This window comes from Plecotus auritus, assembly GCF_963455305.1.
Source record: "Plecotus auritus genome assembly, chromosome: 11".
NCBI classification, from domain to species: domain Eukaryota; kingdom Metazoa; phylum Chordata; class Mammalia; order Chiroptera; family Vespertilionidae; genus Plecotus; species Plecotus auritus.
In genome coordinates, this window is record NC_137777.1 from 26,533,098 (window position 1) to 26,605,186 (window position 72,089).

Genomic DNA, 72,089 nt, shown 5'->3' on the forward strand with positions numbered 1-72,089 from the left:
AACAGGTAATACAGTACTTGTTTCAAAATTCAAATGTACAATATGATTAAAAGCAAAGAATTTTCTTCTCAATTGTATGCTTTGGCTATACATTTACCCATATCCCAAACAATCAAAGTATTAAATTATTTTGAATTCTTCTGGAGATACTTTATGCTTAAGTGATAGTATGTCCACTGTTCTGTATCTTGCTTTTTCAGGAAACAATATGTCTTAAAGCTTGTTCTACATCAGCACTTAAAGAATATCTTCTCACCCATGACTTAGTTGATTATGCCTTGTCCTATACACCAAGAGGTCACTGGTTCGATTCCCAGTCAGGGCATATGCCCAGGTTTGGGGTTTCATCCACAGTTGGGGGTGAGCTGGAGGCAGCCAATCTATGTTTCTCTCTCACTGATGTCTCTCTCTCTCTCTCTCTCTCTCTCTTCCTCACTCTGAAATCAATAAAATTATATAATCTTCTGAATGGCTGAATAATGTTCTATCATATAAATGTACCATGATTTATTGGTTGGTAGATATGTAGGGTTTTTCAGAATTTTGTTCATGGTTTTACGGGCAAGATCAAATGGACCAAATTCCCACTAGGACAACCGGAAAAGCTAAGGAAATGTGTTTTAAATGCCTGCTTGAAAATCTAGACTACAAAGAGGGAGAGGAATTATTTGGTCAGGAGCTGAGGGGATTTGAAACCCAGGACTCTGAACCCAGCATTTGAGGCTGCTTTTTACCTGGGCAATGAGAATGTTGAGAAGGACTTTGTGACAGCCTCGTGGAGCTAAGAGGAGTTGAGGTCTCTTCAAAGAAGGGAAGCCTTAATGACCCCCTCAACTCCAAAGAGTCGAACCCTAGGAGTAAAAATGAATCCCAGGTATAAGCCTTCAAAAGGGACTGGTCACATTCTCTTAATTCCTGAATTTGCAATGAGATGATGTAAAATTGCTAACAGCTCTTGGTGGAAGCAAAGATAAATCTCTGGAAAAGATAAACACATTTGACTTCACATTATTTTTAGAAACGATTTTATAAAGGCCCAACCACCAGAACCAACCAAACCAAACAACAGGCACATGAGGAGGCATGACAACCCCAATAAAAACTAATGACAACAATAAAACATAGACACAGATCTGCAGCAGTCCCAGAAATTCAGAGGCCACCTTGAAAAGCCCAAGGCAATGAAGGAAGAGAACAATTTCAGAATTGGAAACAATATTGTTTACAATGTTTTGTTCTTACAAAAATGGCAGCAGTGAATATACTCGTGCAAGTGTACTTGTAGATGGACTAAGTAGCTGTGGAATTTGGTTCCATGATATATGCACCTACAGCCAGTAATTCCAAATGGCTCTGCAGAGTTATGTCACCAGTCTGCACTCCTTTCCACAGAGCATGAGAGCTTTAGACTCTTAGTCTCTACCAACACGTGTGAAAAATTTTCTATATACTGATTCCTTGTGTTTTTTATTAAACATTTTTAATGTTGACATAAATGCAGGTGTCCCCCTTTTCCTTGCCCTTTGCCCACATCCACCCGCCCCCACCTCCCCTTCCTCTGTCCTTCACCAAATGATTGTGTGTCCACAGGGTATGCAATATATTCTTTAGCTAACCCCTTCACCTTCTTTACCCAGTCATCCCACCTTTGTGTTTTAATTTCTGCTGTATACTGATTGTTTCTGTATTTTTTCTGTCCTCATTTTTATTGATTAATTATTTTTTTAATTTTGTATTTTTAAAAATATATTTTATTGATTTTTTTACAGAGAGGAAGGGAGAGGGATAGAGAGTTCGAAACATCGATGAGCGAGAAACATCGATCAGCTACCTCCTGCACACCTCCTACTGGGGATGCGCCCGCAACCAAGGTACATGCCCTTGACCGGAATCAAACCTGGGACCCTTCAGTCCGCAGGCTGACGCTCTATCCACTGAGCCAAACCAGTTAGGGTTCTGTCCTCATTTTTAATACATTATATACATTCTTTATTTAAAAAGATATCTAATTTCATATTATTGCTAGACAGGATTCTCAATATATTACTTACATTGGAAAGATCTGTGAGGTTTCTTCAAACATTACAATTTTGCAATTTACAAAGCATTTTAAAAATATTATTTATATCAGGAGTCTCTACTTTTGGTTAGAAAAATCTACTTTTAGTTTTCCATCAGCTGTCTATCTAAATACAACAGAGAAGTGGCTAAAAACTTTAAAAGCAAACTAAGATAGGGATGAGGAGGGAGCAGGAAGTCAATGTAGTCACAGCAATCATTTCAGAAATATATTTGCTCATTTAATAACCATCTAAATTTATTATGTGCTGGGCACAATAATAAATGTTGATGATACAAAGATGAGTAAGACTGTCACCTCCCTTAGAAAACACAGGTGCAGTGGAGGAGAAAAGCATGTAAAAACAAGTGAATTACAAGCGGAACTACAGACACATTAACAGAGCACAGAGGACACAGGTTTCTTCCATTTTCTGACTCAGATTTTCCAGTGCTAATGTGTTTATTATATTCATGACACATTTTCAGAGTCACATTAGGGAAGAAAGAAAGAAAAAAAAACTGAATCCATTGATTGTTGGATTCAGTCAACAAATATTTGCTGAATGACTCGTTCTGCTACTGCACCAGGTGCCAGGGATACAAAAGTGAGCAAATAGCAAGTGATAAACTTCAAAGAACAACAACAAAAAAATTGTTGTTCAATTTTAAAATTCCCGGGAGCAGTCGTTCACTGCAATTCATATAGCATAGTGACTCGGAATGTATTAACATATTCCTTAGTCATCTATTGTTGAAGGTCAGAGATCATAATATGTGTTTATACATGGGAGTAAGCACTTTAATTTTGTGGCTTTGGCCACATGATGCTAATTCCATCTTATTTTGCTAAGATGAACAAAGATGCATTAAAAAGAAAGAAGTGTTGACATAGGCAGGTGGCTCTGCTTGCATGGCTAGTGGCCTGGCCCTCTTCAGAGTTTCCTCTGGCAAGGATGGAATGAATGTCAATCCTCTCCAGTAATCTTCCAGTCCTATCCCAGGCAGAGGGACATCTCCATGTGAGCGGCTGGGTGCGTGCCGACTTAATGGTATATGACAGCAGAGCAGAGGCTGGTTAGGAAGTCAGTGAAAACCCGTAAAAGCTTGAGTTGATGTAAATTTAGTCCTTTTGTTTCTAAGGCAATAATGGGGTGCTTTGAATCTCAGAGACTCTAGGGGAAAGCATTTCTGGACCATTTTTTCTTTAAATACCGATGAGGAAATATATTGGGCAATAAAGTTGCCTCTCGTCATTCATTTTACTCTTCCCTCTAAATCAACTGGAATTAACACATTCTTCTACCATATTAACTGGTTCATTGGTAGCCCAAGAGGCCTGCATGGAGGAGGAGGATGATTGAGCTGGCCTCTGAACACAGAGTAGAATTTTGATAAGTGTTCTTCACTTTTGAAACAGGAATATGCATGGTTTGTTCAGGAACTGTGAACAAATTTTTTTAACTAAAGCAAAATATTATATTGTCTTTATTTCCCAGAGCTGCCCAGGTGATTAAACTCAATTCTTACATTCAGTAAGCAATTTTTGAACAGTGCATAGTACTATACTAATAAAGTTCAAAGGAACTTGCCTTCAGGTTGAGAAACTCCCCTACAAAGATAAGCACATCAAACTAAAAAGGCTATAACATAATCTGACACAATCCATTCATTTTCAAGTACAGAAACCAAGGCCCACTTAGTTTAGGTGAATGGAAGCAGCAAAGCATGCAGGGAAAAGTACAAATGGTAGGAGTCATTTAAACTCTCTTTCTTTAATTTCCATCGCTGGAAAAGTGGCAGGAATAGCACAAAAAGCTATTGCTGTGATTCTGTGAGATAGCATATGCAAAGCAACATGCACAAAGTAGATACTACATGAATATTCCTTGTCATTTTCTTTCTTTCCCTTATTGATAGTAACATAGTAAATGTATGGCAGAGTTAGGAATCACTCTACCTTGATTCCCAGGAGAGCTTCCTCCTACACAGCACAGGATCCCATTGTTAGAAATCCAATGAGAACAGACCCCAAAGGCTTCCAACTTTCTTCCAAATGGAGTATGTATCATCACACATTATTTTATCTTGTCTTGTGCATGTACCAAGCTCATTCTCTTCTCTAGACCTGTGAACACCTTGATTCCTAATCTCCACTTCTGTAGGAATATCTTTCTTCCTCTTTTCCATCTATCTCAATCCTCTCATTCACTCATTTATTTACTCAGACAGTCAGTCTGAACGGAGTCAGTCAGACATTTATTAAGCACTTACTATGTGGCAGACATTAAGACAGGATTTAAGACTATAGCAGACTGCCTTCAAAGGTCTAGCTGGGGCATAGTCTAGCTGGAGCACAGATATGCTTGCCCCAGAGAAGTTAAGAGATAAAGTTGTAGAGGTATGGGCATGATATCTTGGGAATATTGGGAGAGGGAAGACTAGGTCTGCCTGAAAGGTCTCTGCTATTATTCTACCCAAATTACACATCCATCATGTTCTTCTCTGCCTCCTACTATATGCTATTACATACAGAGATGGCCACACACAATTGATCCCAAAGTGTATAAACTGCTCCCTAACATTGCAGTGATGCCAAGATATGGATAGGTATAGGTTCATCAAGCCAGAAAGGAACCAGGCAATCCAATAAAGCACAATATGTCAAGGAGATTCCTCAGATTTGTCTCCAAAAGCAACAGGTCATGCTCAGGTATAGAGAATGGATAATTCCGTCACAAACACTTTACTGAAGGCCTACCGCAGTGTTTCTAAGTCCTGGTTGGCCATCAGAATTATCTGGGGAGCATTTGCAAGCTACAATTGCCTGGCTTCTATCCTAGACTTAGGGAAGCAGGATGATTTGGGATGGAGCATAGGCATATGGATTCTTAAGTGACATATGGTTGGTTCTAATGATTAATTAGCAGAGGTTGGAAAGCACTGGTCTATTTTATGCCAGGCATTTGAAGATCACTGAGAATGGAGACATGAATAAAACACAGTCAGTCCTATTCCTGCTTTAGAATACAAGTCTCTGTTCTAGAAACACAGTCAGGTGGGAGAGACAGGCAAGCAAAGAGTCACGACCCCCAGATAAGATATTTGATAGAGTCTGGTACAAAGTGATGTTGGAACACAGTAATGGGAAGGTCCAACTCACTCTTGGGAAGGGACAGAAGCTTTTTAGAGGATGTTGCATTTGAGATGAGATGTAAAGACTCTCCCAAGTGAAGGGGATAAAGAAGGACATCCTAAGCATAGGACTGAGCCTCCAAGAGGCACAGGGATTAGCCAGCAGGCCAGATGGTCTGTGAGAGAAGCCTGAGCAGGAAGGATTAGGGCATTTGTATCCTGGGACAGGGCTCTTAGGTATGTCTGAGATGGAGATGGTGATGCTCATCTATTGTATTGCTGATTTATAGCTGTTTCATGTACCATTTTTATTTTTTTCAAACGGACATTTACTGGGTGTCTTGTCCCTAGGGGGCAGTCATAAACAGAATTTGCTGTGGAAATACACTAGAAGAGTAACACCTCTCTCAAATTTGAAGCCAAAGAAAAGATTGCAGAGAAAGAAGATGCTGAGGGAAACCAAAAGAATTAAATGGAGTTATCCTAAACAGGGAGAAGGGCAGGAAGGGGCAGGGTCATTCTGCAAGGGCAAAGCATAGAGACAATAGCAAGCTCTGCATATTTGAGGACCTTCAAGTTCAGTGTGACTGGAGCAAAGCATTGTGGGAGAGAGGGTGGCTATGGATAAAACTGGGAGGAAGGAAGGCGTGCACCAAACTGTGCAAAGCCTTCGTATGCTCTGCTGGAGTCTAGACTTCATCTGGCTGGCATTGGGGTATGCAGTCATTTTACGCAGGGCAGTGATGGGGTCTGACTTACTTTTCTGAAAGGTCACTCTGAGCATATGTATATTTTCTTTCTCCAAGAGAATTGTAAGCATTCTCTCAACAGGGATCATATCTTGACTTTTTTTAAAAAAAAATCACCAATAGCACTTGGCAAAGTAAAGGACACCTGTTGAGAGGTCAGTACTTTAATGGATTCATTAATTAACTGAGAGCCACAAACTCATGCTTGAGTTAATGTTGTAATGTGGCCTCTGGATCCTATGTGGTGCCTGATAGTTAGAGACTTCAGACACGCTCAAGCTGTGCTTCTTCATTTTCACACGCACACAGATCGCCTGAAGATCTTGTTAAATGGAGATTCCAACTCATTAGGTCTTGGGTGGGGCCCGAGATTCTGCCTTTCTAACAAGCTTCCAGATGCTGGTGCTGCTGAGAGAGACCTACCCATTTGGAGTGGCAGGGATCCTCAAACTTTTTTATGTGGATTTTAAAAACATTTATTTTTATTGATGGAAGTATTACAGATGTCCCCTTCGTTTTTGTTGTTGTTGTTTTTCCCATTGACCCCCTCCTCCCCAACCCCACCCTCCAAAGCCTTCATGACACTATTGTCTGTGTTCATGGGCTATGCATATCCTATATAATAAAAGCCTAATATGCTAAGTGTCTGGTCAGCAGGTTAGCCATTCAACCAATCAAAGCATAATATGCTAATGATATGCTAAGGCCATTCAACTGCTCGCTATGATGTGCACTGCTCCAACCAGTAGGTTAGCTTGCTGCTGGGGTCTGGCCGAGCAGGACTGAGTGAGACAGCTGAGCAAGACAGGTCAGACATGCCCTGGAGCCCTCCCACAGTCCCTCTCCAGCTAGCCAACCTCCTGTGTCCCTTCCCAGCCCTGATTGTGCACCAGTGGGGGTCCCTTGGCCTGGCCTGCACCCTCTCGCAATCCAGGACACCTCGGGGGATGTCGGAGAGCCAGTTTTGACCCCATAGTGGAACGACCAGTTGCTATGACGTGTACTGACCACCAGGGGACAAACGGTCAACGCAGGAGCTGCCCCCTGGTGGTCAGTACATTCCCACAGGGATTCCCACAGGGGAAGCACCACTCAGCCAGAAGCCGGGCTCACAGCTGGCGAGTGCAACAGCAGCAGCAGGAGCCTCTCCCACCTCTGCAGCAGTGCTAAGGATATCTGACTGATGGCTTAGGCCCCAGGGGAGCAGGCCTAAGTAATCAGTCAGATATCCCCTGAGGGCTCCTGGACTGCGAGAGGGCACAGGCTGGGCTGAGGGACCCCCCCCCCCAAGTGCACGGATTTCATGCACCAGGCCTCTAGTATGCATATAAGTTCCCTGGTTAATCTCTCCCTTCCCCACTTCCTACCCCCATGTTCCCTCTGAAATTCATCAGTCTGTTCCATGCATCTGTGTCTCTGAATCTATTTTGTTCATCAGTTTATTTTGTTCATTATATGCTACATATGAATGAGATCATGTGATACTTTATCTTTCTCTGACTGGCTTATTTCACTTATCACAATACTCTTCAGGTCCCTCCATGTTGTTGCAAATAGTAAGAGTTCCTTCTGTTATACTGCTACATAGTATTCCACGGTGTCAATGTGCCCCAGCTTTTTTATCCACTCATCTGCTGATGCAGGTGCCTTATTTGGAAAAGTTCTGGTGGTGAGATAATCTGTGATCTGTTCCATAGGGAATGGGGAGAATAGAGGCTAAGATTCCTTGGCTAAGACTCGATACAGCTCTTTCATCCTGATTTTAAAGGCAGTAGCACATCTTTGAGGCCTCTTGGGCAGACACTGAAGTTATTCGCCTTCAGGGAATTTCCAATGCCACTGCCACTCTCTTCTTTGTGCTGCCAAGTTTTGAGCTCCACCAGCAAATTCCTTAGTAACAGTGGAGCTGATCATGGAACAGCAGATTAAGTCAAAGGCTCTGAAAGCCACATGCGGCCAATGTGTAATTTGTTTAGGGTTACATAGAACTGAGTTTTTTCTCGGGAGTTTTCAAGACTGGAGTGTGATGATGGGCCAGTTGTAACTTTCTGATATTTTCCTCTTTTTTTCTCTGTTTGCTTTCACACACTCATCCTATCTAATAAAAGAGTAATATGCAAATTGACCATCACTCCAAGACACAAGATGGCTGCCCCCATGTGGTCAAAGATGGCTGCCCCCTTGTGAATACAAGATGGCTGCCACAAGATGGTCTGCAGGGGAGGGCAGTTGTGGGCGATCAGGCCAGCAGGGAGGGCAGTTAGGGGTGACCGGGCCAGCAGAGGAGGGCAGTTGGGGGGGACTAGGCCTGCAGGCGAGGACAGTTGGGGTGACCAGGCCAGCAGGGGAGGACAGTTAGGGGCGACCAGACTGGCAGGGTAGGGCAGTTGGGGGTGACCAGGACGGCACAGGAGGGCAGTTAGGGGCAATCGGGCCGGCCAGGGAGCAGTTAGGCATCAATCAGGCTGGCAGGGGAGTGGTTAGGGGGTGATCAGGCTGGCAGGCAGAAGAAGTTAGGGGCAATCAGGCAGAGGCAGGTGAGTGGTTGGAAGCCAGCAGTCCTGGATTGTGAGAGGGATGTCCGACTGCCTGTTTAGGCCCGATCCCACGGGCAGTCGGACATCCGTCAAGGGGTCCCAGATTTGATAGGGTGCAAGCTGGGCTGAGGGACACCCCCACCCCCATGCACGAATTTTGTTCACTGAGCCTCTAGTTGTCATATAATAGCAATCAGGATGTCCTGAGGGCCTCACCAGCTTGTAGGCATAAAGACCCCCTCATGGATTAGGCCGATTTTCAAACAGTGTACTGCAGGAATTTGTAAAACGTTCAATACCTGACTAGTTTGGGGCACTGACCTCTTTTCTCTTAAATTGTCAAATAAAAAAATTATAACAGCCAACACAACAATAGCCATATGGTGTGAATAAATCTAAATTATACCTTTTTTTTTTTTTGTCAGATCGGCAAAAAATACATTTTTTTGGTGCGCTGCAGAATTTTAGTAATTAGTTAGTTAATAAGATTTCCATGAGATGAAAAAGGCTGAAAATCGCTGGATTAGGCTACGGTCTGCTGGCTTGATACCACTCATTATTTTGAACAGGAAATTGGTCTTCATTTTCAGGGTCCCTGCCTTCTCTGGTAGCTCTGAGAAGAGTCCCAGGCCACATCTCCCATCACCCACAATGTTCATATGAGTTTTTGCTTGCATTTCTCCCATCATTCAGCCATAGACCTACAATGGCTTCTCCATCTCAGCTCCCCAGGACACTGCCTGTCTCCTTGGCGTCCACTCCATGCATGGGTGTGCCCCCTTGTGAGCATATGCTGGGAGGTAGTTCAGGGTAGCAGCTACGTAAGAGAATTTTCTATGGAGACAGAGTGCTACCTATCAGCTGTGTGAACTGGGCAAGCTATTTTAGTGCTCTAAACCTCATATTCCTTACCTGTAAAATGAGGGTAACCGGAGTTCTATATTCTTAAAATTGTTGAGAAAATAAGATAATCCACTTAAGCTCCTAGCACTTCATTACTGGCATAAGAAACAGCTCGATAAGTGTTATCCATTATCCTCACTGCTGTTCTCTTTATTGCCATGGTCTGAGCCCAAGCAAGCTTCCTTTTTATTTCTCTGCAGCACATCTGACACCAGTTAGTTAATAAGGTTTCCATGACATGCCAGTGGCTCTGGGATAAAGAAGGGAATAAAAGCTGCTATTTAATATGGAGACTCTCAGAAGTAATAGGCCCGAGGGTATTTCTGGGGTCCCTTTCAGGGACCTTCTTGCATGCCTGTAGGACTGCCTTTCATGTCAGAAGACATTTTCCCACATGACAAAAAAAAATAAAAAATGCCTTTGAACTTGTCTGGACTCCTTTGAGTCCAGGCGCAGAGATCAGTTTGTCATCCTGGGGTCCATTTCCTTTTCCAGCACCAACTCCCTCTTAGGGTTATTGACAGTAGGAATCCGTACTCCCTTCAAAGAGTGTTTATCCCACTCAGGGCGTCACCTAACCTTGGAATGGAGGCCCATAACTCCATCCCCTTCCCAATCTTGTTCCAGGATTCACTCTCTTTCCTTTGTGAAGAGGATAACTAAACTCTTGACTCAGTTCTCTCCTCAGGCTCACATGAGTGATAACCTACAATAATAATAATAATAATAATAATAATAATAACAACAACAACAACAACAACAACAATTCACTGTTCTCTTGTTTTTCTTGCCCCATTGCCTCTAAAATAATCTTTCTAATATATTCTTCTTTATTATTTCACTTCCTTTTTAAAGCCATTGCCCTTCCCCAAAAAAAACACACACAAAAAAAAAAAATTTGGAAAATAATGTTTTACTAGCCTAAGAGGCTCTTTATATGTGCTGACCTTTCCTCCTTTGTTTTCTCAGAAAGGCCCATTCGACCTTCATGGTCCTGCTCCAATCTGACTTCCTCTGTGGGTTCTGGCCTGGCTGGCACCCCATATCAGCACGCATCGGCCAGGCTCCTCCTCAGACGACCATGGCACTCTGCACACGGCCCCATCAAGTTGCAACCCATAATGATCGGCTTCCAGTTCTGTGTCCCCCCTTTGAAAGGGAGCTCCATAACAGCAAGATCTCTATCACAAGAGTGGCCAGTGAATAAACTAATATTTACCTTGCATTTTCCCGGGTTCCTTTTCATTTTTCTTATTCTATGATCATTCCTTTAAGTCTATGAGACAAGTAGGACAATTATTATGTGATCTCCACTTTATACATGAGAAGGGGAGGTTCTGGCAGCTAGGTGGCCAGTCCAGAGTTGCCTGAGTGAGAGAAGGGGGAAGTAAACTCAGACTGAGCTCTTTGGATTGTAATTCCAGTACTCTCTTTCACTTCTTTATATTGCATCCTTTAAAAAAAAAAAACCCATTTTTTTAATTGATTTTTAGAGAGAGGGGAAGGGAGAGGGATAGAAAGATAGAAACATCAATGAGAGAGGAACATCATCAATTGGCTGCCTCCTGCACACCCCCTACCATTCCCTACTGGGATCGAGCCCCTATCCCAGGCATGTGCCCTTACGGGGAATCAAACCATGACCTCCTGGATCATGAGTCAACACTCAACCACTGAGCCACACCTGCCAAGCTATATTGCATCCTTTTGATAGAAACTAAACCCTGGTAGCAAAAGGATAAGATCTCAAGGAAAACAGGAGACATAAAGCCAAGGAAGACTGAGGGGAGGTGGCGCACACAGAGAAAACACAGCTGCAGAATTACTAGGACTCAGGTAAAACCATTGGGTATAATGAGAACGCTGGGCACACTGTTGACTGACTTTTAGATTTAAGGAAGATGCTCTTTGATTAAAATCAGGTGGATGGGAATGGGGATTAAAAAACAAAAAACGCCAGATTCCACTTAAAATCTGGTCTCAGGCACCACCTCACAGAGCCATTCCTTTCAGTAGCCCTCGCGCTAAGTGGCGATGGATAATTTCATAAAAGTCTGGAACAGCTGCTAAGAATCCTTTTTAAAGCTGAAAGTAAAACAAACAAGCATGAAGTTTTACAGAGCTGAGAATAAGCAGCAGAGAGAATGAGAGCAGCGGAAATAGTTACTGGGACGGAGACAGAGATCACAATGTACTTTGTTTCAAACCCCACAAGCGTTGTCACCTCACCCACTTGCAGGTCCTGCGGGCAGTCTGAGCTCCGCTGAGGCGGGTAGCGGGGAGACGCCAGGATGGGAGGCCTCAGAGCTATTTCCGTCTTAAGGCCAACATCCACGGAGACCTTGAGTTCCGTCATTGAAACTGTCTGGACTTTAGGCCCCTTATGCCAAATGCGGTTTCCAGAAAAAGGATCCGTCGCATATTTGGAAGCCATCAGCCAAAAGTCGTCTCGTCACTTTTGTGCCTGAGATCTTTTCATTTGTGAAGAGTATATTATTGTGCTTAATTATGGGCTTTGAGGAGATGGCATAGAGCAGCGGAAAAAGCATGAGTGCAGAGTCAGAGTCCTGGGTCTGAATCATGGCTCTGCCCTCACCAGCTGTGGGGCACTGGCTGGCGGGCCTCAGTCTCCTTGTACATGGCTGACAAGTACCTCGTAATGTTACCTATGTTCTAGGGCAGCTGTTAGGATTAGATTTTTAATGCATGTCCAGAATCTGGCATTGTTCTTCTACTCAGATATCTAATAATCAGTAGTTAGTATTAATAAAGTGATGTTGGCAAATGAGATTTCATTTTTATTTCAGAAGTAGTATATTCACAGTGGTATGTTTATACATATATACATATATATTTTCCCTTTTCTTGTAAATACTACTGCTTATATTAAGTTTCTGTTTCCTGGTGGAACTTGCTGTGATTCGAAGATACCTCCCTAAGCTCACCTTTCCCAGGAAATTTTTAGATGGAGACTTACTGGTACCTTATGGATACCGAGTTTCATCACCTTAAGAATTTGTTCTTTTTAAATACTTTTAGTTTATTCCGTAATCATCTATGCCAAAATTGATTCTACTTTTGTTAAGGAAGGAATGGTCCAGAAAATGGGTAAGATCAGAAGCCTTTTTCTCCATCACTCAATCATTCACTGCCTATGACTTGACTCTTCATCTCAAGAATGTGGATAATATCAGGTTTTGTTTGTTTTTTGCTGGGGAAAAAAAAAGTCAGATAAGGCCATGAGTAGGAAAGGATTTTATAAATTAAACAAGATATGTAAATTCAATGTATGACAATTTTTGCCTAGACCTTTCTGCAACATACGGGAATGTTCTTCATGCTGTGGCCACCTGCCTAATGCTGTTGACTGGCTGGTGTTTGATGCCTGGGTCACCTTGAGGTGACTTAGAGCCTCTTTCTGCCACCGGATGTCAGGAGATTGGGCAACTTTCTTGAGTAATTGTCTCCTCTGACTCATGTTCCTTGCAGTCCCCATAATAACCTGTGCACTACGCAGGGTGAGCAAGGAATTTCCTCTCCAAGTCGCTTAAGGAATAGCCCCAAACTTTTAGCTTTGTCTTTTTTTATACCTCTTCTGGTACTACCTACCTGAGTAGCCACAGAACAAATCTGTGCTACTCTGAATTCAGGTTTGCTTAAATGTATTTTGAGCATATACTCTGGGAAGACCACAGAATCTCCACCTCTCTAGTCAGAGTATGTTCAAGAATATTCATGTCTCCTTAGAAGCCTACTGGGGATGGAAGAACATAGATAATATAGAGAGTGAGTGCCAACAAGTGGTCAGTACCTTTTAAGTGTATGTGACTAACTGTTTCTACTATCTCTCTTTTTTACCCCTTCTTTTTCCTTTACAATATTCTTTTTCAATCAGTAGACCCACCATGGAATTCCCACACATAAGTCATTAGCTTCATTAGAAGTACTCAGAATGCAACAGTCATAGACATGTGGTCCAGGTCACAGATTCTCATTCCTTGCTGTCTATTGTAATTACCTGGAGAGCTAAAGGAAACTGATGCCTGGGCCCCCATTGAATTAATATCTTTGGGGGGTAGGCCCTAGGCCTGGTAATTTTATTGTTATTTCTTCCCCCCCCCCCCCTTGTTTTTCCTTTCTTTTTTTCTGGATCTGGTAATTTAAAAATGTTTCCAAAATGATTCTTATGTTCATCTAGCTTATACTGGTTGAAGATAGTTGGGAAGCAAAGATATGATCAAACTCTTCTAAAAATAAAATGAAAAAGAGAGTTATGGCTCAAAGAGCTGCAATCACATGGCTTGGCCATGCTTGCTTGTGTTCTACCAATTAAATAGCAAGTATTTTTTGAGAACCACAGAAAGAAGGCTTGGTGATGCCCAGGCAAAGCTTCTAGGTGAGTTTCAAAGACAAGATGAATGACAGTGAAACACTATTACTGCTAGTATTGTTTGGGAGCATACTCTAAGCCAGGGGTGGGCAAACTTTTTGACTCGAGGGCCACAATGGGTTCTTAAACTGGACCGGAGGGCCGGGACAAAAGCATGGATGGAGTGTTTGTGTGAACTAATATAAATTCAAAGTAAAGGAGCGGAGGGGAGAGCAAGAGAACCCTCCGCTCTTTCGGCTCCGCGGGCCAAATAGAACAGCCGAACGGGCCAGATCCGGCCCACGGGCCATAGTTTGCCCATGGCTGCTCTAAGCCATGAGCTACACTCAACACTTTTACATACGTTGCATCATTTAGTCTTCTCAATAATAACTCTATGAGGCATTATTATTCCCATTTTACAAATGAAGACATAGAGGCATCAAGTGATTGCTTAAATAGCTCAAGATCTGACCACTAGTTAGAGGTGGAGCCAAGAGATTTGAATCCAGGCATCTGGACTACAGTCTTCCTTTTGATCATCATATGATACCTCCTCTCTATAATTATAGATAAGATGAAAATACAAAAACTTCCTACAGCATTGGTTTTCAATCTTAGCTGCATACTAGAATCACTGAGAGAGCTTTGTAAAAAGTTCTCTGCTCAGATCACACCTTAGACCAGGGGTGGGCAAACTTTTTGACTCGAGGGCCACAATGGGTTCTTAAACTGGACCGGAGGGCCGGGACAAAAGCATGGATGGAGTGTTTGTGTGAACTAATATAAATTCAAAGTAAAGGAGAGGAGGGGAGAGCAAGAGAACCCTCTGCTCTTTTGGCTCCGCGGGCCGGATAGAACAGCCGAATGGGCCGGATCCGGGCCATGGGCCGTAGTTTGCCCACGGCTGCCTTAGACCAATTTAATCCATATCTCTCAAGAATGGGTCCAGACATCAGTATTTTTCAAAGTGCCATAGGTGAATCCAGTGTACAGACAAGATTGAAAACTACTGGATTAAAGCAAAGCAAACACTACAGGTGAGAGTTATCAGGAAAAGCTTTATAGGTAACTAGAGGCCCGGTGCATGAATTTGTGTACCATTAGGGTCCCTTGGCCTGGTCTGTGGGATTGGGCTGAAACCGGCTCTCCAACATCCCCCAAGGGGTCCCGGATTGCAAGAGGGTGAAGGCCAGGCTGAGGGACTCCACCGGTGCATGATTGGGGCCAGGGAGGGACATGGGAGGTTGGCCAGCTGGGGAGCGACCCATGGGAGGGCTCCAGGGTGTGTCCGGCCCATCTTGCTCAGTCCCGATCAGCCGGACCCCAGCAGCAAGCTAACCTACCGTTTGGAGCGTCTGCCCCCTGGTGGTCAGTGCACGTCATAGCGAGCAGTTGAACAACCTTAACATATCATTAGCATATTACACTTTGATTGGTTGAACAGCCAAGCAGTCAACCAGACACTTAGCATATTAGCCTTTTATTATATAGGATATGTTACTTGAACTTGGCATGAGATAGAATATTGCCCTCCCCCCTCCAAAGATGTTTATATTCTATTTTCTGGGACCTCAGAATATGCTGCTTTATATGACAAAGGGGAAGTAGGTATTCAGATGGAATCAAGGTTGTTAGTCAGCTGATATTAAAATGGGAATTAGCTTGGATTATCCAGGTGGACCCAGTGAGGTCACATGGGTCCTTAATGGTGGAAGAAGGAAGCTGAAAAAAAAGAAACAGAAAGATGGCAGCCTGAAAAGAATGTGGCCCAGTGACATTGAGAATGGAGAGTGCACTTAAGGACTGTATGTGGCCTCTAGAAGCTGGAAAAGACAGGAAACAAGTTCTACCCCAGAGCATCCTAAATGAGCACAGCTCTTGCCAACACCTTGAGGTTAGCTCAGTGAGACTCATTTTGGACTTATGTCCTCCAGAACTATAAGAAATAAATTTGTATTGTTTAAATCACTGTTTATGCTGATTTGTTTCAGCAGCAATAGAAGGTTAACATAGTGCCTTAAAAAAGAAGGATTTGGAGAAATGTGCAATAAAAGTGAAAAATACCCATTTAAACTGCAGGTTAGATTTTCTGTTTATAATAATCTGTGTGCTGAGTACATCTCTGCCCTATGCAATGCCTCTACCATGTAGGCATCCGCAGCTTGAAGCTGAGCCAGGATTCAAACTTAAGCCTTCTGAACTCTGGATTCAGTGCTCATTCCAGTCACCATCCTGGGTGCTTTTCTCAAGTCCATTTTGGGAGCTCTGGTGATTTTTCTATTCTTCCTTGAGCAAAAGACCAGGATGTCTCAGGGGACCTCCTGGTAGAATGAAAAAGGATTTTCATACATGCTGCTTAGAGGAACAAATTACTGCTAATTACTTGGCTGTTTAAAGAAGATTGATCTAATAGTTGCATGGAAGAAGGATTGAAGTAAATGAAGCTGGGAGCAGGCAGATCAGTCAAGAAGTTGGACCAACAACTTAGGCACCTGAGGGCTTGGATTCTAAAGGGCAGTGTCAGTGGTGGTAGTGGAGGTGAAGAGGAGAGGATGAATCCAGGAAACCTGGCAAAGAAAATCAACCTAGGGGAAGCCATCCTACTTGAGGAGGAAATGCAGAGTCAAAGACAACTGCACGTTTTCAGGTGTGGCAGACTTAAAAGGGGGCCAGTGATGTCCCCGACTGAATTGAGAATGCTAAAAAAGGGGAACAAATTTAGGGAGTGGGATGATAGAGTGGTGGCCTGTAATAAAGAACTCGATTGGTCTTTGTTCCACTCTAAATCCTTGACCTATCCCTAATGAAATGACTTATGGAAGCCCTCTAGATAATTTTAGCCTGGAGATTGGTCATGGGAAAGACCCACCATGTTGACTGAAGTGTTGGGAGTTTGAGCTATCTTAACTTCTTGGGCATGGAAGAGGACTGGAAATTGAGTTCAATCAGTCAAGCTCATGTAATGAAAACCCAATAAAACTCTGAACAGTGCAGCTTCCTGGTTGGTAAACAATTATTGATGTGGTGGGAGGGTGATGCATATGATTCCACATGGGAAGGGCATGGAAGCTCTGTATTCAGTACCCTCCCAGTTCTTGCCCCTAGAAGTATCCTTTATAATAAGCAGTAAATCGTAAGTATAGCACTTTCCTGAGTTCTAAGAATCATTCTAGCAAAATATCAAACCTGAGGATGTTGTGAGAACCCCTTTTATTATAGTCCTTCTATCCAAGTATGGGTGGCCTGGGGACCCTTGAAACTTATGGTTGACAGCTGGCCTCCGAAGAGGGCAGTCTTGTGGAGGGAGGACTTTGTTCTTCCCTTATGAGGCTGTGCTAATTCTGGCTAGTGAGTATGAGAATTGAATTTCTATTCATCCACTGATGAACACAATAGGTGGACACTAATGTAACATAAATATCTGTGGGCAAGACTTAGAACTTTGTGAGTTTCCCCTCAACACAAGGGTGAAAAGAAAATTCAGCGAATCTGACATACAACTTTAAAATGCCCAATTCTTGATTCTTAATTGATCGCCTGCTGGCCTCCCCAGTGTCTTCGGGCCACTGTGATTGAATGAAATATCAGGGGTTTTAAAGACAAAATGGGGCTCAGATTCTGTCTCTGATATGTAACCTGTTCTCTTTCATCCATAGCCCATTATCTTTAAAATGGGAATATTAAGGCCCAATTCGTAAAGCTGTTAAGAAAATGAACATTAAAAAGGTAAGATCCTGGCACATGACAGATGCTCAATGAATGTTATTTTCTGGTGTCCTTTAAGATTAAGTCCAGTTGGAATAGTTCTTTCTGAGAGAGATTTTCTTTTATCCCGATTCATCAAAAGGAGGTCAGCAGGATTGATGCGGCTTCACTGAAGACTCCACAAAATCTCTGACTTTGGGGGGATATGCTGACACAGCCTCTCAAACATTAGAGAGTTTTGTCTTACAGAGGGTCTGAGTGTAATTGAATCTTTGGGATCTCCACTATGTATGTGATGGGAGAAGCTTCCTACCTTGCCTGCAACTGCTTGGAGCCCCATTGGTCACAAACCATCCAAGCGGCAGGTGTCCTGTGTCCAGACTCTGCTCAGCACCATTGTCACAGGCACACAGTAAGCTTCAGTGACTTTTCCAGGGAGGCCCAGCAAGTGTGGGGCCCCGACTGGAAGCCAGGCCTGCGGATACCTCCTTGTTTCTTTCATTGCCTCATCCAGACTCGCCTCTCTTCCATTTTGTGCTGAAGTGGTCACTGCTCTGAACCCATTAACCAGCACAGTTTTCTGGAGGGATGCCCCTTTGTCATTTTCCGCAAACCAATCACAACAAATGGCCTTGTGTGAATTTCTCTCTTGTGAAGGAACAATGTAAAAAACAAAAACAAACAAACAAACAAAAAAAACACCACCTTTACTATGCCAAGTTCTGTGATAGAAACATGGAGTACCCAAAGGGGCTTCTGAGGTTTTGTTCTTTTGATTGTGCAGACAGGCAGGCTGAGCCCCAAAGCACTCACACAATTTAGGAGAAGAAACAGGATTGAAAATCAGGTGGGTCTCACTCCAAAGCCTTTAACGAAGGTTTATTGACCCACGTGAGCCTGCTTCTGAGAAAGCCAGCTACTTATTTCTAGGTGGAAACTGCTCCTATTTTCTTTTTATTCCCAGAGTCCATCAAATTTTATTTTTTTTCTAGGAACTTTATTATGCTATTTTTAAATGTGGCATAGTCAACAAAGCCAGTTTTAAGTAATAAGGAAAAAATATATGGTGGCATTTATACCCAAATGTGAGCCTGTTGGTTTTAATTTTTTTTCTTATACTCAGTTTCAACCTCATGGTTTGGGTTTAAACAGAAATTTATTCTGGAGGCTTTGGCAGAGCTTCTTTTTTTTGCCACCTCCTCTTAGCAGGCGTATCCTGGATGCTCTCCTTGCTGCTGGTGTTTAATGGAAGGGTAAAAGCAGATCCTTGAGAGTGGCACAGCCTCCCGGCTGGAGGGGAAACATCTGCTCCAGACCCAACAGAAAGCAAATGCAATTTTCCATACAAAACCATTACTCTTGGCTTCCGCTGGTGGATTTCTGTTTTCCAGAATTGTGACTTTTTCTCTATTGATCTTGCTGTTATCCTACTTCAGGAGTGATATTTGGCAGCTCAAGGTTAAATCCAAATGTATAATCAGGACAGATCATTGTAGGATGAATAACTTGGGATATCTGGGACTATATCAGGCAAATATTGCACCCATTTCAAGCAGCAGATGATAAAAGACCCCAACAAAAGAATGAGGGATGTCAGGGGAAGTCAGTTGCTATGGATGTTAAGATGTAGTAAATGGTCATGAGATAATAAGTTGATCAGGGAGAGTCAGTTACTTGGGTTTTGGGGATTCAATGAGATGATGTTTATAATGCCCTAAATAAGGCTGTGTGTCTAGCAAGTTCTCAATAAACCGCATTTACTCTGAGTGCCAGGGTCAATGTATAAACAGTGACAAATCTGAGGATCAATTAGTAGCTTCCTGGCTTTGGCTTTATGGAACATGGTTTTCTAAGAACTCAAATGAATCTAGAATCTGGGGCTTACAGGAAAAAGTATAATAAATGATATTGATTATTCTTATTGCTGTTGCTATTATTACCATGAGTGTTAGCATCAAGGGAAACACATAAACAGTCAGGTGATAACTGCAATGGTAGATACGAGCACATTGTGATTAAATCACCCAAAGAGGAGAAAGCTAGTTGTTCCCCATCTTCATCAAGAGAATCACAAAGTTACACAAGAGTCTTAGTAAGACTGAGGAGCTCTGAGTTCTTCTACCAGCTGTGCAATTTAATTTCTCCTAGCCCAGTGGTCGGCAAACTCATTAGTCAACAGAACGGCAAACCGTGAGTTTGCCGACCATTGTCCTAGCTTCATTTGGATCCTTAAGGATTAGATACAATATTTCCCAAAATTGCCCAATAAGAACTCTAGCACCCTGTACACTCCCTACTGGGGATGTGCCCGCAACCAAGGTACATGCCCTTGACTGGAATCGAACCTGGGACCCTTCAGTCTGCAGGCCAACGCTCTATCCACTGAGCCAAACCAGTTAGGGCTAAAACTATTTTTCAAATGCTTAAGTCCAAGCTCATCACTCCCCAAGATGATTTAGGAATGGCTAGACTAAGGCAGGAGGGATGAACAGATGACCTCATGTTGTCTCTCAGAGACCTACGAGTCCACAAGAATGACACAGCTTTTATGCATGATCTTCCCAGTTTACCTCCTCTTGTCTGAAGTCAGTGAGTCATGAAAAACCAAAATTGCTATAGAAATGTCAGTTTGGAAGACGTCTTTGTTTTAGTTAGAAGAATATTTGTGGAAATATGACTTAAGCTTTTGTGTATCTAAAGATGTGGTGGATTTCCCTGGGAAAAGACTCATGAAAACCCAAGGAAATGAAAGATTTGTGTTGTAGTAAATACTTGGAAAAAGACAGGAATCCTGATCCATTAGTCATAACCGAATACTCAGGGATCGTCCTCCTCCTCTGGTGTCTCTTCTGGAAAGATTAATGGTTATTTAATGTGACTGTTCCTTTCCCCTCTGGGCTCCCACCTCCAGTCTGAGGGGTCTGTTTACCTCATGGCTGACCCGTTTTAATAGTCAGGTCTTCTGGGTTCATTGTCTCCAGCCTCTAATTCATTCTCTACTCTCCTGCCAGAATAATCTTCTTGAAATGTTGCTTTGCAAACATCAATACCTTTCTTAAAACCTCAATGGCTGCTATTGTGTTTATAGGTAAATAGAAAATTAAAGAGTCTCAGGTGGTAAGAACCTCACAGTCATCACAGTGACCTCCTCAAATCCAAACATCTCTGTCTGGTATTCAAGGACCTCTTGTTTACTCCACATATTTGTCAGGACTCTTGTTTAGGAATGACAGAAGCTGGCTTGGATGAGAAAGGGAAGTCAGTGGTTCCCAAAACAAAACAACAGGAAGAAAAGATGTGGCAGGAACCAGAGACTTGAATAACAGCCGGACTCCTTGCCTCTGGCTTCCTCCTAGTTCACTCTGCTAGCTCCCTTTCTCTGTGGCCTCTGGCAGCTTCAGCTTTACACTTTCATAGCTTTTCATTGGACAGGAAAACAATTCTAAGTAATTCCAATGCACAGATCCTAAGAAAGATGTCTTGTTGAATGACTTGGGATAGCGATGGTGAAGGATTGCAGTGAGCAGAAAGAGAGGCTATGGGGTGTGGTGGGAGAGGGCAGTTCCCTAAAAGAAGGAGCTGCTTACCAGACTAAAATGAAGAGTTCTGGGTAGACAAAGCAATTAGTCTTTCTACTGCAGCTCACCATGTGTTCATAATAAGTTTCTGTGAGCTTATTTTATATTACTCTTTGAATTTTTATATAAGCTGTATGAGTCTAGACAATGTTTTTGTAACAAGTAATGTACATTTTAGCCTCTCTGGCTTTCCAATTCAATTCCTTATGTCTAAAATATCCTGCCTATTTCTTTCTGGCTAGATGTGTCTACAAGACCCAGCTAAACTTACTGCTTCTTGGCTTGCCTGAGGCTTCAGATATGGTGTTTGATGACTGTGCCATGTTTATACAATTCAGTTGGCACTAAGTATATATACCATATGGTATTAGCAATTACTCTTTCATGTGTGAATCATGTCTCCCCAACTAGATTATAACCAATTTCAAAACAGATGTATTTAAACTCAGTTATGGAGATTATTGTTGCAGGCTATTATTACTGTTAAACCCCTTGTTTAGTAGTTTCCTAGAATTGAGGAGTGAAAATTTTGGAAAACATTAGCAAGAAAGTCAAAGAATTGTAGTTATATCCAATATCAGCAATCATAATTACACTAATTATAGCCACTGTTGTAAACTTTGAGCATCAGTTTAGGGAACATTTCCAAAGGTGCTGAGTGTTCAGAAAGGAGCTGCTTCCAGGGTTATCAACCTCTGCATTGGTAAGAGAGTACAGAATTCTCTGTCTTAGAACTCTCCTTTCTCTCACAGCTCTAGGGGAAGACCTAAAACTCAGAATCAAACAAGCATTGATCTAATACACATCCACCACCCTAGAAACAAGCTATAGGAATTTGAAACCTATGAGCTCTGAGTATAACCATAGCAAAAACACCAACTAGTCCAATTATTAACTGAATTAATGCAAAGCCTTCTATTACAATTCTAGCTGAAGGAAAGGCATGCCCATATCCAGGTGTAAAAATTGTATACCTTAGTTTCTACTAGTTTACATAATATGTTTCCTTTTAACCAAATATTAGGAGAAATACAAAAAGCAAGAGAAAGAAACATGCTTCCAAGTGACAGAGTAATGATCAGAAATAATATTAAGATTTACTATAAGTGGCAGTAATTAAGACAGTGTGGTATAGGTCAGTGGTCGGCAAACTGCGGCTCGCGAGCCACATTCAGCTCTTTGGCCCCTTGAGTGTGGCTCTTCCACAAAATACCACGTGCGGACGCGCACGTACAGTGCGATTGAAACTTCGTGGCCCATGCGCAGAAGTCATCGGTTTTCGACTCTCAAAAGAAATTTCAATCGTTGTACTGTTGATATTTGGCTCTGTTGACTAAGGAGTTTGCCGACCACTGGTATAGGTGAAAGGATAAATTTGTAACTAAATGGAACAGAATAGAGTCCTGAAATATACCCACACAAATATAATCAACTGATTTTTTGACAAAGATTCAAAGGCTATTAAACGGAGAAATCCTAGTCTTTTCAACAAATCATATTGGAAAAACTGAATGACCATGTATTTTTTAAAAAGGGACTTCAATACATATCTCACATCTTATATAAAAATTAACTCAGTCTTCTGATGTAAGAAGGGCTATCACCTATGTGATATTCTTCCCCCATAACATCAGTCTATTCATGAGAAACATCAGACAAACTGATTGGGGCATATTTTATAAAATAGATCATTATGGGGACTTTATACTGTTTTTTCAATGATCCTAAAATCATTTCAAAATTAAAAGTTTAAAAAGAGAAAAACCGACACGAACTTATGTATCATATCTCCCTTGGAAGAGAAGCTTGAAGTAGACCTAATCCAAAGGAGTAGCCAGGGAAGCCAAACAAATTAACAATTGCATGATTTATACTTAATATCATTAACTTTTAAACTTTTCTCACACGTAACTGATGTGTGTAGGCCACTTCATTATCCATAAACTAGAGGCATGGTGCACAAAATCTGTGCATGGGTAGGGTCCCTAGGCCTGGCTGCTGATCAAGGCCAATCAGGTTCCCTGCCTCCCTGCCTCCTCCTTCCCTCGCCACCCACCTGCTGCCACCACACTGGTCACCCACCATGTTCTGCGCCACCCCCTGGTGGTCAGTGCACATCATAGAGAGCAATCGAACTCCCGGTCTCCCGGTCAAAAACTCCTGAGGGGACACTTTGCATATTAGCCTTTTATATATATAGATAAGAATTTTGATGGGGAGACAGATGCTTCTGAAGGGGGAGTGCAGGCTATTAGTTAACGCCTGTCCTGATAATACCTGTAACATGTCATCTCCACAATTTTTTTCTACTTCAAGTATTGCAAGGTCGGGACTCAGATTCTCCAGGTTTGAGCTTCTTGACTTCCCCTGTGCTTTTTATTTCCCTAGATTTATGAATTTGTATAGTATCTACCTGTATCTGCTCTTCTGTCAAAGAGCCATAACTGATCAGATTTTACAAAGGCAAGGCTGAACTGGCCACATTAAATTCTAAGCATGGTAAAGTGAGAGGAAAGAATACAGACTGGGAAAGGATGGGAGACAGTGGACCCTGTTCACAATATCCCATTCTTGGGACCTGCAACTGATAAAGATATCACTGGACATGTCTTTATGCCAATGTAGGAGAAGCAGGATTTTTCTCCTGGGAATTTGGAATTTTGAACTAAAAAATACAGAAATTAAAGATAAGAAAATAGTGTAGGAACTTCAGCCCACAGTGGTGCCAGAGTTATCTTAATTCTGCCATTTGTGAGGCTTGGACACAACCTATATAGTTTCCAGTGGCTGTTGTAGCAAATTACCACAAACTAGGTGGCTTAACACAACAGAAATTAATTCTCTCTAGTACTGGAGGCCGGAAGTCCAAAACCAAGATGTCCACAAGACTGTACTCCCTAGGAGGCCCCAGGGGAGGCTCTTTTTCTTGCCTCCCCTAGCTCTCTTGGCTCATGGCTACATCACTCCCATCTCTGCCTCTGTCTTTACATCATCTTCTCTTCTGCCTGTCCCCTCTGTGTGTCTCTTGTAAAGACACTTGTCATTGGATTTAGGGCCCGTCTAAAATCCAGGATGGTATCATCATCTCAAAATACTTAATTTAATTACATCTACAAAGATCCTTTTTCTAAATAAGGTAATATTTACAGGTTCCCTTCCCCAAATCCATTTTACCCAATACACCACCCTTACAATTAATTTTTTCTTAAACTAGGTAGTGCCAGGTTCTATAACTTGCAACCAAAATAACATATAGTTGGCCTCAATGCTAGTGTCAGCAGTTATAAATGGTTTTCGCCATCTGTATGCTTAGCTTGACTTCAGAAGTTCTCCAGTTTTTTGTTTGTTTGTGTTTTTTTGTCTATAAGAGACTCACTTTATTTTTTAAAAATAATTATTATTGAAAGTATTACTTATGTCCCCCTTTCCCCCCCATTGACACCCTCCAGCCAGCCCCCGCCCCCCAGGCCTTCAGCACCCTATTGTCTATGGCCATGGGCTATGCATATATGCATTCAAGGTTTTTTGTTGATTACCTCCCACCCACCCACCCTCCCCCATCTTCCCTCTGAGATTCCACACTCTGATCCATACTTCCATGAAAGTTCTCCAGTTTTAATGTAAGAAGTGTTTTGTGAATTTGTTACAAATGAAGGTTTCTGCCCTTTTCCCCCAAATTTGCCAATAAATTGACCCAGAAATCTGCATTTTTAACAATTCCCAGATGGTCCTGGTGATATAAGAACAGAGAAAACTATAAAAACTCAGACCTATTAATATCCCATTCAAATAAAAACAAGAGGAAAAGCAATGAAAAATAATTTGAAAACTTTAATGATGTTTATACACTAAAACATAAAATCTTTTAAATAAGGTACATTCAATTTCTCAGCGCATCTAATATTCAGATAATTTACATTAAAACATTGAACAATTGCCTAAATAATGCATTTTCTATAAAATGATATCATAGCTTATATAGGTAAAATTATATTACAAAACACACCACACAGGAAGGATGGCTGTACCTATCAGGAAATGCTACAAACTTTCCATTAAAAAATATATTTTATCTCTTTCATTTGTCACAATAAACAGAATATATAAATTTTTTCTTTCTAAAATTAAGTCCACACAGTTTCCCTTTAGGATGATAATATGTACAAACCTTATATCTGAATGAATATAAATAGCAAATACTGTAATAGTGTTACAGATATATTAGTACTTTTACAGAAAAAAATGGCTTTCTGATAAAAGCCTCTAGACAGTTGAAATCTCAAAGCTATTTAAGTTAGACATTCCCATATTTAGTAAGGCACAATGGAGTCTAGTTTCTTATTTCCAGTTGAATTACTTCAAGCAGTAATAAAGGAAAACATAGTCAGTAGATACTGGACCAGATCTGTCAGTTGGATAAACTATTTGGGGTTTATTGAATTCTTTGGGGAGAAGTTCGTTCTTTCTTCATACCAAAGTTTTTTGTGTTTGCCCTGGGCCCAAATCTAGTCCTCAGTGATGAGAAAGAAATCACTGTACCCCCTCAAGTGCCTGAGAAACCTGAGAAACAGTTTACTCATCCATTGGATCTGGTCCACGGTGAGGAAACAGCCCAATGACCATTTCCCGTTATAAGCAGCTTATTTTCACTGATTGGACCTGGTTCCCTATCATTTCTAGAAATAGCTTCTGATACAGTCTGTACATGGTGAAGCTGTGAAGGAACCTGATGGTCTTTTTCAGACTCTGGGAGACCGTTTTGGGGAAGTGGTACATTTTCAAGTGCTTCAGTGCATGCATGAGGCCCTTCAGAGTGTCCTGGTCGCCGTTCTTAACCCTCCACAGGCTGAGCAGCTTCAGGATCTGCTCACCTGATGTGCAGGCCTTGGTCGTTTTCTCAATGTCTTCTGTGGTGACTTTCTTCCCTGGCAAGCTTTCCATCAAGCTGCAGAGCTGCTCAAAGGTGAGGTTCATGTGCCTGAGGTGCCGCTGCACGCTGTTTTCACAGAGGTCGATATCTGAACAGAGCAAAAGCAGAGACAGTCACACCGTGTATATTCTTCTAGTGCCACCAAACTACGCTGAGACAAAGGCAAGGGTCATCACTTTAACGATAACCGTTTCCTTTATGTTTTTGGCAGAAGTGGGGGAGACTTAAGTGGTGCTAGTTATTTCTGAGAACTGAGATGAATGTTTCTGTGTTAATGTAAGAGAATGTGGTATACATTCTAGGCATCCAACAAAGCCTTGTGAGAAGCCCTACTGTTGAAAATCACTAGTAGAAAAGTACAGATACATCATTCTCAGTTAAAAAAATTTTTTTGAGGAATTAAAACTGTAACATTTCAGAGAAACAGAAAGTATTCAAGTTAGTTATTTTGCAATATAAACTTTCATTTGTTGATATCTGACATATGTGCTGCTTTAAAAGAGTTAGTTGCTTCAAATGGTCTTTAATAAATAGCATGAGAGGGTGCCTACCACAGAGAGGAAAATTTAAAAACCGAGTAATATGAGGCCAAGGAATGTGGTGATACACACAGCCTAGAGAATATTTCCATAACGGGCTAGGACATAAACATAAGAGGGAGTAACTAATGTTTCTGTTAATGACATGAGTCATTTAGTATCTGAGCCCTAAGGCAAGTCAGTTCATCTTTCTGGGCTGAAATGTCCTGGTTTATAAAATAGGGATTTGGTTCTTTCCGATGCTAACAGTCTCTGATTCTCTACTTCTCTTTCTTTTGCTTCAAGGCTAATTATAAGTTCAAAGAATACATTTTGTCTGCTGAAAACAGAAGAAAAGTTTAGTCTTTGCACAAGTGGAACATTCAGCTGTTAAAAATGTTAGTCTCCTAGAATCCTCAGTTTCAAATGTTTGAGGCTTTTAGGGTAGGGTCAGGACTCCTCAATCATTTTACTATAGTGAAGAGGAGAATGAATTTCTCATTGACATTGTCTGACTTGTGAAAAATCTCGCTCATTTTCTTCTGACATGTCTTCTCATTGCTAATTGAATTCGGAACTCTTTCCACTGTATAACCTAAAGCTTACAGTCCACACTGTATGAAATTTATTTTTACCTTTGGATTATCTCATCATCATCATCATCATCAACACACACACATGCACACAGGCACACACACATGCACACAGAGACACTCACTTTCTAAAGGAGATTCTTTCGAAAACTGTAAAACATGGTTTTAACTAGCCCTTTTCTCCAAGAAACTCAAATACTTTACAGATCTTATCTCATTAATCCTTACAACATATGCTATTTAAATGGTAATTTTAAAATAGGCTATGTTGTGAGGATTAATGAGAAGCTATCTGTAAGGCTCTGGGAGGCTCTCTAGAGAGAATTACCAAATAAATACAACAGAGCTTCTTGGTAGAAATGCAAGGTAAGATTCAAAGTGGTTAAAGAACTTCCAGGAAGGTCAGAGAGGATGCTAATAAAACTGCTGAGGGATGTAAAGGCAGATTTCCTGAGGTCTAGCCCTGCACTTGAAATGCATTGTGGCTTCTTTATACACTCTATAAAGAACAAGGGGGACAGGTGGGGGAATTGAGAATAAAACCCTGCATGACTGCTCTAGAAACACCATCTACATCATCGTGAAAACTCCTTCATTCCAACAATAATTACAAAAAGAAAACATCATTCCCACAACTAGCCCTATGATTAAAGGGTATGTTTGATTTTGGATCGATCTGTTTATTTCAGGTTATCATACCTTGGATGATCTTCTTGACCATATCCTGGTCTTTGTTTTGATGTTTCCATAACTTCAGCAGCTGGAAGGTCTGTTCTTGTGAGCTGTGTCGTCTTTTTATCCTCTCCACACTCTCTGCATTTACTTTGGTGCCAGGCAGATTGTCCACTAGGACACTGAGCCAGTTAGGGGTGAACTTGGTAGGAACAGCAAACCTGAAGAATGCCTCCTCACACAGGGTAACATCTAAAGGAAGGTGGGAAAACCAAGATTTACTCAACAATTGGATTCCTGGAAGTCTATTGGACAAAATCCAAAATTTAAAATCCAACATAATTGAGGTTTTTTTAAAATATAATATGCTAAAATGAAAATTTTGAATCAAAATCAACCTTCTGTTGGCTGGTCTAAGTGGTAGACTGCCAATCCAACTGGGCTTATGTCCTTTCTAATGTTCTTTTAGAGTATTTTGGGGGAGAAAGTTTAATAAGTATTTAATAAGAACTTAATATTGCTATAAACAATTATAGTAAAAATTGTATGATTTAATGTAAATATTAACATTCTGTTAAAGGTGTTCCTAGAGCCCACAGAATACTTTGTGATAAGGGCCAAAACAAATATAAGCATTGCTTTGAAAGGGGCTTGAAAGTAATCTGGAATAGTGTATTATTTTCTGTATATACGCAAATACATAGTTTACCTTTGAGAATAAGAATATATGTAAATATATAAGCATGTATTACATGAGAAAAAAAGTCACACACAGACAAAAAACAACAACATGTCATTTAAAAAAGAGGTGCAATGGCCTGAATGTCTGGGTAGGGTCAGTATATCCCAGGGTTAAGAGTTTATCTTTGGATGCATCAGGCCTAAGTTTGAATCCTGGCCCTGCCATTCATGTCCTATATTAAACTTGAGCAAACTTAACTGTGTTTTCGTAAAGATTAAAGCTCAATAGCAAAGAATCTGGAAGATAGTAAGTATTCAATGAATGACAAAAATAAAAATTTAAATGTATTAAAGAGAATGATAAAGTTAGAAGTCACTCCTCTTACTATCCCTTCCTTTATTCCATTTTTAGATAAGAAAGTAGAACAGCTAAATGATTTGTCTAAGATTTTGATTACAGTGAAAATATGTTGGGACTGGGTTGGAATCTTAGGCGACCCTGCTAGCAGTTCTCAACCTGTGGGTCGTGACCCACAGGTTAAGAACCACTGCTGTAGAGCCTAAGACCATCGGAAAACACAGATATTTACATTATGATTCATTAACAGTAGCAAAATTACAGTTATGAAGTAGCAACGAAAATAATTTTATGGTTGGGGGTCACCACAACATGAGGAACTGTATTAAAGGGTCGCGGCATTAAAAAGGTTGAGAACCACTGAAATAGATGCTTGGGAGAGTCAAGCCAGTTCGTGACATTAGCTAAATGCTAAAAGCAGATTATCCTTGGTGTAATGAGTCCTCGGTAGAAGGTGTGAGATTAGTCTAGTGTAGTGGTCAGCAAACTCATTAGTCAACAGAGCCAAATATCAATAGTACAACGATTGAAATTTCTTTTGAGAGCCAAATTTTTTAAACTCAAACTTCTTCTAATGCCACTTCTTCAAAATAGACTCGCCCGGGCCATGGTATTTTGTGGAAGAGCCACACTCAAGGGGCCAAAGAGCCGCATGTAGCTCGCGAGCCGCGGTTTGCCAACCACTAGTCTAGTGGTAGGAGTGACAGGGAGAGGACACCAATCTGATTAGTGACATCACTGACATGGGATGCATTCAGATAACTTGAGCTCAGAGGTAGTGACCCTTCCTGAATAAAAAGTTCAGGACAAGATGAACTTGGAACTTCTATGTAATGGACACAGCATTACCATAGGTAACAAAGCCAGTTTTACATTTCTAATGTGTAATCAATTACATCATTGTGCTTCTTAGTTGCCAGTTTATACTTCAGCTAAGAATACAGGTATTTTTAAAAGTGATAAAAATGGATAGCAAAAAAATTCCGCAATTTGGACTCTGCTCATTGAGCCTCAGACATAATCTTTATACCACCCTTTCTCCATGGGTAAAATTTGAGTCAAGTATAAAAGGAAAAATTTCAGGGTTTAGAGCACGATCTATGAGAGATGAAGACTCTTTGAAGGACTTTGAGTTGTGGCTTTAGCAAGAATAAGACTATTCTCCATTAGAGAATAGTCTTATAGTCTTAGAATAGAACTGATTAAAATTCAAGAAAGGGAAAATATGAGTTTGACTAAGAAGGTGGCCAAAGGGTCTTGTACTCAACTCAGAGGTGGCATGAAGGCTGATACTCTGATTGATAATTACCTATTCCACATCTGTGCGTCAAGTCACTGTTTCCGGAACATATATTGTCATGTGTTGCATTTCCTTTCTGAGTCAGAAGGAGACCGAATGCACTGCAGTTGGTGTGTTTTCTACAGGGTGCTTTAGAGGACGTCTCATTGGAGAAGAACCCATCTGGACATCTTTTGCAAACCGTATTTCGCTCTGGGGATCCTACAGAAAATATCAAACCATTTAGCACCTTCTTCTCAAATACTTTCATAGCAGATACCCACTTAACAAAGTTTTAGAAAGACTTTTCACTTCGTTTTAACTGCTATGTTGCTGTTTTTACTATTAATACTGTCCCAAACTTCAGGCATTCTCATTTTTCACTTCATTACACAGACAGAACAAAACTACAGTTAGCCCCTTAGGCCGTCTCCCCTCCCAGTAATACAAACACAAGTTTGTTTTCTGTTACCCACAAAACATTTCCAAAATGTGAAAGGGAAGGAAAGAAGGGAGGGTGTTCATTAGTCCTGTGTGAGCTACAATGGCATTAGGTCTCGTTGTCCACATATTCTTCACACAATTATCCTGGAAAAGCATCCAGATAGCCTTGTGTAACTGCTGTGATATCATTCTCCAAAAGCATACCCATTGACTACTGCATCGTTAAATTCTAATCGGTCGCTATCAAAGTTCTTTCTTTCCTGAATCATAATTGTGAAGCAGCTCATAAGTATGCTAACCTTGAGAAGTAAAAATTTACAGCATTATAATAAACTCTTGAAGGTGGCAATAAAGTTGGCCACTGACTCAAAAGCATAAGTCTGCAGTTAAGCTACACAGTAAATGGAAGATGATATACCGTTTGCTTAAACTGTTGAGTTTTAAGAGTCTGGTTGTTAAAATTTCAGGGAAGGGTGACTGCAAGGGCATCTTATTTCATGGTGGAAAAATACTTGACAAATTTGGAGAAATCACGGGTAGGCAAACTTGAATCAGTCAACTACTAAAGATGCTATTAACTGAATACCTTCAAACCCTTGACTCTATCATTCATGGATAAATCATACATTACAGTGCATTTGCATATGAAAATACCTCCATCTAGTGTAAGCTAGTTGAACAGATTTAGACTTCAATGTTGTAATGTGGCTTTTACAGGCCAATTCTGGCTTAAGCGAGATAACAAATGTGAATGGGATAAATGAAGCTGTGGGAAGTTAATAAACTTCAGTTATTAAAAATTTGAACCTCCCACTTCGTATCAAATCCAGAGGTGGGGGGAAAGAGCAAAGTGGTTTGGTTCTCATTTTATCTCTTGCTTCTTCCAAAGGGATTAATGATGCAATGACCAGTAAAAATGATGAAGGGCTGGCAGAAAAAAAGAGGAGGTGGGAAACCACAGGCAGAAAACCGTCACATATTAAATGCCACCTCCAGCGTTGCAGTGACAACATCTTAGGAACCAACTTACAAAGAAAGCTGATCTTTTAAAAAAGTACTTTCTTACTGTATTGATCTTTTTAAACGGCATGCAACTCCACACCAAATTCTACAATATCCTAAGTCAGTGGTCGGCAAACTCATTAGTCAACAGAGCCAAATATCAACAGTACAATGATTGAAATTTCTTTTGAGAACCAAATTTTTTAAACTTAAACTTCTTCTAACGCCACTTCTTCAAAATAGACTCGCCCAGGCCGTGGTATTTTGTGGAAGAGCCACACTCAAGGTGCCAAAGAGCCGCATGTGGCTCGCGAGCCGCAGTTTGCCGACCACGGTCCTAAGTGAAGGTATTTGGGCAGAGAGTCCATGGTATTCTTTCGTTGCTAATATTCTGGAAATAAGTGGACTTGGACACCTGGATCCAAGTTTCCCTTTGCCAACTGCCAAGTGTTCTGGAGAGCCAACTGCACAAAGAACAACGTGTCATTCTTCACATACACATTGACGGGTTGGGTCTTTGCATGCATCTCAGTGAGAAAGTCATCGGTACAAGCCATTCTCTCAGGTAGCTTAGCCTTTAAAGTTCTTTAACAAAAGAAATCCAAGAATGACAGACGTAAAGTTTCTCAATGTCTTCGGAGTCTTTATATAATGACCTTGCTGAATAGGACTTCCCTCTTTTATAACTGATAGAACTTTTTACCAAGAAAGATTTAGCCATCTAAGTAAAAAAGTTTGTCTTATTAATACCAGTGGAAACATACAAAGTATAATCAGCCAGGCCAATGCCAAATGTCATAATGATGAGAGGAGTTCTGTTCTACTGTTGAGAATTTCACCAGGCTGGCCCCTGGTACTGACATAGGAATTATAAGACGAACAGATAGAATGAAGTAAATAAAATTCAGAGACAATCTGACTTCAAAACAATGACAGAAAGGAAGGGTTAATAAATATTTCTTAGGATAACATTGCGTAATTCTTCCTTCTCTTTGGGCTGGAAACTCTTATTGTCCGTGAGGAACATGAAGTGAGAGGTAAATAAGCCCACGGTGGTACTAGCTTACTTCATTCTACAAACAGATTTCTATGCTTCTGTGAGAAAAATCCTTGCTATTTCCATTATTTTATCAAATCTTTCTAATTTCCAAGCTGCCTAGTCCCTTCATTAATATTTCTACATATTCAACGTACTGAATTGAATTAAATGGATTTGCTTTTGTTGGATTGGCTTTTCCCTTCTACAACTTGGCTTAGCTTTTGAGTCCCAAAGTATCATCCAATAAAAAGTAGGAAGTGTTACCAATTTCTCCCTCAAATACTCATACTAGAGGTACTTTAAGGAGCCATCATGCAGTTTGCACCTTCTGTGATTAATTTTACAAGATTCACAACTTAGGAAACAATAGATTTAAATATTTGAATATGCTTACTTTGTATTTGTCATCTAATCATTTAAACTCTGTATATCACAACTTTTGAAAGTTAAAATAGTTTCAAATAATTAGCTCCTCAACCAGTGGTTGTCAACCAGGGGCAATTCTGCCATCAGGAGACAATTGGTAATGTCTGGAGACCTTTTTTTATTGTAACCACTGGGGGAGGAGCATCTAGTGACTAGAGACCAGGGATGCTGCTAAACACTCTAAACCACACAGGAGAGCTACACACGGAAGGAATTATCCAGCCCTAAATATCAGTGGTGTAGAGGCTGGGAAATATGATTTCTAACTGAGTAATCAGAATTTGTACTGATTACTACTTCCTCCAGAAATTAAGTGAATTACTCTTCATTTTCCCAAGCTATGAGACTACACTGACGCTTCATGAATGTGGTAGGGAAAAAAAATGTGAGTTGCAGCTTTAAAAGATTCAGTGCACACTGGCCTTAACCTATGCTGTTCAAAATGCAAAGAGAAAGTATTTTGTTTGTAGACAAGTACTTACTCTTGGCTTGACAATCTGTTTTGTCTAAGATAAAGAATAAGCTCATCGGTGAGATACTGCTGCAGTCTTTATCCTCCCAGACACTCAACTCCCATGCCAAAGGAAGAACTAGCTTCATTTTTTATAATGAAATTCATTTCCCCTAGCCATTCTCATTTTTTGCATAATTAATTATAACTGCTCATTGTTAGCACTGCAGAGCCTCATCAATATCAGCATAATTACTCTCTTGGTATCAATTAAGATTTCTGATGTTTGTCAAAAAGCACTGCAGTTTGAAGCTGTCCATGCTGAAGTGAAACATAGAGGTATCTATCAGCTATAAACAGTGCAACTCAGAGTGTGTCCCTTTAAAAAAGCAATCCATCATGCATCTCATTAGAGAGCAATTTGCTGCATTTGAGATTTGTCACTAAATCGCCCTGGAGCAGCAGAATATTCCTCTGAGAAATGGTCGTTTGGCAGCAATCCAGACACATAGTACATATCTAGCAGGTTCCATTACCTTTGCAATTTGCTATCCTTAATATCATCAGACAAAAGTGTTCCCTTAAACTTCCCCTACTACTTGACTTTGTACAATCCTAATCACTTTGGCAGCGTGTTGGAAAGCTGATGCATACCAACTTGCAGAACTCCGAAGCCAGGGGGGCAGCTCCTGTGCTTCAAGCAGAACTCCACCTCGAGGTAGCGCCCTTCTTCGCATTCGCACACACGGTTGTGGGTGCGGTTGCACTCCTGCTTGACATACTGCAGCTCTTTGCACGCTGCGTTGCAGTACAGACACTCGTCACTGGTGTGCCAGGTGTTTGTGTAGTAGTTGTCAGGACAAGGGGCACACACGGTCTTCCGCCTTGCTGTGCAGTGCTGTTTTAAGTAGGTGCCAGGGGGACATTTGTCACACATCAGCTGGCGAGAGGTTTCTGGGTCATAGTGAAGGTACTTTGGGGGAAATATTTCTTGGGTGGTCCATTTAATGGAGATGTCCAGGAACTAGAAGAAAGGAAAGAGTGGCGATGTCAGCATGGAAATAGGGTGGTTCTTTTGTGCAAAGGCATCACAAGAATCAAAGGGTCCTTTACGAACTTCCTACCTGCTGAGCAGCACAACAAAGTAAGTTCCGAGGCCACAATTCTTGCCTCTATTCGCTTAATCTCAAAGACCAAGATGGGGCTGGCAGCACATCTATATTAAGTAAATTCAGCTCATAGATCACCGGAGTAGAAAGCTTATCAGAATAGAAATTATTACAACTAGCTGTATCACTAAATAACCCCCTTGGCCTCAAAGACACTGTATCTCCCTGGCCTTCATGATTTTCTCTAGATGATTGAGTTGGATGAACTAGTGGTTCTCAGAAGAGCATACCACACCTCTTCTAAAACTTATTGATTCCAAACATATAGTAAGTAAAGAAGTGGAGAAGTACAAAAGTTTGTATCATGACATCAACAGTCATCTTGATCATTCATTCATTCATTCCACAGATATGCATTGAATGCCTATCAGGAATGTACTAGGGAGATGCTGATGAGTAAGGCATGGTCCCTGTCCCCATAGAGCTTGCAATCCACTGGAAAGAGTCCTAGAATGTTAAGACTGATGTTTCCTCCAGAACATCAATGGCCCAGTCTTGACTGTCACAGGTCAATTGTGTCTAGAAAACGAAATGACTACCTCTCTTCTGGGAAAAACTTCAGAGAGTAGGTAGGGTTTCATAAGTACCCATACATGTGGCAGGAAGAATTCTGTGTAGCAAAAAAAAAAAAAAAAAAAAGAGGATTTTTCAAGCTTGGGAGGGCAGCTCCAACTAAGCGGTCCGTCTTGTATTTTAGACCTCACAGGGTCTTCTAGGGAGCATTGACATAGCTCAGAAGGAACAGTGTTCTTTGTATGTAGGGGATGGTTTGTTTGCTTTTTATTATTTGTTTTTGGAAAAGAGATCAACACTGACTATTTTCATGCTTTTGGGAGGTGGCAGTCCAAACACAATAAATTTTTCCAAACTCTTTTTTGCAGAACTCAGGAAATGTCACAGAAACCCCTTGACCCAGGAAAAGCATGCCTAGCTGAGGAAACAGCACTCCCTGTGGAATTAGAGAGACAAAGGTAAAGAATGGCCCCTTTTTTTTTTTTTTTTTTTTTATAAGCATTTGGGCATTTTAATCTGAGTAATTTCATTCACTTCTCATTGCAACACCACAAGCATCAGGGCTGACTGGACTGATATCAGCTGACAAACTGGAAGAAGAGGACAAAGTGTCTCACGTAGGGCCATGCACCTTTTATCCAGGAGGCATTTTCAGAGTGCTGAGATGTTAAAGACTCCTAGCCAACGAAACATAGAGTGCAGTGCAAAATGGGGTGACACCTCATAACCTGAGGTTTACTGAGGAAAATGTTCTTAAATTGTCCCTTCCTTCCTTCCTTCCTTCCTTCCTTCCTTCCTTCCTTCCTTCCTTCCTTCCTTCCTTCCTCTTTATTTTAAATTTAAAAATTTTTAACATTGACACTATTGTACTAGATGTCCCCAACCCCACCCCCTCCCCCTTTGTCCACCTCTACAGCCCCGGCTCCCCATCCCTTGGCCCTGGCTCCCCCTCCCTTGGCCTTCAGCACCAATTGTCCAAGTCCATGGGGTGTGCACATATGTTCTTTAGCTAATCCCTTCACCTCTCTACTCAGTCACCTCTCCCTGCCCCCCACTTCCCCGCCTCTCCTCTGGCACCTGCCAGTCTGTTCCATGTATCCATGTTTCCAGTTCTATTTTGTTCATCATCTTATTTTGTTCATTAGAGTCCACATATTAGTGACATTAGTGATATCAGAAGGTATTTGTCTTTCTCTAAAGGTCTTATTTTGCTTAGCATAATGCTCTTCAGGTCCATCTATGCTGTTGCAAAAGGTAAGAGTTCCTTTTTTTTCTTGGCTCATTTGGAGTGGGTGGACATTAGAAGAAAGAAATGAACCAGAACCGTGTGAAAGTACTGGTTTGCTCCTAATCTTTCAGAAATAGATTGAATCTATTCATTAACTGAATACCCACGGAATACCAGGCACTGTAGAAGGAAGGAACATAGCATATGGTGATGCACAAAACTAAGATGGTCTGTGCCTTCAGGAGCTCATAGTCTAGCGAGGAGGCAGACAGCAGAGGAGAAATAATTACAAATAATGATCAGTTTTAAAAGAAACAAAGCAAGATGGAATGACTTTGCTGCTTCTTGATCATTTGAATATGTTCTATAATGTATGGCTACGTCTTCTTTCAAGGCCCCTTGTGTAGATTGGACTCAAATATTTCTAAAATACTCAATGTTAGGAAATAAAATTTTCCTGGTGCAACTTGTAAAGACAAGGCAAGCAATGAGAGATGCTTTGTTCTCTTGCTGTTCACTTCTGAAGGATCTGTTTCTTTCAGAACACTAGTCTTGCATGCTACTGCTGAGTGAGCCCCATCCTGGTAGGGCTGGCAGTCCTGAGACCTTCCCCAGCCCAGCTTCCCATTATTCCCCCTTTCCCATTTCAGCACAGTGGTTCAGCTGTGCCCACTTATTCAGTGCCTACTCTCCTCCCTCACCAAGAAGTGATGAGGATGGGATGGGAAAACCCCACAGATGGTGCCTGTGTTCCTCACTGGAAGGAGCCACGTAAACGCAAGATCAGACCAAGAATGCTGACTCAATTTGTATTTTTCTAGGCAATTGGACATGACACTATTGGTTTCCTGAAACCATGCTTTGGAAATTAGTTACCATTTCTTCAAAATACGGAGAAGTTGAGGTAAAAGGAATCCACAGAGAAAAAGATAAATAAGTTTTACTTAAGAATTCGAGAGCAATTGTATTATTGAAGGCAGTTTCTCTAAGGCTATTGGATAGAATTATCCTATATATTTTAAAAAATAGGAAAGCCTGGAGGGACTGCAGACTTGTTTTCAGTAAGTTGCATGGGGACTCTGTGTTTCATTTGAAAAATTTCCACTTTGGTAAAAAGACAGAACTCTGTGTGGCCAAAATTGGATGTTTAGGTCTCAGTCTCTGGTTAGCCCCAATTCCCACATAAAATTTCTGGAACCAGTTACTGTACAGAGGACGGGGAAGATTAATAGAATGCTTCAACAGTTCTCTCTCTTACTTCCTTTTGCATTTCCTGAAAATGCAATGAAAAAGATGCCCTAGGAAGACAGGCTGCCTTAATATTGCCTTTATCCCCCCCCCCCTTTTTAAATTTCTTTGATTAAGGTGTTACATATGTGTCCTTCTTCCCCCATTACCCCCCATCCCCTCCCCTCATGCCCTCACCCCCCTGTTGTCTGTGTCCATTGGTTAGGCCCATATGCATGCATACAAGTCCTTTGGTTGATCTCTCCCCCTTACCCCCACCCTCCCCTACCTTCCCTCTGAGGTTTGATGGTCTGATCGATGTTTCTCTGTCTCTGGAGCTGTTTTTGTTCATCAGTTTATATTGTTCATTATATTCCACAAATGAGTGAGATCATGTGATGCTTATCTTTCTCTGACTGGCTTATTTCACTTAGCATAATTATCCCCTTTGCCAGCTGTTAGTACTGATAAGAATTAAAAAATTTTTTTCTGTGTAAATTGCATAACCACTGAGGAGCAACTGCAAAAGCCAGGACATGTGCATAGGTGTGTAATAATAATTAGCAGAGGCAGAATTCAAACCCAGAGCATGTGGCACAGAATACTATTTTTTGGCCAAATCCTTTAACATTTACCAAATGCTCTCACATATGCTATAGCCTTCATGCAGTCCAAAAGTAGCCCTCAGGTGCTAATTTTTCATGTAGACTCAAGAGCATAGAGTTAGGAGATCATGAAAGTTAGAAGATCAACCAAAGCCTTTCTAGTCCTTGACTTTTCTTTCTTTGTGCTAAGAGAGCTTTTGTCCAAAGCTACTGAGAAGGACATTTCTCAGATAAGTAACTTGACTATAGCACGCTACTGGTGCATGCTTCTTCATAAAGCACAAGAGGAGAATACACTTCCTCCAGCAAGTTTATTTTTTTATTATGCAATGCAGCCAACCCCATACTACTGGGCTCGCCCTCTGGCATGTAGAACCGTGAGTGACCCAGTGGGTTTCCATTTATGGAAAATTCATTAAAAGAGCCCACGCAAAGCTTGAAATAACTACTTGGTTTGGGAGTTCCTTTTTGTGATCCCTCGTCATGATCTTTGCCGCAGAAAACTGAGGACCATCCAGAGTTAGGTAAACTTTTGGTCAGTTGGGAAACCATGCCATTTTATAGTTCATCTTGGCCAAAAAAAAAAAAAAAAAAAAAAAAAAAGAAAGAAAGAAACATTCAGGATATATAGCATGGTGAGTTTCCTAAAGAGCTCTTGCAGTATGAACTATAAAGCTTATTTAAAGAAAAACAACTTTTTTCCCCAATATCTTATATCAAAGCCTCCTTCAGAATAGAATGGGACATTTTTAATGAGTTTATGAGATAAAGCAATGTTTGTTGTGAGTAGCTTTAGGCTACATCTATAGGACTTTATTCATTCACTCATTCATTCTTCACTTTTCATTCATTTGATAAATATGCAGTGAGTGCCTAAGAAAACACACACACACAGAAAGAACCATTTTTCCTATGGAGGTTAGTTTATTTGATTTTCTACAGTCTTAGAGTGTAGTGGCTCCTTTGTATTTTCCTCTATTCCTTAAATAACTCATTTATTCAGCAAACACTTATTGAAACAATTACTATGCTTTAGAAATACTGCTAAGCAATGGAGTTGAATAAGTTAATGTTCCTGTTTCATAGGAACATTCATCTAAAAGCTCAACCTGATGTTAAATACTCATAAATCACTGCAAAACAGTTGGTTGCAGAAGGAAAGAGAAAGAGAATCAAGAAAAGACTCAACAGAGAAACAGGTCAGAAATGAGGAGGGGCTGATGTGAAACACTAGTAATGGAGGAAAGGAAGGATAGATATGATCTGTTGGCTGACTGCATGGGGAAGAGGGACTAGAATGAGCAATTGAATATCATGCCCACGAATTCTAACCATTAGGTATGTGGTATTGCCATTAACTAGTGACAGAAGAAGGAGGAGACAATTATAGAGAACGAAAATGAATTTAGTTTGGAACATCTTCCATCCATGAGGCTCAAATGGACATATGTACTAGGAATTCAGGACATAAATGCAGCTAAGATCACAGCTTTTAGGGGCTTTTAGGGTTATAATCATGTAAATGAGTCTAGAGGCAAAAAAATCAGATGGCATTACCCAAGGATATTGTATACAAGCAAAAAAGACAAAAATGTTAACCCTTGGGACTCATAAATATTTGCAAGATGGGATAAAAAAAGAGAATGTTAAAAAAAAAAAAGTAGGGATATCACAGAGAGTTTCAAAAATGCTAAAGGGATAATGAATAATCTAAAAAGTGCATTGCATGGCAATTAATTAGATTAATGTGAATCAACAAAAACACTTTCAGTTTGGAACCAGCATCTAGACTATGTATCCCAGGGTTCCAAACCCAGTTAGACCCTGGGCCACTATCTTACCTCCAAAATGAGAATAATTCTTAGTTTACCTCTCCTTGTACAACTGTTATATTTTAGATGAGTAAAGGGACATTAAGTAAACTTGATAAAGAATAAGGTCCCAGAAAAGTATGAGGCACTGTTATACATGCTAATTACACAGGATGTGAAAAATGGGAGACATTTTGAATCAGACACATTTCTGGAAGTATTTTCAAGTTCCTTGTCCAGTAAGAAGTAACACGCCTAAAATGTGGCTTAAGTTGATTTTCTGCCCTGTCCTTAATTGTCTCCAGGAAAAGCATCTCTGATGTGTTTTTAACATCAGCTTCGGTGTCTTCCCAACTGGTATCATTTTCTTGGTGTTGGTCAAATGCTTCAAGGCAGTTCCATGGGTTTCCTTAGAGAGCCTCATACATCTTAGATGCTTAGCATAGTGTCCTACACATAGCAAGTATTCATGATAGCTAATGTGATTTTATTCAGTTCAACAGATATAGTGAATGAGTATCTACTATGTGTAAGTAGGATCATTGATGATTATATAGATGCAGATAAATATCCACATTAAAGGATATGTGAGCAAGGACAAGCACAAAAACTGCTATTTTCTCATCTGTAAAACCACAGTGATGACAATCAGCCTAAAGGAAGACTTTTTTAAAACATTTTTCATTTTGCACAAACTCTTCCATTTGTATTTAGCTTCCATTCCACAGGAGAATGTGTGAAAAAAAAAAAAAAGCAGGTTGTTCATTTGAGAGGTTTATCTGCTCCTACCAGTTCCCAACCTGAGGGTTTACCACTGCTTAATACTTTCCACAACAGCCAGTTGCTTGGCTGAGGATTATGCCTGTAGGTAGAAAGTAAGAACAGATGAATTAAATCTGTTCATCTACACAGAACTGATTTGCTCCCAACAGCTTTTGCTAGGCAAAGAGGGGAAAGAAAACACAAGCAATTATGATTTATTAGATGAATCACTGAGCCAAATTCTACACTATTTTGCTTTCCTTTGGGCTGAAGAACTGTCTCCAAGTAAAACTTAACTTTAAAATGTGATTTTTTGGGGTTCCCTTCAGACTTTTCCTTTAGTTGTTTGAAGGCTTTTACATTAATTAGCAGTAGCTATTTATTTTTGGCATCAACCAGAATTGTCAGGGCATATTTGTTTATGATGCTTTCGGTGCTTCAGGGGTGTTACAGACAATTAACATTTGACAGATTAATAAATAAAGGGGGAAAATCTCTGGAAAAAAAAAAGAACTTGTAATGCAGGTAAACACTTAAAACTTTCCAACGGATGTATGTAGAAATCTCTACATATTTTGGCTCCCAGATCTTAACATTTCTTCTCTTGGGCTTCTGTTAATCACCAGATTTGAGATATAACATCAATTCTAAAAACTTCAACTCAACAGCAAGGTTGGTTGCAATTTTTCTTATAATTATGTCCATTCAGGCCCACTTGAAAAGCACATGGTGGAATCACAACCGTTTTCCATCTATAGTTCCTGGTATTTGGGGCTCAGAATTGGCAATGCATTTAATATGCCAATTTTAAAATTCCATTTTATTTCTACAGTGTTTTCCTTTGAAGATAGTACCTGGATCACAACATCTTATGAATCTCTTTTGGTTGCTAATAACCTGGATTAAAGCTCAATCAATATATGGTCAAGGACAGCTGGTCAAAATTAGAAAAGAAAAACCATGGTGCTTGTGAAATGGAATAGAAATTAGAAGTAGAAATGAAATAGAACAGCATTCGATTTAAGCATGTAGACATTTACTCTGTGCCTATAACAGGTGAAACACCATACTAGAAGCACTGTGTGTAGTGAATAATAATAATAATAATAATAATAATAATAGAGAGAGAGAGAGAGAGAGAGAGAGAGAGAGAGAGATTTGTTGTTCAAGTTATTTCTGCATCCATTAGTTGTTTCCTGTATGTGTCCTGAGCAGAGATCAAATCTGCAACCAACTGAGGGATGACTCTCTAACCAACTGAACTACCCAGCTAGGGCCCCCTCCAGACATCTTTGAGGAGATAGGATTAGCCCATTTTATAGATGAAGAAACTGATTTTCAGAGAAGGTGAGTAATTTGGTAAAGGCCAGAGAGCTAGTGCACATTCCAGCTGAGATTCAACTCCACTCTAAGCCTTTAATAACTGACTCACCCCCCTGGGGACTTACATTCTTATGAAGGAGAGAGGCATATAAATGATCAACTACATTGTAAAATTCAATAAGATCTATCTTCTCTCTGTCTATCTATTGATCTAGCGTGAATGAAAAAATGGAGCTGTGGAATAAAATCTGACAAGCTCAGGGGGCACATGGCAGGCCTGAAAAGCTTACTGAGCAAAAGTAACCACACATGATGGACTAATCAGAAATCCCCAACTGGGCAGGCCATGGCAGTAGTCATGTCTCAGGCTTATAGCTCCCTCAGGCTTATAGAAGGTCAGTTTACCTTTAGTGAGCCCTTTCCATTGTTCTTATTCACCCAGGATAACATACCTTTGAAATGTCAGAGTAATTTTCTTTTCTAGACTCCTCTAAGGCACAACTTTAGGCACCAGAGCACGAGACCACAGAACCCCTTATGTTGTTCCCCTCGTACTGTCTCGTCATCATGCTGTGTTATTACCTATCTTGTACCCAACAATGTAAAAGAAGTGTGTGCGTCTTCTTTTGCTTTTGATCAATCCTAGAGATTTCCCTTGTTTTGCTTCCTCTCACCTTCTTAATCTACCACCAGTGAATTTCATGTACCTTCCTTAGGTTTTTCTTATGATTCTAAATGCATAAAAGGGACTACAAAACCGCCATTCTTCTGAGCATTTTCTCAATCCATTGAGATTGTGTTTCTGGGCTTGTCCTCAAAATTTTGCTCAAATAAACTCTTATCAAACTTTTCTATAGGCTGGGCATTCTTTTGTTGACTCTATCTATCTCTATCTATCTATGTATCTATGTATGTATCTATGTATGTATGTATGTATGTATCTATCTATCTATCTATCTATCTATCTATCTATCTATCTATCTATCCATCCATCCTGGTGAATAAATTCTTCTCTCTGCCCTGAAATACAGTTAGTTCACACAGCCTTTCTGGAAGATGGTCCTGTGAGATTGAGCAAATAGCTACACTTTACACATAGCAGCTTCTCAGTCATGCACCCCCTCGAATCTCCTTTCTTTTCTGCCTTACACTTCTTTGGCTCACTCTTGCTTCCCTAGGATTGCACTTTCTAACGAGGTACTAACACATAAGTGCTTGCCTCTGGCTCTGTTCCCTAAGGAATCTGGGCTTAGAACTAAGTCCAATAAAAAGGCCCAGGCATTTAATTTCAAAACAATCAAAACCATGGTGACCCCTGGAGCAGAAGGAGAGAAAAGGAATGAAAATACATTGGCATTGTGTTGTCCAGGGATCTGGCCCTCTGGGGTCCCATTCTGAGGTGTGCTTAACCCCAGCAGAGAGAACTCTGGGTTGAAAGCACCCACAGAGACTCTGCTCTGATTTATGGGTATTTTTCACTGGACTCAGTAACTAGATCTAAGCTCCTGTAGGGCAGAAAAAAACTTAGCTAGTTAACCAATCTTAGGGAAAACTACTCAGTTTTCTCATTCATAAAATAGATACTAATCTCTGCATGATAGGATTTTTGTAAAAGTTACGTGAATCATTTGTGTGTGACTTTCATATATTCTAAGAATGGTGTCTCTTTGTTTTACCATTTCCTCCTTTTGGCTCTGTTTACGTGGGTAGAAGCTGTCCTGATGAAAGACAGAGATGAGTGTACCTCTATAAAGGAAGGGTCAGTTGGAAGCAATGAAAAGGAAAAGCATGATCCCTGTCTATTTACTCTCCCAGAATAGTGTGTTTGGTTTAGAGTCTGTTGTTTAAGTATCTGCTTACCTTCTCATTTTGAAGGCCAGCTAAACTCTTAAGTAATCTCAGTTCCCTAAATTTTGAATTTTTAGCATCAGAACAGGTTCTTGCACATGACTCCTGCTAACAATACCTTTGAAGGAAAAGGAGTTTAAATTGATCTTCTAAAACCATAGATTTGAGTCACTTGTGATTTTGAAGTGCTCTTGGCAGTTACTGTCCCTCAATGATCAGAGATATGACTGGGGTTTGGCTACTGTATAAGTCAAGACTGGCTGAGTTTTATGCTGCGCTACTAACTTGAAAATCTCAGTGGCCTAAAAATAACTAAGGTTTACCTCTCACTCATGCTACATTCCTAGTGGGTCCACTGAAAGCTGTTAGCATTGTCCTCTGTCCAGGACTTAGGCTGAGACAGCAACTAATATCTGGAATATGGCTGGATTGTTGTGGAGGAGGGAAAGAGAAAAAAAATGTTGGGGGGTCACATATTGGCCATTAAGCGCGCTAACTCAGATGTGACTTATTGGCCAGAACTGTTCACACCACACCACCCGCCTTCCCCACCTGAAGGAAGCCAGGAGGTACAATCCTAGCAAGTTTCTGGAAGGGAGGAGAAATGAGAACAATTTACAAACAGCATTAACAACTGCATCATTGCTCAATAAACATCATTCATACTCTTAATTGACCTTTATTTTAGCACAATCTAGTTATTTTTTTTTCTTTTCACCAAGCATTAAAATAAGAGACAGGAGTGTGGGAGCAGAGGTTTCTGTCTATCAGCCAGGTGAAGTACTTGGTGTAGTAGTTAATGGCCATGACAACCTACTCATTATCATGCTTATTCTGCCTGAAGGATTGACATTTATCCTAAAGAAAGGTATACAATTGTCAAGTGCTCCCTTGTGAATATAAATTCAAAGAAAATTCTGCTCAATGATAATAAGGAGATTGCTAGTGACCATAATTATACCTCTGCATTAAGTTCTGAGGGAATATCTTGGACCTTCTAACTAAATGGAATATAAGACATAGGTACATTAATGACATTAATGACTCTGTGTATACTAGCTAAAGACAACAAGGACTTATTTCAGGGTGGGAAAATAGTTCTTAGTTTCAAAGAACAATCTCTGATCCTAAAACAAGTCCTGCTACTTAAAAGTAAGTGGCATTTTGAAAGCTGCTTCCTCTTGTGATCTCATTGACTTAAACAGAATTTCTTATACATGAAACCAGCTAAGCAGAAGAAACTTTGACAATTGCAACAAAATAAATTAAAACAAAACAAAATAAGACATTCCTTTAGGAATAAGTATATTTGATTTAAATATATATTCTAAAACTTTAATATTAAATAATAAAGTATTTAAATACAAATACTTATTTAAATACTTATTATTTAAATAAGTTCATTTGATTTTTGCATGTTTGGAATAGTAAATAATACACAGTATGATCAATCTTTTTCAAATTCTTTTTTTCAGTGACAGAGCTGAAAACTGAAAAAGCCTTCCACATACACCTGGTCCAACACCCCTATTTTAGAGATGAGTAATAAGACGCAAATAAGTGGAGTCACAGACTAGACCTTAGAGTCTAAAGCAAAACTGAAAAATGAGATCCCTTGCCTCTTGTCTGCTGTTGCAGAGGTCTTATTGTCAGTATGTCCCACAGATGAATTCCTCAATTACTTTTTGTTTTGGTGGTGGTGGTGGCAATTAATGGTAGGGGGAACTTTCTAAGGAATAGGGCCATGATATCTATATTTTCTAAGAATAAAAGAAATAGTTTTCTGAAACAAAATAACATTACTGTGTGGCAAGAGAATTGAGGTTTTTGGATCAAAGACCAGAAAAGAAAATTGAATTTACTAAAGGCAGTCACAAAGCTTAGATGAATTACTGTCTTACTTTAAATCTAAATTCATCTTGACACCTATTTTTCTATTTTAGAGTTGATTATTTAAGAGGCACTTACAGAAAGTGCTTCCAAGGTACAGACTAAATTGAAGTGAAAATCCTAAGGCTATTCTTTTTTATTTTTATAGAAGATGCTTCAAGGAAGTTAAACAATGTTTTCACAGTATTAAAACTATAATTTTGGAGATAGAATTTTTATTTAAATCACAATAAGAGGTAATGAATCAAGCCCATTAGGAGCACATTACCTTTTTTAGAAGAGCTTCAGGAATGACATTGCATTTCCTTCTGCATCTTCTACCCATTTATGGTCAGGCTGACTCAGTTGCTTCTGTGAAATTGGGGTGAAAAAAAATCTACCCGACACCTGGGAAGTTATGTCACCTTGTCGTTGGGGAAAACCATTTTAGTGTGTCTGTAGACTGTTCTGGCCTTTGGGACATTAATTTAGAGAGGCCAGGTAAATGCGAGAGGGAGCGGGTACCACACAACTTCTTACCTAATGTGTTGTAACCCTATTCTTATCCCTTACAACTGTCTAAAAGAATTCTTTTTTTAGACATTCTATGCTAGTTACCCCAAAATATTCTGTGGTAGTGAGTTCCAAAAACTAATTACATGTCACATAAAAATACTGTCCTTGTATCTATTTCAAGTTGGCCATACCTCACTCTTTCTTCTTGCACAGATAGTTTACAGATGTTGCTAGGATTTCCGATCCACTGGTTCCTGCTATTGTGGGTTGCTGTTTTATTTTGATTTTTGTTTTCTTTTCCAAACATGGCTGCTATTATTGTTCATATTTGCATTTTGTTTACCAGACTATCAGTATCAGAAATGTGCTCTGGACCAGCTTCCTTCTCTCCTCTCTTGTCATGTATAATCATCCTTCCCTCAGGGCTTTCAAAGCCCACTCTATGTTGATAACCTAGAATTTTTATCTCCAGCTTGGATTCTACCAAGATCCAAAAAAAATTTTTTTTAATCTAAGTGCCTACTTGATATCTCCGTTTTACAAACACATAAAATATATCAAAACCAAAACTGAGCATCCATGCCTGAATCAACCAGATGGGACAATCAGAACACAGGTTTGACGGAGCTTAGGCAGCACCTCTGAGGGCCAATATATGAATCTAGTTATTCTTTGTTTTCTCACTTCAGAATGGGTCTTCATGAACTTCACAGTAAAAATGTACAAAAAATATTTAAATATCCGTCAGATGGTTAGGGTGTTATATTTATATCTTGAAAAAGATCAAAGCCAACATTAGAATGTTAAGTCTCAGGCAGTAAACTAAATTGTGTGGGAACATCCATGGAAACTGCTGGTAGGTTATACAACACACTAACAAATCTCGCCATACCTCCTTTGATTCAGCAAACACTTAGTGTCAGGTACTGTGAAGACCTGGGGTGGGGGGTGTGGTATAAATATGAAGAAGATGGAAATCAATATTTGCAAAGAGCTCGTACTTGGTTTGCTATAGGAATGGCACTATCCCCTGAAAGTTCTGCAAATTTGTGGGGGGATTTCTGTTGTTAGAGGGTTGTATTTTGCTAGGTGTCCTGAATGATCAAGACTAAGCCCATGTTACCCTGGGCAAGTAGCTCACCTGGTTAGAGCATCATCCCCATACGCTAAGGTTGCAGGTTTGATCCAGTCAGAGTACATACAAAAATCAACCAACGAATACATAAATAAGTGGAAATAAAAGGAACAACAAATTGATGTTTCCCTATCTATCTATCATCTATCTATCTATCTATCTAATCTTTTCCCCAATTCCTATTTCTCTAAAATAAATTTTAAAAAATGAGCCCATGTCCCACACACTTTCAAATGTCCTATTTACAAACCTGTTTCTCATTAACTGAGCTTAGATTCCAATTCCATTTTAGATAGACACAAACTGGTTTTTGCATGCTTTCTATAAATACTGAATTTTCCCAAAATTCAACAACATAAAATTTGATAGAAGCTACTTTCGTTTTGTTTAAAACTTTAGCAAGATTTTTTCATCATCTCAGAAAATCATAGCATGGAAGCCAACGCTGATCATGGCTTTGAGCCTCAGTGAGGCACATGCTCCAGTCTTTGTTGCTAATGGTCTGTTCATGGCAATTGTACATAAAGCTGCCAACAGATCACTATTTCATGTGTCTTCTAGTGAAGCTTATTTTATAAATTACTGTCCTTTTATTTCTCCTTTATGATATAGTTACGCTGGTATAGTGAGTTTCAAAAATTATGTATATGGGTAAAATATGTGCACTCTAAATTTCATTTCAGAAGGGCAAGGAAGTTGTTACAAAGGATTTACTTTAAAAGTCCTTGGAAGAAGTTTAATATGATTGAGAACTACTGTCCTCCGAGGTAACATAAATATACAAATTCACTGATAAACTTGGCATCTCTGCTCTATAGTAACAACATAAGGCACATTAAGGCAAGCATCCTTAGTCAAGGCCTTGAGTAATACAAACACGAGTCTTTTTTCTCAATCTGCTTCCCAGTCCTTTTTTTTTTTTGGCTAAAGGAAATGCTGCTGGTTAATGAGATGCTAATGGGAATAATGCTTTTCACAGAAAGCTTTCAGAAAAGGGAACTTGCAGGCAGGGGGCTGAGGGTTGCTTGAAGCAAAACCCAGGAGGCAAGTCAGTGACTAGGAGAGTAAGAATATTTGAATGTGTGTTTAGTGTTCCCTTGATAGACACTGTCATAGCTCCCCTTCTAGACCAATGTGGATAAAACTTCTGGCACAGAATGCCTTCTTCCGAACCCGTGGAATTTGACAACTGTGGTTTAAGCCTAAGAAGTAAAATTAAAGACCACATTGAAATTAGGAATTGTACTGAAGGTTGCTAGGAGACAGAGGCCAGGAAGTTTGCTAGGGACAGGGATCAGGGCTTTTTTGAACTGAGTATATGTCAGATTCTCCTAGAAACTTCACAGGGACATTCTCTTAAAATAAATAAATAAACAAAGTTATAGGCTAGAGAAACATGCACACACTCAAGAGGGGTGTGTGGGCGGGGGGGAAGAGAAGGGGGAGAAAACCAAAGTAAACAACCACAAAACAACCAAAAATCTGAAAGAGTATTATACTAAAGGAGGATCAAAGATCAGGCCGTTGTTCTTGTTCTGAGAAAAGGCATCTACTATCCCCTCCCCCTTTCCTGCCTCCCCCAAGTCCTGTTATCATTAATTCAGAGCTTGGCACTGAGAAGGCCAACTGATAATTCTGGCACTTATGATGGAACGTTTCAGCCACCAGGTAAAATCTAGGCTGAGGTCGGGATGTTCCCAGTGGTCCCAGGGCAACCATGAAAGAAATGACTTGGTGATGTGACTGCCTTACCTTGCAGAGGTTCTCTGCTGACTTCATTAGTGCACATTCCAGAAAGCCCAGAACCATGGCAGTGACCTCAGTGATCACATCCCCTCACGGCTGCCTACCAGCATACCCTCAGTTCTCATAAAGGAGTCTAGAACTCTACTTTGCCACAGAATTCTATTTTTCCTACTTCTTAGGTTTTAGGACACCTTGATTTTATCTCCAGCAATGAAACATTCTACTCCTCCTTCAAGGTAATGGTTAGTGGCCCTTAGAGCATCATCAACACTTCATATACACAATTCACTGAATGCTAGAAGCTGGGATTAGTATAAAGCCACAGCTTTATGTGGTCATATAGCATGCATGCATTGTCATCATCTCTATTTTCCAGAAGTGAAATCTAAAATTCAAAAGAGATGTGACTTGCCTGCTGTAATTTATCAAGTGGTGGTACTGGCATTTCATTTGGGTCCACCTGATAACCACCACATTGCAACTCCCCTTATAAGTCCTGGAGGGCAGGATCTTTTATATTCCCAAGTCGCCCGGCACTTCCCCATTTGTTACTTTCATTGCCTGTATAATTACTTGTCCAATATCTGCTTCTCCATTAGGCTGTGAGGTGCATGGGCACAGAAAGGGTACCCACCTTGTTTTACCCCTGTCCCTAGTGGCCAGTGGCATGCCTGGTACAAAGTATTAAATTTCTGTCATGCTTCCAGATCCTAGAATTGCACCTCAGTATTTGCAAAAGGGTAATTGGGCTCTTTAGACGTAAGTACCAACTATCCATTTCCAATCATTTATAAAATACAGTCAATCTCAAAAACTACAGAAAGGGAAAGGGAAGACTTTTCTTTTATTTAAGGTATTTATTATGTTCAAGACACAAAGTTTTCTCTTCTAATTATGTTATACCATCTATAATTAATATTATCTACATATATGTCTATCTTCCTATACAGACCACATATAAAACATTTATCTACATATTATTTATGAACACATTAGTAGGTGTATATGGGGTGTCCCAAAAAAATGTGAACACACTTTGAATAATTATTAATTCCAATGTGTTAAATCTGAAAAGAAAGAAACATTAATTGGGCTATCCGCTGTTCAGTATATATACATTTTTTGGTACACTGTGTATATAAATATATGCATGAGGATGTTAATTATTTGAGATGAAGACAATAAAAAATGGATATAATTTAGTGGATATTCTGAAATTTAAGTAATTGACAATATCTATGTCATTAATTAAATCTTTAACAGGATATTAAATGCTAGGAAAAATAAAAGTGTCCTCATATTAATAGCAGGATTACTTATACTAGTAGCCAAAAAGTAGAATGAGAAAATCAATTGTGGTGTGCCCATACAATGGAATACTATGCAGCAATAAAAATGGACAAACTACTGTACACCCAACAATGGAGATGGTCTCATAATAAAACTTTAAGTGAAAGTAGCCAGACATTAAAAAAAAAAAAAAAGTGCATATGGTCCATTTATGTAAAGTTCAAACACAAGCAAAACTCATCTATGGTGTTCGAAGTCAGAATATTGATTACTCAGTCCCTGGACATAATAGTGATGGGGAGAAAGCCCAGGAAGCTTCTGGGGTAACATAGTGTTGCTTGATCTGGGTGCTAACTCACAAGTGTTCACTTTGAAAAACTTCATTAGGCATTATGACTTGTATAATTCTCGCTGTGTGTTGTATTTTAATAAAGGTTTACTTTTAAAAAGTTTCCCATCGTATCCATATTGGTGGATATAAATATATGGCGGTAGCTAAAATTAGCATACCTTTATGTGGACTCCTGACCAACCTACCTTTTCTTTAGTAACTTTGCTATTTATTTACTTATTTATTTATTTATATTTGTGTATCCCCGAAACTAATTGGAAGACATCTTAGGGTTCCATTCACTGTAGGTTGGATGTTGAAATGCAAGCATTCACGCGAACAGATTCAAAAACAATATGTAGCTCAAATATAGGTTTTCCTAACTTTTTGTGAATGTCTGATTCATACCTTAATCTATTCCTCACTTTAGTGACATAAAGGAAGTGAATCACAGTCATAGAATAGTCTTCAAATCTTATTAACTTAACTAGTCAAATATCTAATTTTTTTAAGGAGCTAAATCAAGTCACAGAAATTCCATTTTTCTCCAAATAGTATGTTAAAATTAACTTTTAGCCCTATATAGTGCTCAATTTCAATTATTTAAATATACTTAGAACGTAATTAACATTAGCCCACCAATATTTCCCCCATTATATTGGAATTGAGGACTGGAATATGCCATTTCCAATAATAAAATTATATTAAAATGTTAAATTTCACAGTTAAGAAGTATGTGTGTGTGTGTGTGTGTGTGTGTGTGAACTTTTCTTTTATGCCAATTATTCAAAATTTGCCATAACATTTGCTTAAGTGGAGAATGCGACTAATGTTCTGTCATATAACTGTATCCAAAGTTTATTCTAATTATAATAGTTTTCAATAGACTGACATATCCTTCCAGCTTACTCTGATTCTAAGGGACTACTTTATTGGTAATAATAAGAATGGCCACGTTATAAGCAAAGATGGTATGAACTACATGAGGGCGTTAATTATTTGGGATGAAGACAGTAATTAAAGTGGGTAAAAGTCATTCAAATACGAAAGGTCTAGAGCTACTCTCTCTTCTCCATAACCCAGCAGGAACTTTCCAGGGTAAAGGGACGCCCTAGAAGCATGGTTAGCTTAAAAGAGGTCTCCTGTTCCAAACTGACCCACAGTCTCTCCGGAGAGAGGGAGGGAGTTGAGCTTCGACCTCATCCATCCGCGGAGAGGTACAGAAGTCAGGAGACAGGCAGCCACCCCAGGTGCCAGGGTCCGGGGAGGTACAGTAGTCAGGAGACAGGCAGCCACCCCAGGTGCCAGGGTCCGGGGAGGTACAGAAGTCAGGAGACAGGCAGCCACCCCAGGTGCCAGGGTCCGGGGAGGTACAGAAGTCAGGAGACAGGCAGCCACCCCAGGTGCCAGGGTCTCGGCACCGGCTTCCCCGGGCCAGGGACTTACCATGAGCGCGCAGCACAGCAACTTGTTCATTGTGGTCCCCGGGAAACCTCAGGCGCTGGGTGGCGGCAGCGGGGCGAGCGCTTCGGTGCGTCTCCGCAGCCCGCGCAGTCATCACGTTATATATAGTGTAGCAACAGGAAGTTTCGGCTTGGCTTTGATCATTCATACCCTATCTGGACAAAACTCTGCACCTTTTTTAGGAACCTAGGGCGGGAGCGGTGGAGGCGGGGAGGGGTGGGGGATAGAGTATGGTACCAACAGCTCCGGGATTAACGCTTTCAGAGCCCGGACTGGAAGAATCCGCGGGAGAGACAGGGCCGTGGGCAGTGGGGAGGGGAGATCTGACCCCTGGGAGGGGGGAAAAAGCCCTCGGACTGCAGAACAAGGCTCTTCTGTCTCTGCTGGCCTCTGAGGTTTCCAGGCCCCTTCCCGCCAGCCGGCGGCCTCCTGGCAGCAGAGACAGGCGGTGGGAAGGCTGGGCGCACGCTGGGGAGCCGCTAGGGCTCCTCCACCCTGACAGTCCCATTCAGCCAAGATTTGGGCACAGCCTAGGTTCATCCCAGACACTCTATCGCTCTCATCCTAACCCTTTCTTCTGCGATTTCTAAGAGATCCAATGATAAGACCTCTCATTTATACACCACATTGTCTCAGAACATGGGGAGTTTTAATCATTAATCCCCCAGGTTGCATAGATCACTTGCAAGGAACTTCTCTAACTTTTGGTCCTAAAGGGCAAGTTCTGCTCTTCACCAAGTTCAAGGATAAAAGGTGAGGAATCAAGAAAAGGGGCAATTATGGCCAACAGGGATCAGAGCTTCTGCCCCTTCAAATGGGCATGGTTCCCCTAGGATTTCAAAGTGGGTCCTTAGACCAATAAGAAAATATTTAGAGGAAAAGAATGTCAGCCTTCTGCTATGATTGTGGAATTTAGAAAGACAGAAGGTCTTACTCATCTTTATCTCTCCAATGTCAGAACATAACAGCATGCTGTGTTGCTATTTTTTTTAATATATATTTTTATTGATTACAGAGAGGAAGGGAGAGGGAGAGAGAGATAGAAACATCAACCATGAGAGAGAATCACTGATCGGCTGCCTCCTGTACACCCCACACTAGGGATCAAGCCCGCAACCCAGATATGTGCCCTGACTAGTAATCAAACCCGGGACCTCCTGGTTCATAGGTTGACACTCAATCACTGAGGCACTGGGGCCAGGTGCATGTTTTGTGGGTTTGTTTATTTGTTTGTTTTGTTTTGTTTTGTTTTACATGAACTAGTGGGTAAATGAAGGTCAATAAATAAGTGAGAACAGAGTTGTAAGACTCCAGACTTGTCCCTCAACTTTTGAACTTCAGTTTTGACATCTACAACCTGCCCTACTAACACTTAGGCTTAAAGTGAGAGCTGAGTAACTTCAAATGTGAGTAGTGAAACATTATATAAATGTCAGTATTATTGTTTTTATTAGGATAATGTTTGTCTAGGCTATCATTTGAAGGCATTTTTTTTTCTTGAAATGTAATATTGCCTATGTAAGAAACATTCAAACATGTAGAGAATTTTTATGAGTTTATTTGAGCCAAACTGACCACAATGGCTAGAGAGCAAAATCTCAATGGTTTGAAAAAAGTGCTCCAGAGAATGACTGTATTGCAGCTTATTTTACACATTAGAATCAAAGGAGGAGATGTAAGGAGGTTACATGAACTCCATGGGAGGTAGGTTAAGGGAGAGAGAGAAAGCGAAGCAGGAAAATCTCTAGGGTTAGATGAAAAGTAAAACAAAGACACATACTTCTTTTACATCTGATGGATACAAGATAGTAAAGATTTACAACACATAGAGATGATAAACGGGGGCAAAGTAACAATAAGAACTTCTGTGGTTTGCTGCTCTGATGGGTCTGGAAAGTCAGTTTATTCTGGCATTTCAAAGGTACTACTATGTTATCTAAGATGCAAAAGACAATAGGCAGGCTCACTTAAGTAAAGATTGACCTTTGTCAAGGAAGCTACAGGCCTAGGACTATTCCCAGGACCGGCTTTTGGTTAGGAAGTTTTATGTTCAGGCCATCCTGTGTGGTTACTTTCAGTCTCTGAGTTTTTGAGGCCGACCATGCAGGCCTCCCCTGAGCATGTCAAGTTTAGCATGTGGCCCCCTTTTTATCTATAATATAATGCCGTTACATAGGAGTCAAACTTGGAGAAAACTGATCAAGGATTGAATCTTGCAATATTAACCCCAGAAAAGTTTAATGTGTCTCTAAGCCTCAGTTTCCTCATCTATTAGATAAAAATAATACTGATATTATAGAAATGTGAGAGGGAACAAATAAAAACATTTATAAATAAAGTTAATCATTAATTGTGAGCATTAAGTAAACTAATGCATGTATAGTAACTTAGCACAGTGACTGGCCTATAGGATATATTTACTAAATTATATCTATAATTATCTAGGGCAGCTATTTTGAGCCTGTGTGCCATAAGAATTTTTAAAACAATGCAACACCTGACTATTTAGTCAGGGGCACTGACCTCTTTCCCCTTAGATTGTCAAATAAAAACATGACAACAGCCAACACAACAATAGCCATCCAGTGTGAATGAATCAAATATATTTTTGGTGTGTGCAGAATTTTAGTAATTAGTTTATGTGTGCCATGAGATAGAAAAGGTTGAACATCACTGGTCCAGGGGAGTACCTAAGAAACTGATCTTGGAGCCAGCCACATAGATTTGAATCCTAGATCCACTACTTCCTAGCTCTATGACCTCAGGCAAGTTTATGTAACCCATTTGCCTTTATGTTTAGTTTATTTATGTGTATAATAAAGATAAAAATTATACCTACCTCAGGGGATTGTAAGGATTATTATGAAGATTAAATCAGATAAAATACATAAGGGACTTAAAATATGTCTACCATATAGTGGGTGCTCATTAACTAGTAGCTATTATTTTTCTTATCTTTGGGACATTTATATGAGCACAAGGTGAAGTCTAGATTCTCAGCTCCTCAGGGCAGGAATGAAGCTCTTAGCTCAGCCTTCTGTCTCTCTGTAACTACTTGATAAATGCTAATATTAATATTGGTGGTTGGTGTATGTGTGTGGGTGTACAGGTAATTAGCTGTAATCTTAAGAAAAGTTGGGACACCGTTTATCTAGAGTCACAAAATAGACTGTGTATTGACTCTGTGTTTCAGGGCTTGACTGTAGGCAGTTTATTAATCACCCACTGACAGGAAACAGACCCTATGAGTTATCGGTCATTTCATTTCCTGGAACAATCTGGCCATTCCCGCTGGGTCTTCCCATGTGACCCACTACTGTGGGCTGCAGCTCCTGAAATTCTGAAGCTAGAGTTCATCTTAAGCTTGAATGGGAATGGACCCAGGGACTCCAGACTGAATCCACAGGGAGTGAGGGGGGACATATGAACACTAACTTGGCAGACTGCATTCATCTTCCTGTGACAGATCCCTCATTGGCAGAGGTCATCAGTGACATTAAACAGAGTGTCTCATCCATTTAACTTTATGTTTCTGGGCACCAGCTATGTGTGATGCTGACTTTCCAGGTGATACCTCATCAGATAATCCTCATCTTCCCTGAATTCCTCTGAGTCAGGCCTCTCACTGAACTAGTGTTCACCACCCATATTTCTGATTGAACTTGCCTCCATTCCAGTCACTTCCAAGGCTTAAAGATGCCTGACAATTGGGAACTCCCACAAGAAAGCACCTGATCTCTACAGCACAGCAGCAACACACCTGATACATAAGGGTATTTGTAACCATCATCATAATGGAAACAGGACAGGAAATAATTTACTAGTAGGTGGGGGCAAGGTGTGGGCTCTGAAGTGGCTGATCAGGTATCTAGAACATCTGACACCTAAGCTCTCTCACCTGAAAAATTGGAAATATAAATCCTGAGTGAAAGGTTATTAACTTGAAGAACAAGAGCATATTCCTTGTTATTACACTGCTATTAAAATGAAGCATTTCCTGATTTTATAGGAGAAGGCACAGAAGGAAAAGAGGAGAAATATCATGCACCTAGCCTATTGATTTTCATTTATTAGATTAATGTTTGTCAGTTTCTTCATTAACAAACACAATTTTAACTGTATTAATAGTCTAGACAAAAACTATTTGACTTTTAAGGTGTGATAGACTATGTACAGAAATGGTTGTGTACTTGCTTTAAAAAAATAATGTACAGAAAGGCAAGGTTGCATGGCTGAAGCACTTTCTGGTTGAGTAAGTCACCAGCTGCTTAAGGATCTGTTGAAAGTGTCAGACCAGGGGGTCAGTTGGTGCTAGTTCCGGGTCCCCACACAATGTTTGTGTGACTCAAGCATGGTCACCCATCCACTAAAATAAACCTCTCATTGGCAACTGGCATTAATCAAACAGTCACACAGATTTGTAATTATAAACAGGACTGTGAGCTACTTGGGAAGAAATAGATTATAGTAAGAGTACCTGACCCAGTGTGATTTTAAACCAGACCTCTGTACAATGAGTGTGCTAACTAGTGGTGAGAAGATAGTGTAGGAAGCACTGGAGAGCAATATGCTTATTTTAGCTTTTGTGGGGAAGGAATTCTCTAATCTCCACCCTGCCAACAGCTAAAAGTCATAGGTTCAAACATAGACATTCAAGAGAAAGCCTTCTGAAACTAAGTATCACAACATAAATTGAAAAGTATTTTTATTAGCTTAACTAGTTGTTTTTTTTAAATTAATGCCTGCATATGGTTAAAAAAAATAAAACAGCATTTACATATATATTGTGGAGGGTCAATGTCCATTTCATATCAGACCTCCACTGCCCCTCTACAAATGGCACTACTGCTAATGATTCTTGTCTGATCTTTTATGTCATAAACAAACAGGTGTTTATGCACAGATATCCTGTTATTTCATGCAAAAAGCCGCATACTTGTGTCTGAGATCTTCAAAAGAGAGAACTTAATGCATGGAATTGGTTACTCAGGTTATAGAATTCCTGAGAAGTCAAACAGAGGATGGGGAGGCAACCAAGAGCTAAGTAACAGCATAAAGCTATTACCTCCACTAACCTGAAGGGGCAAAGGAATGAGTTAGGGGCCTGGCTCACCTGGAGGAAGCTGGAACCACAGTGGCTTTGTCCAGTGGCATCTGAGCTCTGAACAGAGTTGCTATTAAAAACTGCCCCTCAAATCTCGTGTTGGAGCTTTCCAATGGCCAAACACAGACAGGAGCCAGCAGACATGGGAACCTGGTAATGTGGCATGGGCATGCATTCATGGGCTCTCCTATGATACAAGGGATGGTTTTATAGGGGCAAATAGACCACACATATATAGAAATGTCTCATTCTTTTTCACTGTAGCACAATGTGTCTGAATGTGCCATAATTACTCTAGTACTCTACCGATGGATAATTTAACTGCTTACAGTATTTTTTTTCTATTACAAACAATATGGCAATGAGCAGCCTTATGCATACATTTTTGCACACTTCTGTAACTGGACTCTTTTAGGATAAATTTTTGAAATGACATTGGGACAAAAGTACATGTAATTTGCATTTTGATAGTTTTTGTCAAATCATCTCCAAAATACCTTATTGATATCCTTAATATTGAGCTTACCACTTTTGGAGGGATAGTGACTTATGTCCTGTCACCCATATCATGTGGCATTGGAAGAAGCACTGCATTTTTTAAGTGGGAAGTCTGGTTTTTCAAATTGAGGTCTATAAAGAGAGCCTCATAGCAATTCAGGACTTAGCAACTGCTGTCAGCCCAAGAGAAGTGGAGGGTGGGAAGATGCCTCAGTCAGCTGGGGCTGCCACATCAAAATGCCATTGACTGGATGGCTTAAACAGCAGAAAATTCTTTTCTCACAATTTTAGAGGCTGCAAGTCTGAGGTCAGGGTGCCAGCTTCTGGTGAGTCCTCTCTTTCTGGCTTGTGGGTGGACACATCTCACCGTGTAGAATTTTCTCTCTCTTCCTCTTCTAAGGCAACCCAATCCTGTCAAATTAGAACTCCATCATATGACCTCATTAAATCTAATTACCAACTATGGCCTTATCTCCAGACACAGTCACATTAGGAGTTAGGATTTTAGTATATGCACTGGGAGGACAGGACACAGTGGAATCCATAGGAATATAGTTCTACTCTCCTCTTTCAGGCTCATAATCTCATGCTTAATTTTTAAAGGAATGAAGGCTTTTGAATACTTGCTACATAATGCTCAGTAAATGTTATCTACATTAATAAAAGAGTAAGATGCAAATTTACCGTACCTTCATGACGCCTACCAGCCAATCAGGAGTGAGTATGCATATTAACCCAACAAAGATGGTGGGTTAATTTGCATACACAGGCACCAAGCAGCCAGGGGCGGGGCGACAATGCAAGTGTCCCACCCCGCCCCCAGCCCCTCCAGGCCTCTGGGCAGCATGGGAAGGCTGAAAGGCAGCTCCGGCCAGAGTGAAGGCAGTGCCGGCAGCCAGGGGAAGGAAGGCCCATTCTTGCATGAATCTTCGTGCATTGGGCCTCTAGTCTATATATAACTGTAATGTCACTCCTTTTCTCTCCCTCAAATTTCCTTTTTTTCTCCTTTTCTGAACTCCTCCATCTGGTACAATAGCCTCCGTAGTTCAAGCAGTTGTGATTTATGCTACATAACTTTCTAAAACGCATCACCCATTTACAGATTCTGGCTTCTCTGGCTGTAGGAGGTTGGCAAGCTACAAGCAGGGAGGAAATCTTCATCATTCTTTGATGAAGTCTTTTAATGGAAGAGTTCTATTACATTACATAGCTTAGTATATCCTGCCCACTTGAGCAGAGGAAAACACAGGTCAGGCCTTTCTGCACATACTACACACATCACAATTTTCTCTTTGAAATTTATATCAAGGACTGAGCCAAATTCATGATACTTCTGGGTAGGAATTTTTAGGAAAAGGAACAAAAATCTCAACAGGCCATTATAGAGTTTCTGTTGTTCTCTGCAGCCAGAGGAAGAGACATCACCCCTTGCCTATAAACACTTTGACCTTGTCTGCCAATCACCCCAGTCACTTCAACTGGGGTTTCCTGAAACTCAGATATACATATAATATCTACTCAGTCCCAAGAAATTGGGTTCCTTAATTAAACAGGGATGCAATCCCAAATAACTGCTCACCTGGAGGCTTCTGAAGTTTATATCAGAAGAGTGTTAGAGAGTACTACCTGCCCACTCAGAGTTCCTCTTCAAAAATCCTTCAGTTAATTTGTTCATCTCTAGTGTCATTTCAAAGATTCTCCTCCTCTCCCAACCCCCATACAATTTGCACCTGGCTAATGAAAATATGATAGCTAAGAACCTCTTAGAACTATTCTCTTAATAATCAATTAGGTGCTTCTATCTGGGAAACTCCCTCCTTTAACTAAAACAAACCCTTAGAAACAAAGGTTTTGATGAGATAGTTTTCATGAGAGAGAATTGCTTTCTGAAACAATAGGCTGAGCTTAAAAGATTTTTTTCAGGTTAATATTAAGCTAAAGAGTGGAGTGAAGTTATTTAATATTCAACTGAAGGGACACCATTAACAAAACCAGGAAAGAAAATCTGTTTGAGCATAACAACTGATAGCACAGAAATACAAAGAATCATAGACACTACTACAAAAAACTATATGCCAACAAACTGGACAACCTGGAAGAAAGGAGAAAATTCATAGAAGCATACCAAGACTGAATCAGGAAGAAAAGAAACTTTGAACAGACCAATTACTAGTAAGGAGTTTGAAATAGTAATAAAAAATCTTTCAACAAATAAAAGCCCAGGACCAGATAGCATCATAGGTGAATTCTACCAAACACTTCAAGAAGAATTTATTTATACCAATACATCTAAAACTCTTGCAAAAAACAATGAAAGGGATACTCCCAAATTAATTTTACAAGGCCAGCATTACCCCAAGGCTGAAGCCAGACAGGGTTACTTATAAGAAAATTACAGACCAATATGCTTGATGAACATAGATGCAAAAATCCTCAACCAAATGCTAGCAAACCACATTAAAACGGACATATATCATGATCAAGTTGGATTTGTCCCTGGAATGCAAAGATGATTCAACATCTATAAATATATAAATGCAATACACCACATTAACAGAATAAAGGATAAAAAATATGTGATCATTTCAATAGATGCAAAAAAAAGCATTTGACAAAAATTCAACATCATAATATAATAAAAATAAAAGGCAAAGAATTGGCTATATTCTATATTCTGACGAGGGTGTAGAGGATGTTAAAATACTTTAGCCCAATATTTCTCCACTTTTTTTTTTCTGTATTACCCTCACAGGAGAAAATTTTAAGTTAATTTAACGTAAGTTAAGGTGAGAAATTAAATATTTGGTGTAAGATTTTTTTCATGTAGGGTTTTGTTTTGGGGGACTATGAATAAACTCTTACAAAAGCTCAGACTCTTTTTCACCCTCCCCCTCTGAAAACAAATTTTGCCCACTTGCAGGACATATCACTCCTATTAAGAATGTATGCTTTTGCCCTAACCAGTTTGGCTCAGTGGATAGAGCGTCAGCCTGCGAACTGAAAGGTCCCAGGTTCAATTCTGGTCAAGGGCATGTACCTTGGTTGCGGGAACATCCCCAGTAGGAGGTGTGCAGGAGGCAGCTGACTGATGTTTCTCTCTCATCGATGTTTCTAGCTCTCTATCCCTCTTTCTTCCTCTCTGTAAAAAAATCAATAAAATATATTTAAAAAAAAAAAGAATGTATGCTTTGGCCAATCTCATGTCTTTAATATACACATTTCACCAATGAGAGCCCATTTTACCATAATTATGCTAAGTAACAAAGTCTCTAGTGTTGTTGGGAGAGGAGCAGGGTTGGATCCCTGGAATATGGACCTTTGGATGAAATGCTAATTCTCCTTCTGGGAAAAGGGAATCCTGGCTAACACAACTCTCTACCTGTAGAGTATAAATTAACCTGACTAATGTGTGTGTAAGAAAATGTTTTGCTAAAATATTAAAATAAATTACAGACATAATAGCAGGAACCAGAGCCAGGAAGTGAACAGAGAAAAGGAGCTGTGTGCAGGGGAATAGCCTAGTCTTCAGAGAAAGGATGAGAGAAAGGATGGGGTTTGGCTCTGGAGGAATATAAACAGTGTGCAAAGCAGCCCAAGTTCTGTCACTACAGTTCCCCCTTGGGTACATGTAATGGCCTTTGAAGGTTCATATTTCTGTGGGCGCCTCATGCAGTCAGTGAGCATTGGACTGGTGAGAGCAATGGAACTTGAGAATAGTCAAGGTCACATTTTGGGTCCTGGTAGGAAGGACATTGTCTATGCTATGATTTCTTCTCTCAAAAGATGCATTGTTTCTGCTGGGAAGAGTTCCCATCGAGGCAAAACACACTTGCACTTTTAACCCAGACCAGTTGGAAGGGTTTTGCACAATGAGACCAAAGGCTGGACCTAGAAATGATGATTTAGTGGTTCTAACTCCAGTCGGTGTCTAGCAGGATCACTTTCCTGGCATGAGAAAGACTCATGGCTGGGGCTTTCAAGGTCATGAAAGCGGCAGGTCTTCTGTCCAGAAAACTGTACGTAGGTGCACATAAATTTTGCATTCAATTTCAGAAGATTCATGACCTATGACTCCAGAAGAGACATTGACTTGAAATATGATGAAACTTTTTGCTGCTCTGTTTTAAAGAGATGTTTGTACCTCGGTTAATAATAATATTGGTTTATCATCATTTGCCATATTTCGATACTTATGTTTCCTGGCTTCTGGTCCAGGATACCGATCCTGAATTTTCTAAAATGCATTTATATAAATGAGGATTGTTTTCTCCTAACTAGTGCACCATTATACTCACCATGTCTATAAATGGCCTCGCCCTTTGAGACTGTGTATTCTCACAACAGCTCAGATCTCCCGGTGGGCAGCTGATTCTGCCCGGCAGGTGTGGGATGTGTGATTGAGTCATTCTAGAGTCTCAAAGAGATATTTGTTACAGGGAGCAACAAACAGTGGCTGATTCAGTGGCTCCTTGGGCTCTGAACAACCTGGTACTTACCACAATTTACATTGGAAGGAAGCTCTGATGTGGAGGAGATGAAAGGAACACAAAAGCAGAAGTCCCAAGGGCAGGCACAGTAGGAAGTGTGGAAGGGGGGTTTTCCTGGGGCCTTTTCTTTTTAAAGATAAGGCTTAGGTAAAACAGGATGAAGATCTGGCAGTTTCGTAGCAAATGTGGTCAAGTCATTTGAGTAAAGACAATAGAGCCGGGTGTTGCTCTGGCTCTGAGGCAGAACTGCTTACTTTTGAATCCTTGCTGCCTTGCTCTGTGTCCTGCCATTTCTCCGTGTCTTAGTTTCTCCTTCTAATATTATTCACTTCTATGATTGTTCCCAGTATTAAATGGGAAAATATATGCAAGGCACTTAGAGCAACACTCTCTACAAACATCAGCGCCTAGCTGCGATAAAATTCACTGATGCGTTCCTTTAGAATGATTGTACCCTGTGCCGTGTGGACACGGCTGTCTAGGCCATTGAATGGAGAAATTTTATAGTTTCAAAGAATGTTCATGCTACAGTAACTGCCTATTTAAAAGTATAAACCAGATACTCAAAGCAGAAAATCTCCCCACAACCATGGCAGACACATCAGCTGGAACCTCAGTGTCAGGAGTGCCTGCAGTGTCTTCAGCCCTGTGCTAAGCACCGTGGAAACATCACTGGGCCAGTTCAGAGCCCGGGGCCTGGTCCTGCCCTGCAAAGTCTGGGACCTGCAGGCTTTTGACTCCTGCAGGAAAGAATTCAAAAGTGGAGTGAGAACGAAAGCAAGTGTTACTCAGGCAGAGAAGAAGAGGCCAGGATATGGGTGCAGCCACTGCCTGCTGTGAAAGGAACAGAAGTAGACATCTGAGTGGAGGCAGGGGAACTCACAAGTGAGCTGAGTGTATGGTCAGTCAGTTCTTGGGATTTTATGTGTTTTCAAGGGTGGGTTGTTTCTAAGCTTTGTGGAGCCAAATTCTGACTCCACCTTCTGGTTGGGAAGGGTTTTGTTCCTAATATGGGCCATTAGATCTCTTCATTTCTCCTTCTACTTGTGGTGTCAGTTTTCACTATAATGATGGTATAATGAGCTTTGTCTGGGATTGTTCTCTGGTCAATTTTTCTTCCACCTTGGATTGGCCTGGTTTGAGCCAGTCCCTGTTGTTGTTGATTTCCGCCTGCACTCAGGGGTTTCCTGCCATAAACCTGCTCCTCTTGGTCATGTGCATGCATGGAGGTGGGGCTTTAGTGAGAGGACCTAGCAGCTCATCTGCTTTGATGTCAGGTTCTACTTCCTCACTCACTTGTCCAGATTTTTCCCTAACTCGGTCTTTCTATCCTGACTCAGAAACCTACCGAAGGTGGATGTCCATGTGTTTGTCTTCCTTGCCTTCTGAGAGGTTATCATCCGATTTCTTAATCAGAGCTTGGCCTATACCAGTGGTTGGCAAACTCATTAGTCAACAGAGCCAAATATCAACAGTAAAACGATTGAAATTTCTTTTGAGAGCCACATTTTTTAAACTTAAACTTCTTCTAACGCCACTTCTTCAAAATAGACTCGCCCAGGCCGTGATATTTTGTGGAAGAGCCACACTCAAGGGACCAAAGAGCCGCATGTGGCTCGCGAGCCGCAGTTTGCCGACCACAGGCCTGTACGATTACACAAAAAGTTACAAAGCAGAAGTGGTGCAGGATATCAGAGGCATAATGATGCAAGTATGGTATGAAGTCTTCAGGTATTTATGGGGTCAGAAGGATACATTTGAAATGGAGTTCGTGAAGGATAGCATCTGGAAAGGCTCCTGAAAGGCAGGTGCTTTGAAAAATTGGCAGGCTTTTGAGAGGCAGATATGAGAAGGAAATGGATTCCTGGCAGGAAAATCAAAGCTATTGAAGGCCCAGAGGACTGTGGATGTGGGGTGTGTGTTGGTGATGGTGGTGCGGGAAGCATGGATGCTTTGAAATGGTCCCAACAGAAGGAAGGTGAGCAGCACCGCTGAAAGGATCTTGTCATTGGTGCTAGGGCTGCAGAAAAGGAAGGAGCTGAAGGAAAAGTGTGGATGATTTTGAATGCCAGGTGCTACTCTTGTTTAATGGACAGTGGAGCTTAAAAGATTTTTGAATTGATCAGAACTATGCTTAAGGCACCATGGGTAAACCGCTTTGTTCTTGTTAAGTACTTTTCCATACTTTATTTTGTCCTTAGAGAAAGAGAGTGTGATACAGAAAGAAGCCATTATTTGCCTCATTTTTGTCTCATATATGCCTAGCCATGTCATACACATTTCAGTTAAAGCAGAAGATCAAGAGATTGTCCTGTTGACACCCAGAGAAGGATTGGGAGGAAGGGAATGGGGGAAGATGGGACCCGCTATGGACTACGGTGCAAAGCTAATTGTTGGAAACAGAACCTGCTTTTCATCCAAGCTGTATCCAAAGCTTAAATAAGAATGATGTCTCATTCATAAAATGTATCTATATTGTCATGATACCTTTAATACATATCTGAAATACATATTATTTTACAATTTAAGCCCTAAGACAAAATCCAACATCTGTACAGTGCTTTTAAATCTACAAGTTATCATTTGATTATTTAATCATTTGACTTCCCCAATAACTGACAGGTAGATAGGTTAAAGTATTATTGATATTTCTATTAAGACAAAACCAGCATTCAGAGAGGACCAGTGACCAGTCTAAGGTGGCACCGTTAACAAGAGATGGACTCAAAATTAAATAACGTAACTTTAGATTCTTTCAAAACTTCCATAGTCCATCATATTTTGCTAGCTGTTTCTGCTTACCTCAATCCAAGCCGTTATCTAGCATTTGACAGTAAGCTTCTATAGACTAAAGGGTTCTTTCTACTGTTATTAGAATTTTTCTTGGCCTGGTATTTGAGGACTCTGGGTGGGTGCCAAGATGGAAGACTACAAGTGACTCAGCCAATACAGGGGCCGCCCCCCTCTCCATGGTGCAGAAACTAGTCAACAGCATCAAGGGACTCTGCCATGGCTGAGTGGCTTGGCTATGAAACAGGTTGCAGTTTGTTCATTTTTTTGGCCTGCTTTCCTCTCCTCCCATCTTCTACTCCCTTCATTCCCAGGCCAGAGTCGCAGGGAGAGTCTGACACTAGAGCTCTATCTTTTTTGGATGGCTACCTATCTGCGTCAAAGTGTCATTAGCTTTGGTGCCCATTGCGAGGAGTGGGGAGAAGGGAGAAGGGGGCCTGGACTCAAGATCACTCTTAGGCAGCTAAAATGATTTCTTTCTAATGTACTCTTGAACTTGTAAAACCAGAGGAAGGTTATTTTTGCCTAGAGAGACTTCAAGATTTTAATGAGGAGCTTGGTTTTGCAAAAATTTTAATGCTCTACTCAGTTCTCAAAAAATAAAAAGAGCTATGTCATTTTCAAAGAAATGACTTTACAGGTTGGCATGTGAGCTAGTGGGCCTACAGCTGAGCTCATGCCCTCTGTGGCATACTTGTCTAAATGAGGCAGGGAAACCAATCATCCCCCTGTTGTTTTGTAATTTCTACAAGCCAACGCTCCTACAGGGCAGTAATGGATGTAAATTCTGGCACCCATATGAAAATGTTGAGAAGCATTTGCATTCTTTTTAGTCTTATAAAGTTGAACAGCTTACCATGGGAAGGGACTTCTGGGGCAATACATCCAAATCAAACTTAAAGCAGTAAACTGCCTGTGGTAAAGATTAACTAGTTTGGGAGAGCCCAAGATGAGTACTGACCTATGAATTCCATGAGCCATTCCTGTGTATTCCAAGGAGCAGTAGTCTTCTATTCTGAAACTAGTGCCAATTAGCACTTAAAAGAAGTGTTGTTGAGTGAATGGATGGATGCCTACAGCATTCCTCACCAGGACTTTAATGAAAACTTTCCCTATACCTAGGAGGCCCTTTATTCAATACATTTGTTCTTACATTCAGTCAACAAATATTATAAGAACCTTCTAGGTGTCAAGCACTGTAGTATGCATATTATGGATGTGATGAAGTCATGCTCAAGGAATTTACAATGTAGCAGGGGAGACAGGTAAGAGACACACTGAAACTAAAGGTGCAAATGACAAACACAGAGAGCTGTCAGAGTTCATAGAGTGGGGAAAAGCCCAGAATTGGCAAGTCAAGGTGATGGTCCAACAGTTCAAACAAACAAGCAAACAAATAAACAAGCAGGAAACAAACTAGAACTTAATTCAGGAGTTACTGAATAAAATGATGAGGTAACAAAAGTTACCATTTATTGAAGCCATTAAGTTTAGGGATTTTCTACATACATTATTTCAAATATTACATTTCATAATACCCATTTTCCAAATTAGGAATCTGAGACTCAAAAATTGCTTGAATCCACACAAAAAATGATTGTCAGGCTGGGTTTTGGATATACCTGCCACTAAAGTTACTAAATACTATGTGAATACAAGGCTGGTTCTTGATTAATATACCAGTTGTTTATAACTACCCATGTCTCTGATATTCCTCATCTCACCATACCTAAATAAAATCTAATTCATTAATTCAAAGAAATCTATCTTAATACATCTTGTCTACCTTTGGTTTTACTATACCATTTGTCATTATCTATGTACAATCCTATCTAATAAAAGAGTAATGTGCAAATTGACCGTACCTCCGCTACACCCACAAGCCACGCCCACCAGCCAATCAGGAGCGAGTATGCAAATTAACCCAACCAAAATGGCTGCAGACACGGAGAGAGCAGGAGGCTTGAGTTTCCCCGGCAATGGAGGAAGCCAAGTTTCTGCAGCCCTGGCCTGCCTTGGCCTCCGCTTAAGGCTACAAAGTTTCAATTATAGAAGATAAATAAATCCCAGATACCAGGGCCTCCGCTTGGGTCACCAGGGGGCATAGCCAGCCTGCAAACCACCACAGGCCCCTCACCCAGGCTGCCCCAGGCCCCAAGGGAACCCCCACCCTGATCTGGCACACCCTTCAGGGCAAATCAGCTGGCCCCCAACTGTGCACCAGGCCTCTATCCTACCTAATAAAAGATTAATATGCAAATTGACCATCAATCCAACACACAAGATGGCTGCCCCCATGTGGTCAAAGATGACTGCCCCCATGTGGACACAAGATGGCCACCACAAGATGGCCAGCAGGGGAGGGCAGTTGGGAGGGACCAGGTCTGCAAGGGAGGGCAGTTGGGGGTGACCAAGCCAGCAGGGGAGGGCAGTTGGGAGGGACCAGGCCTGCAAGGGAGGGCAGTTGGGGGTGACCAAGCCTGCAGGGGAGGGAAGTAAGGGGTGACCAGGCCAGCAGAGGAGGGAAGTTAGGGGCGACGAGGCCTGCAGCAGAGAGCATTTTGGGGGAACCCAGGCCTACAGGGGAGAGCAGTTTGGGTTGACCAGGCCTGCAGGGGAGGGCAGTTAGGAGTAAACAGGCTGGCAGAGGAGCAGTTAGGCATCAATCAGGCTGGCAGGGGAATGGTTAGGGGGTGATCAGGCTGGCAGGCAGAAGCGGTTAGGGGCAATCAAGAAGGAAGGCAGGCGAGCAGTTGGGAGCTAGCAGTCCTGGATTGTGAGAGGGATGTCCGACTGCCCGTTTAGGCCCGATACTACTGGGATCGGGCCTAAACGGGCAGTCGGACATCCCTCGAGGGTTCCCAGATTGGAGAGCATTCAGGCTGGGCTGAGAGACAACCCCCGTCCCATGCACGAATTTTGTGCACCGGGCCTCTAGTATACTATATTTATCAATTCTAAGATGTATAATATAATATAATTAATATAAGATTACATAATAATAGTGCATCTCTACTAGTAAATTGATGATATCTGAGGTTCCTTAAAAAAAAGTATTTTGCTTATATTGCCTATTTTCTTTTTTTCCCTCAGTAGATTATAAGCTCTAGGAGAGCACAGCTTTTGTTTGCCTTTTTCATCTTTATAGTCCCACCACTTGGGATGTCATTGAATAAATTAATGACTGATTGGATATAGATTGCCTACTATGTGTCAGTATCTGTGGGAGTGAGGAATATAATACACATGGTCTTTGCCTCCTGGAGAAGGTGCAAATTAAATAAACAGACAAACAAGCACATAACTAAATGTGTAAAGTCACATGGGGAAGTTAGGAGAAGTGAAAATATTGAAGGTGCTGTGAAGAGAATAAATGAGGTGGTTTCCAAATTTAGATTGGAAAGTCAGAGATGACCTCTCCAATCTGATATCAGAATGATGATGGCAATGAGTCCAAGAATCCAGACTATTGTATTGCCTGGCACATATAACAGTCAATCTTGACCATCCTAGCCCAAAACATTTCTCCCATCTTGCAACAATGCATGGCACTTATTGTATCTGCTTGCATTTTTAGTTATACTTTTTTAGATATCGTTTTTGTCTGCCTAGATTACCAATGTATTTATCCTTCTTGTAGAATAGAAAGAGCACTGGATTAGGAGACAGTAGGCCTAGATGGAAGCTTTAGCTTTGCCCCTATTTTACAATTGGAAAGGTTTTATAAACTCTTCAGGCCTCATCAACTTTGCCTGTAAAATTAGAATCTTATATTAGAGAATCTCTAAGGACTCAGTGAGGTTTAAAATTTAAATTCTATAACTATCAGCCCCTTTTAACAAACAATAATTGAGGAACTACTATGTGCTAAGCCAGTGGTCGGCAAACCGTGGCGAGCCACATGTGGCTCTTTGGCCCCTTGCGTGTGGCTCTTCCACAAAATATCATGGCCTGGGTGAGTCTATTTTGAAGAAGTGGCGTTAGAAGAAGTTTGAGTTTAAAAAATTTGGCTCTCAAAAGAAATTTCAATCGTTGTACTGTTGATATTTGGCTCTGTTGGCTAATGAGTTTGCCGACCACTGTGCTAAGCTGCTAAACTTTCTGCATTGCACTGGAGGAATTAAGATGTAAGAAAGAAAAGAAAACACCATATGTCCATTTAAGGTGTTTATGATTTTGAGGAGGAGGCTGGTGCATTAATATATGCTTCAATATATGCAGCATAGAATTCCATTTAAAAAAAAAAAGATTTTAAATTGATTTTTAGAGAGAGAGATAGGGAGAGGAGGAGACAGCAACATAGATGTGAGAACAAAACATAGATTGGCTACCTCCTGCATGCCCCCTACCGGGGATGGAGGCCACAACCTGGGCATGTACCCTGACCGGAAATTGAACTGGCAACCGTTCGGTGCATGGGATGACACCTAACCAACTGAGCAACATCAGCCAGGTCTTCCCTCTGCTTTTAAATTTTCAACCACTATCATTGTCTTTCCTAAAGCCCATCTCTTAGTAAAGGCACTGAACTCTGCCTGCCACCAACTGATGGGACAAGTGGTCACATCAACTAGACACGCTTGCTTTGTATTTGAGAGGAAGCTTTGAGAGCCTAAGTTATTTCTAGGAAAGTAAGCATCTATATGCTCTTCTGGTCTTTCTGAGAATATTGGTTTTTGTTCTTAAATTTTTCCCTTCATAATTGCATGATAGCTGCTAAATTTCTTGGCATAGTATCTTAAACAACTGTATTAAAAAAGGCAACTTGTCTCAAAATCCTTTTGATCACAGAAAAGAATCATGTTCTTGTCCTATTTCCTCTATTTCTCACTCCAGTCTAAGCAGACTGCCCTTTAGGTCCCAGTGGCCATGGCTGGGGCACATGACCATAGTCTAAATGCAAGGGAGGCTGGGAAAGTATGTTCCTGGCATTTACAGTCTCCATATTGGATGGCAGATTCTCTGTGTGCTAAGGGGAGAAGCAGTGAACAGTGTGGTTGCTGGGTAAACCTCCAACTGTCTTCAAAACAGGAAAAGAAGAGTGGGGAGTTATTAATGGATCTCAAGCTCAGGCCCTGGCACAGTCCTTTGCTTTTTGAATTATAGGCATTCAACTGATATTTGTTGATTGTGGGATTATTGTAATGGAAATGGAAAAATCAATGTCAGGTCGGGCAAGTGACTAGCAAAATCAGTTTATTCTTTCCAGGCCATGACTGGATGGATGAAAATTTTTTAAAGTACGTCACTTGAATGAGTGACTGTTGATATTTCTCTCCTAGGTGGCTAAATTAAAATACTAATTCAACATCAGGAGAGGTAGTGGTGGTTTTTTAAAACCATGTCTAATTTGGCAACATTTATATAATCTAAAAGCAAATCAGGGAAAAGTCTGATTTCAATGGAAAAAGACCAGATCCTAGGAAATGAAGGTTTACTGAAAATAGCATGTGTGGGGTTCTAATGAAAAAAAAAAAAAGTGTAAGATGGCCTCAGACTATGGAAAAAGTCAGTAGGACCCTAATAAAGTACTCAGTGTCAATTGATTACACATGGAAACTCACAACAAGGAAGCAGAAGAGGGTACTACATTAGCCCAATTTTAAAAATTAACTATATATACAAGAACACATGAACATTTTTTAAAAAGTCCTTTGCTTTCCTCACAAGTATAAACACAACAGAAAGCCAAAATGTTGTCTTCTGACTAAAACAACAACAAAAAGAATATTGCATAGAGACTAAAAGAAGACCTCAGAGATATCAAATTCAATCTTTTTTTTTTTTAATTGAGTGATGTTAAGGCCCAGAGACACTGGCCATTCGTTTATTCACCGATTCAACAATTTATTGAGCTGCTAACATTTGCCAGGCACTGTGAGCATATGATCCATACTATACCTTTCTGAACATTTCTCCCAGGATCCTGGGATCCTGGGAATAGAATCTGGGTGGAAAGACCCTCCTCCACTTCACCACCCCCCGCCCCGCCCTGCCCCATCCGCCCAATGCCCAGAAGAATAGTATTTGGAGCTCATGAATTCTAATGGGGCTACACCTGATTCCCAGAGCTGCACTGTTTTGATTTCTTCCAAAGGGTTGGTAGTTCACTATTCTTTGATTTTTGAACTACCAGGTTCTTGTGATAAATTCCCTCATGTATGCAAGTTGGCTGGAGTAGGTTTCTGTGGCTATTTTACCTGCTATAGTAAATTATCTAAAAAGTTGATAGTGTCCTCTGATCACTTCAAAGGTTTGTGACAGTGTTACAGTCCAAAAATGTATTTTTAGCAAGCTCATTTTATTCCACAGAAATAGTCTGCAGGTCATTAACCAGCTGATGTTTCATCCCCAACAAGCTAAGCCCACATCCTAATCTCAGCATTTGGGAAATATTTTTCTCTGTCTACGTGGAAAGAAACATGTGAGCCACAGACTAATTTTTGCAACCCTCTGATGTCTGAGCTGCTAAAATTTGTTATGCACAGAATAGTTTTGTTATAAATATGGACTTCATAATAATTTCCATGAATGTTATCTACCATACACAAATAAATAAATTGCCTTTTCTGGTAGCTTTTAGAAATAGCCATGGAAGGGATGGTGACAGGTATATAATGCTTTAAATAAGTAGCTGTCATCCTGTTCCAGAAATAGCAAGTTCTTCCCACAAGGAGAAAGAGGCACTGATTGCATCGGCGCCAGTCTATGAGGTTTGGTTGAATGCTTTCAAGTGCAACCCCTTGATGAATCTGGCCCTAGACATCCTTGGGACGGTACTGTGTCTCCCTTACAAAGCTTGCCGGACTCCGAGAATAGCAAGGTTCAACAGGTTGGTGAAGTGATCGGAGTTGAATTAGGGCTTCACCATTTGATTTCCTTAATTGACTCAGTTAACTACCCTACGCCTGGAGATCTTTAACTAAAAAGTGGGACCAGTTAT

The 72,089-nt window shown here is 40.6% G+C and overlaps 1 protein-coding gene across 1 annotated transcript; it reads right to left on the minus strand.

Moving 5' to 3' along the window:
* Window positions 1-24,849: 24,849 nt before the first annotated feature.
* On the minus strand, window positions 24,850-52,371 carry TNFRSF11B (TNF receptor superfamily member 11b). The gene is made up of 5 exons (XM_080646673.1): window positions 52,250-52,371; window positions 34,085-34,454; window positions 30,099-30,290; window positions 27,778-28,002; window positions 24,850-26,055 (listed from the first exon to the last, which is right to left on the minus strand). The coding sequence occupies exons 1-5, from the start codon at window positions 52,277-52,279 to the stop codon at window positions 25,667-25,669; spliced, it is 1,206 nt and encodes a 401-aa protein (XP_080502799.1). The 5' UTR covers window positions 52,280-52,371; the 3' UTR covers window positions 24,850-25,666.
* Window positions 52,372-72,089: the final 19,718 nt, after the last annotated feature.

Excerpts from the sequence above, each read along its gene's own strand:
- TNFRSF11B (XM_080646673.1), bottom strand. The coding sequence starts at position 52,279 with ATGAACAAGTTGCTGTGCTGCGCGCTCATG. Across the intron at positions 28,003-30,098 it reads GACGCACAGATGTGGAATAG|ATGTTACCCTGTGTGAGGAG; the intron begins GTAATTATCAAT and ends ACCTTCCTTTAG. Across the intron at positions 26,056-27,777 it reads GGTCAAGAAGATCATCCAAG|ATATCGACCTCTGTGAAAAC; the intron begins GTATGATAACCT and ends TGCTCTGTTCAG.